Source organism: Sciurus carolinensis, chromosome 5 (genome assembly GCF_902686445.1).
Source record: "Sciurus carolinensis chromosome 5, mSciCar1.2, whole genome shotgun sequence".
Classification (NCBI taxonomy): Eukaryota; Metazoa; Chordata; class Mammalia; order Rodentia; family Sciuridae; genus Sciurus; species Sciurus carolinensis.
The window spans coordinates 94,635,065-94,696,012 of record NC_062217.1 but is presented as its reverse complement, the minus strand read 5'-3'; the positions used below and the strand labels follow the sequence as shown (position 1 = coordinate 94,696,012).

Below are 60,948 nucleotides of genomic sequence, written 5' to 3'. Positions count from 1 at the left end.
TATCAGAACAATTTCATTTAGCTACTGGATATTCTGAATTTAAGATAAAAAGGACATGAGGAGGGATATATCACCACATATTTTCAAACAACGTGCCATTAGATTAAAATTAAATGATCATGAAATTCATATTAAAACAAAATAATGATTAGATACTAAAATGTATGCTATAAAAATATGAAATCTACATTTCCAGATAAAAACTATACAAACACAAGTTTTATAAACCCAAAACCCCCATAACATTTAAAATAACTGAAAAAGACCAAGGATTAAGTGGAGAAAAATCAAGAGGGACCCCTTTATTACATATTTATAAAACACTAGTATATATACTACAGTTATTAAAAATGGAAAAAATTTTTAAATTTTTGGTATCTTATATTTTGCATTCCTTTTTCCATCATGCTTACAATCTTTCATAACTTGCTTTTTGTTATCAAAATGTTCTGCAACCTCTATCCCACCACAGTACAAATGAAAGAAAAAAACTATCCAAAAGGTTCTTGTGAGAGACATTATCAGAGAAATTAAATTAATCCAATAACTCATTAACAATGATTGAGTTTTCAAAGAAATATAATAAAAACAAAAGCATCTGAAACTTAATTTAATCTTTCTGATGATTCAAAAGGCACCTTAAGATTGTGTCATGCCATTTTACTCATGCTGTATATTCAGGTGCCTATAACAAAATTCCTGGTTAGTGGAATTTGAAACTAAAATAAAGTTTTTTGTGTAGTTACAGAGCATCAAATAACTACAGATATAATATAGGAATTCTGATGTGTACTTTTGTACTTAATGAGGCCATAATTTATAATACATTGAAAAAAATGTTTTAAATTAAAGCTACAAAATGAGTATTCTTAGCATTTAGTAACAGCTACTTATTTTAAACTATCATTTCATTTTTGGTGACCAAATTATATTTGACCATAATTAAAGAACATATAACTTTTAAATAACATTTAAGAAACATGGTTACAACAGAACCATCTGTTACATTAAAAGAAGAAAGGAAAGTCATGTACATGAAGGGCACTGAGGTTTTTCAAACCTATTCTTCTGAAAGGCTTTCAATCCACCTTAATAAAAATCAATTGAGAACTTAAAAAGTCTACTCAGTGTGCTTGCAGAAAGAGGCAAAATCAGTGTTGACCACGTCTGCCTAAAAACCATCCAATGCTGATCACTGAACAAGTATTTTTATTTGATTATCCTGACAACCATTATGACAAAGCCACAAGGACATATTCAGATGTAGCTGATTCAACTAATCAACTGCAGATAAAGAAATGCTCAGTTTTAAAAAGATAAAACAAATGACAATCAGAAATGGCTGAATCACTGTACCTATTGAACATAACCTTAAATCTTAGTTTTGCTTATACTATTTGGTACTTTTGGATTCAGTAGCTGGGGTAAAAAAAAGTTTCTGTATTCAAACATATCTACAGAATGTCAATAAAAAAATGTGTGGATATATACAATTAATATACACACGTACATACTCTCTCTCACACACACTCATACATACATGTCTAGGAACCAGCACCTACCACATTCCCATTTCTCACTAACGACCCAATGAATCATTTATTACTTTAAGACCAGCTTAGATTCTATAAGGCTATAACAACATATGGCTAAAGAGGTCAAACACAAGCACCCACACTTGGGCTGGATTACATTGTTCCTCCTCATGATTTCTGACAAGTAGTCATGCCATTTACATAACAACTATACCTCAATAACTTAGAATTCAGAGTAAAAAATCATAAATGTGGAACTCCCTCAATGTTTTAAGAGCACTCCTTTCACTCTATTTCCATAATAAGAGGGCACACCGAACTAGATCACCAAACTGTACAAATGATCTTTACTCTTAATCTAAACAAACATGTGTTAAAACATTTTGAAATGCTGCATCCTTTGATTTCTTCATCTTTTCAATTGCCCGATGGAGGTCCTGCTGTTGCACAGGCCGAATTTCATCTTCATCATGACTAAAATAAAAAAAATCCAAATAATTTTACAATACACTTCCCTAAAACACCCTACCAAGATTTAAAAAAAAAAAAAAAAGCACAGAAAAATAAAAAATAAGAGTAGAAAAATAAAAGAGTGTTAATAATAAAGTCACTTTTTCCCAAACAACCACAATTAACACAGTGAATTCTCTCAGGAATTACCTATGCATACACAAGTCATAAGAGATTTTTTAAAGGCACTGACTGCTAAAACGTAGGAAATTAAAATAGCTAGCTAAAATCAAATACTTCGTACCAAGAATATGTAAGTACAGAATATTGCCATAAGGTGAAGATGTTACCTAGTTTTATCAGTTTATCCAAACAGGTACGTAATTTCCATCAAGAAATCAAAGGTTACTTCTATGAAAATGGAATAGACATGGAGCATTCCTAGGTATATACTCATGTACATGTTTAGCATTTTCAAACTTGTTATTTTTAATTAAAAAAAAAACCAATTCAAGTCCTCCCCACTTTCATCATGAGAAAAAAGAAAGTATATTACACCTCCTCTGTAATTCAAAGGCACTTACGGAAAAAATATTCAGGGAAAGTTTTGATAACCCATGTCTATTAGCCGAATTTTTCCGTACTGAAATGTAAAAAATTCAGAGAAGAGAAAAACATGTCCTCTTATTAATATAATTAGCTTAAACAAAATTTACATATGGGTTAATTATTTTTCATTTTTCCCCTTTTATTTTTTTGTATTGGGGGTTTAACCCAAGGGAGCTTTTACCACTGAGCTATATTCCCCAGTCCTTTTTTGTTTTTTATCTTGAGACAGAATCTTGCTCAGTTGCTAGGGCTGGCATCAAACTTGCAATTCTCTGGTCCCAGCCTCCCAAGTTGCTGGAATTATAGACATATGCCACTGCACCCACCTTATTTCTCCAACTTTTTTGACAACAATAAAGACCTTTGGAAGGTAGATTCTTGGCTGCAGAAGTCAAAAGTATTCCTACTTTCTAAAGTAGCTGGATTAATCTAGGAACAAATATAGGTGTGAACCTCTTCACAATAGAGCTTGAGGAAGTACTATCAATGGGACCAGAATCCATGCATACATAGATACTGGTTGATGGGGTAGCTTTCACACAAACCTTTCCATACACACACAAAAAAAGTTTTTGCAGAAGCATGCTATGGTAACATACTACGCTGAAGTACACAAATACCAGAGGCAAAAAGATCACTTGGATTAAGAACCCCAGGGAGTTCAAGAAGGGAAACTGAGAAACAAAGGGGCAAGAGTTTGACATGTCATTCAACATAACCCCCCAAAACATATTGGTTTTAAGAGTCTCAGGAATTCTTGGTTAGAGGGTTGCTATTCTGAAAAGAAATGCAGAGTAGTATTTGTTCAGGGCTAGGGGCCTTTTGGGAAACTTCCTTAAAGGACAAGGTCAATAAGACTGAATTATTCTAGTCCACTAGTATTCTTGCTGTAATAATTAAGGATAGTACAAAACTGAATTCTCAAGTTTATCATACTTTGAAATTAGTTTCAAGTAAAATTTGTTTTACTGACAAATGGTTTGTTTAGTAAATACCATTATTTTAACAAGTTTAGGATTTAGCACCCCTTTAATTTACACATGAAATTCCTGGAAGACAAGACACTCATTTCTCTATATAATGGAAATAAGATGCAAAAGCAATCTAGGTATGCTAAAGAACCCTGTTTTCCTAACAGAGATAGGCATGCCTCGGTTTCTGTCAGTTTTCCATGACCTATTCCACAGATTACCAGTAGAAATTCAGCTTTTTCCCCCTTTCATTCTAGAGCCTCTCCACCGCCCTTCCTCCCTTCCTTTTTAGGACTCCCCTTTAGAAATTGGCAATAAATAAAGCAGGGGGTTGTCTATTCAAATTTACCTTTTATTCCATAAGTAGGGTTACTATTGCAAAGCAAAATTTTTAAAAACTAAAACTAAAATCTCGAAAAGGTTTAATACCAGAAAAAAGTGTAAATATACACATACCTTTCTTCTGATGTAGAATTAACATATTCCCTGACACAGAGGAGGGCAGCATCTCGACACATCTCTTTTAGGTCACTTCCTGAAAAGCCATCGGTTTCCTGGGCAACTTCTAGCAGGTCTACATGCCTATCCACCTTAAACAAACATGAAATGGGTTTAAGAAACAAATATAAAATATACTGCAAAGGATACTTGCAAACATCCGTCTCAGAGTCAAAGAAAGTTAAGTATATTGTCAAAGGAGGAGAAACATTAAAAAGTGCTTTCAATTTTAGAATTTCTTTAATAACCACAAAAGTTTAGAAATTTGAAATCCAATTTTCATTATCATTTATCATGGTGGAAGTAAGTTACTGGATACACTGTGGAGTGATGAGGAAGAAAAGACATTCAAGCAGTGTTAGATTCACTTCCGTACCTCTAAAGAAGGTATCAAATAGACACTTCTATAATATATTCAACATACTTGGCATATAGCTTGCATTTTTAAGTCCAGAGTCCATTACAAAAAACAAGAACACTCTATTTAACATTCCTTTTAAATGTAATGTGTTTTATTTTAGCACTTAAGAGTTTTGGTCCCCAACCTAAGCTTATAGTCAAGTCAATTAAGTCAAAGACAAATAACAGCCTTGGGAGAATAAAATCACCATCATAAACTTATAGATGAAGAAAATGAAAAAAGAGGATGTATTTATTACTATCATCTACATCTGGTCATGCTATGTTGCCAAGACTATATCCTCCTACCTTAGCCTCCCAAGTAGCTGGGATTATAGGCATGTGCCACCTTGCCCAGCCGTTAAGGCATTCTAAGGTTTTATAATTATAGCACTGGAAAGAGGGAAGAGATATTAATTAGACTTTATGTATATATCTAAAAATCTGGGAGGTTACCACTAAGGGGTACAAAGAGAATGTATAACTTTGAATTCAGGAGAGGAAGAGGAAAAAAGAGAATAAGAACTACAAGAGCAATACTAATGAACAAAGGACTGGGGGTAGGGGTAGAAAGCAAAAGCATACTACATGCAAGATTAAAATAAAAATAAACCCAAATTTACCAGTAATCATCACAAATAGAATAAATCAGTAAAAGACAAGATCCTGAGTGTTTATATGTATGTAATAAAAATGTAAAAATGTAGCTGAGGTTTAAAAGTCACAACTATGCTAAAGAAAACAGGCTTTGTGTTACATTAAAAAAAAAAAGTTGAAAGTAAAAAGTTGAAATTTTCATACAAAGCAAACACTGAGAGAAAGTTAATATAGTCCAAGTTACATCAGAGCAAACATTTTTATGCAAAATGCTTAATTGGGACAAAAAGTCACTACATGAAAAATAACATACCTGAAGAAAAAAAAAATTCTCTGTACCTGTACACACCTAACATCATGGCCCCAAATTAATTTTCTAATTATGTAGAAAAATGAGCAAATTCACAATAATATTGGGAGCTTTTTTAACATACACCTCATATATTAAAACATCAAAGAATAAGTTCTTAGGACTAGTTACAATTTGCACCTGTGATCTAATGTACATACATGTGTTAGTACTCATATACCTGACCAGAACAACTTAGGAGGAGGAAAATTTTACTTTGGGCTCACAGTTTCAGAGGCTCAGTCCATGATCAGCCAACTCCATTGTTCTGGGCCCAAGGTGAGGGAGAATTCATGGCAGAAGGCCATGGCAGAGGAAAGCTGCTCAGTTCATGGCAGTTAGGAAGTAGAGAGTGTTCGAGGTGGCAGGAACAAAAGGTAGCAGACCTAAAGGCATGCCCCCCAGTGACCCACTTCCTTCAGTTATTCCCTACCTGTCTACAGTCATCATACAGTACAGTAGTGCTTTCAAATTATTAAATCATCAAGTGAATGAATCCACTCATTACATTACGGCTCTCACAGTCTAAGCATTTCACCTTTGAACATTCTTGTATTGTCTAACATGAGCTTTCTGGGGGAACATTTCATATCCAAATCATAACAATACCAATCCATAAACCTTAAAAAACATATTTCAGGAATCCAGTGTATTATTTAGACATCAGTTCTTTTTTGGCTATAGTGTTGTAAATGTACTAATATTCTGGTACAAGGTTATTCAATGCCATATTTTTATAATAATGAAAGACTAGACTCAACCTGAATGTCCTTCAATATGGCACTGATTAAAAACATACAGTGTAGCTATACAATATAATTTCATGCAGTATAAAGAGAGAATAGGGAACTATATGCTAACATGGAAAGACCTCAAAGATAAGAAAGCAATGCCCAGAACAGTGTGCATGGCTTATTAACATGGCTTATATAAAAAAAGGAGGAAAAACAGTATATTTTAATTTGCTTATAAAGGTAAATAGCAATATCAAAGTACAGAATAAAGGGAAGGGAGGCTTTTCCCTGTTTACCATTCAATATATGCATTTTAATGTTTCAACCATTTGACTATATGGTCTAATTTTTTAAAAACCTTAAATACAAAAGATATTGAAGATTCTTCTTAAATCTAAATTTCAAGTTCAAAAAATATTTTAAGTAGAAACAATCAAAACAAAATTTTCTTTTTCTTTATAAAAAATAAATGTACTTACAGAATGGTCTGAAAAATATCAAAAAGTATTAATACAAAAACATGATGCTCACTTAACTAGTTCAAAGGTACTGAGTTACAGGAGCAGCCTACAGTTTTACCGTAATTTTGGTCAAGTTGAAAGCCACATTACTCTCAAATACCTCCTTCATTTCTCTTTAAAATGACTTTATGAACATAAACACCAAATTATAAAGAAAAATAATTTTCTACTTACATTTTCATTTTTCAAGATGAGCTTCAAGATTGCTTCTCTTTGTTTTAGAGCCTAAATCCAGAATAATTTGTTAACATTTTTTTAAAAAGGACCAATTAGTTTTCCTAACACTTCTTCCCTTGTTAACTATGTGATGATACCTACACAAAATGACAGAAATTTGCTGTACCACAGAGCCTGTCATTACAGGCAACCTGGAAACCTTAGACAGGAGGATGGCAAGTTTGAGGATAGTCTCAGCAACTTGGTGAGAACCTATCTCAAAATAAATTATTAAAAAAAAAAAAAAAAGGCTGGGAATTGGCTCCGTGGTAGAGCACCCCTGGGTTCAAACCAAGTACCACTAAAGATATAAATAAATGACAGAAACTCTGATAGAGATCAAAGCAAGATCTTATTTTGATATTCTATAGTAATCATCTATGGTTATGCCACTGAATTCTATTTCTTATTCTGTATCCCCAGTGCCTATCATAATGTATGGGAAAGAATATGCCTTTATTTAAATGAGTGAAGGAATATCTAAGACTACAATGTTTTTCCCATATGGTTCTGCAATCTTCCTTTATGAAACTTATGGAAATTCACCGCCACCCTAAGATTGAGAGGAATTGGGGGACAGTTTACCTCTGAGCTAAATCTCCAGCTCTTTTCATTTTACTTTTAAGACAGGCTAAGTTCACCAGGCTGACCTCAAACTGGCTTCAGCCTTCTGAGTAGCTGGGAGTATATGAGTATACTACTGCACCTGGCTGCCATAAGATTTTTTTTTTTTTTTGCAGTAACTGGAGGATAGGGCAACAATACCCTGTTAGTGCCTCCATTTAACATAAAATATCCATGTTCACTAACACTTATCAGTGAATCTCTATTTAGTTCCAACAATTTCCTCCCAGTGGTGTCTCACATTATATTAGAAACAATACTTATAGAATACTTATGTAGATTTTTTAAATTATCATGGCAGAATTCATCCTTAATCCCCTCCTCCAACCACTGACAAGATAATGCTGATTGCAATGAGCATCAAATCAAATTATCTGAAAAACAAAATAAAATGCTACAGTTTCTGTAATTCATATGTATTAAGCATGAAGGTTAATTTAGTATGTTATGTGATCACCAATAACTACTTTTTCTAAGTAAGCATTTTATTTGAAGAGGAATTTTAAGGTAAGGTTACACTTTGACACTGCAGTTACACAGGAAAGAAATTCCTCTAATGTATATGTGTATTCATTAAAAACAGAATGAAAAGGAAATAACGAAATTCTAGTTTCTATGTTATCCATACACAAATTTATAACAAATTTGATGAAGCCTGTTACAAATCAGTCTGATAACATACATTATATTTATAACTTCAATAAAGACTACTTTCCATTTTGCACCCTAAGTTCTATACCCCTATACATCAAAACCTTTCTTTTTCTATTGGATTACAAGGTATTTTTTATTATTTGATAAATACTATTCATTGAATCCTTTGTTGTCCATGGGACTCCAACTGAATTACTGATAAAGATCACTAATCTTGGGGTTCAGAATTACGGGAAAACTAATTTACTTTAAAATGTCCTAAAGTCTTGTTTACAAAATATAGTACATTGTTGTACAAAGAATACAAAGTTCATCTAAACTTGGTTGCAGTCAACCTTTCCAGTTTCATCAACATATTAGAGTCAAAATATTTTTAAGTCAAAGATTACAAATGAAATTATAAATATTTTTACCACCAAACCTGAAAGGAATAACAAACAAACATTTCCTCTAAGTGGCTATAAGTGTAACTAATATGTTGACTGTACAGAGCTACCCCTAAAACTCACTCACACTGATTCTACATCTTCCTGCCTTCGTTCATTCTGACAGGAAACTCTCCTCATCTCACCCACCCTTGTTTTATTTTGCCTGTCAAATTCCTACCATCCTTCAAGATCCAACTGGATCCCACATATCCCAAGGACTCCACAGACAGAATTATTAGTTTATATCAGATTCTCATGGTTCTTTGAACATACCTTTATAAAACATGTTTACATTATTTATTTATGTTGTCTGCTTTCCCTGTAACCCAAAGTTCTTTGAGAAAAAGGGCAATGTTTCATTCACCAGAACCAGCAAGTATCTAACAAAAGTTAATACTTGGTAAGTATTCAAATATAATACATTATATTTTATATGACCTATAAAATACATTTTATAATATAATTTATACTCTCTTACATTAAGTTTTTAAAAATCTCTTCATTCATTTATCAAGTAATTTTCAAATATAGTGACTAAATATGTCACTGTATCCTCAGAGGAACCAGAGGTACCAGAGATTCTAACTGTAGCAAATAGTTTATGTGAGTAATTTTATACAGGCCACAACAATCAAACTTTAGAATACCATTTTTACTTCAACAAACTGATCTGATAAGTTTCAGATTAATTATGGAATAACTTTAAGTCAAAGATTACAAATGAAATTATAAATATTTTTACCACCAAACCTGAAAGGAATAACAAACTAACATTTCCTCTAAGTGGCTATAAGTGTAACTAATATGTTGACTGTACAGAAAATATCTTCTACCATGGAAAACTTTTTTTTTTCTTTTTCTTCAATCTGAAGGCATACAAATTCAATATTTTAAGATTCTCTGCAAAATTTAGAGGCATCAAAAAACTATAGTCATCCTTTGAGGGTACATCTTAACTAACCAAAAGAAATCCTAAAAAGAAGGCAGTAATGGTTCAACACCAGCCACAAATTTGCATTAAGCTAGAGTGTAATACTTTAGCTTTGAGAATTAGTATCCAGTCAGAGGGAAGCACTGATTACATCTACCAATAATTAATCAAAACCAAGTAGTTCTTCATGCTAGGCCTTCAGAATAAAACAGTCTTTAACATTTATTTCCCCAATTTTTATTCTATGCTAATCCAAAAATATAATTTAGATTTTTTTTAACATCTCCTTCCTAAAGTAAATCATTAAAATACCTAGGCAAAATTGATGTAATCATATTCTTGGAAGGGGAGCAAAAACGACTGACCTCAGGGTAAAAAGAAAAATGCAAAGAAAAGAGTGGAAAGCTCAAGAAGCAATTGTGAAATTTCCTGCTCCATTCCTTCCCTGCCTATCATAAGTGAGTCCTATGAAACAAAACATTCCCTTCTTTAAAAATCACAGATAGACCTGTTAAAAAGGTGAATATTTAACTGTTTTATAATACAATCAAGAGCACTTACAGGCTGGTTGATATGAAATCTTGTAGGCATTCTTCTCATTATAGCTGAGTCTAGGTCCTGAGGACGATTAGTAGCTCCCATCACTATAACCTGAATGCAGAAAGAAACATAAGGTATTAAGTCTATCAATAATAATCTTTGAGGTTATTATTACTAGGACTTAGAAGATAAAGAAAATTAAGTGGTTTTTAAACTGAATCCTGTAAGAATTCTGGTTTTAATTCAGTATTACTCTAGTATTTATTAAAAAAAACTAAAGTTAATCCTAAATAAATAAAATTGTAGCCAATCTGGAAAGATTAATGCATTTCATTGGATGTCTAGTAACTACAATATGTACTGTTCAGTTGCAAGTAAGATTTTTTAAGAGGGCTATTGTATTTTACAAAATAGCTACCTTAAATATAGTTTGGGAATATAGATAGTGGAGATCATGTCCTTTAATAATAATATGGAGAGAATCAATTCTCCGAAAGTCTAAGGATTCTGGAAATAGTAATATATATCATGTACTTTTTTTCCTCTAGATTTCACATCATCATCTTAATACATTATCAGCACTTGAGGCAATATCTTCTCAAAGCTAACCATAACCTAAATCAACCCAATTCTAAGCAAAGAAGAGAAAAAGGAAACAACAAAATGCTACCTCGGGGGCTAGGTAGAACAGTTACCTAGCATATATGAGGCCCTGGGTTCCATCACCAGGAAGGGGAAAATAAAATGATTTTTAACAGCAAAGAAAAAAATTGCTGGTGGTCCTACAAAGTTCGGGTCTATATCACTTATTTATAAAGGATGAAGAAAGCAGAAAAAAATGAAACCTTAAAACACAAATGAAATAGCTACTCAGAAGTACATCTCTGAAGGGGATCAATATTTGGGTATAAGCTAGTAACAGCATACCTCTACTATCCAAAATGAAGTTCACAGAAACATATTTCTCTATTTCTGCCCAAGAGGTTTTAGATTTTTGAAATATAACTCCCAAGCAATGTAAAACATACACCAAATCTTATATTCTATTCGTTTGTTTTTATGGTACTGGGGATTAAATCCAGCCTTCTAGTTCTACTCTTCACATTTAATGATATTCAAGAGTCTTGGACCCAAATTACTTTTAATTAACTGAGAGTCTGCCACCTAGAGGACAAATATACATACAAATATAAATTTCAAGAAATGTTAGTTCACAATGCAATACAATTCTGTACTTGGATTCAGTGACCCTAGAATCAAATATTGATGCTCATACCCACTTTTCTTTAGTGACCTAGTAAAATTAGTAAAAAAGAAAAAATTCTACCAAACAAGTGATTGAATGGACTAACTGCATAAGAAAAAGAATGCATATATGGGATTTTTTTTTTGCCAAGAAACTACATTTTTATTGTTGTAAAGTACACATAATACTTATCATTGTAAGCATTCACCATGTTCAATTTAGTAAGGGTAAATACATTTATAATGTTGTGTAGCCATGACCACAATCTATACCCAAACTTTTCTTTATCTGCACCCATTAACAACAAATATCTCCTTCCCTCTACATCCATTAACAAAACAACAGAAACCCCATCCATTATATATACATTGCATCCATTATACAATAAATAGTTCCTTCCTCCTCTCTGCCTCTAACTCATAGCAACCTCTCTTCCACTTTCTGTCAATTTGCCTATTCAAGAAACTGCATTTTGCAAACCATTATCTTCTCTATATGGGATATTTTGACATACTACGTATCAAAAGAGAAATTCAAGTGATATAGAATAGCTTATAGTCATTCTTATTGAAGAATGACTATACTCAGTTGCAGAGAATCATAAAAGACATTGTAATTGAGACAATAACTGAAAAAAAAAAAAAAAAAACCCTAAAAAGTGGGTAATATTTTAAGAAACATTTTAGGTAACAAGTAGCCTAAAACCAAATGAAAAACCCGGTATGTAAGGTGAAGTGCTAGAAAACAGAATCAAGGAATTCAAAGCAATCTAGTTATATAGAGGATAATAAAGAATATTCAAGATGAAAAAGCTCGAGTGATTGTAGATACTTACAGCTTCAATCAAAGAAGCAAATACTAAGGAGCCATTTTTAAGGATAAAGACAGAATCTTTACATATACCCTAATTCTATTCAGTACAAATGAGCTAAAATTCAATGGGAAACAATATCAATGTATCTTCTAGATATTACTTGTTAAACTTTTAAAAAAGTCTTAAAACAAACTGTGAAGATAAATTTATCCTTTCACATTTAAAATAATCATATCTAAATTTACATCACAAAGCAAAAATCCTCCTGTAGCAGCACAATGGCACATGCCTGCAATGCCAGTGACTTGGGAGGCTGAGGCAGGAGGAGCACAAACTGGAGGACTGCCTCAGCAATTTAGTGAGGCCCTTAATAACAGTGAGACCCTGTCTTACAATAGAAAATAAAAAAGGCTGGGGATGTGGCTCAGAGGTTAAGTATTCCTGGATTCAATAAGTGGTATCCAAAAAAAAAAAAAAAAAAAAACACAGGTGAAGAATGTATCCTTAGTTGCTAAGATTTCCATTAAAGGTGATGATTTTCTTTGGGTAATTTACGGTATCTGTTTCCTTTGTAACCACATACTAGAAAGCTACTTAGGGCACTAGGCTGCATCCATTATCAGAGAAAACATAATTTTAGAGAAATTAGTATGAAAGTAAAATATATATAAGGGAAGGGAAAGGGCAAATACTGAGAAATGATACTGGTCAAATTATATTATTAATTGTGTGCATATATGAACATATATAAATTCCACCATTATGTACAACCACAATGAACTAACAAAAAATATGGGGAAAAAACAAAGTAAAATATGTCTACAATTTTTATTTAAAATTATTAATATCAATTTTAATCTCTTCACACACAATAAAAGTTAAAAAAAAAAAAAAAAGCTGCTGGAGTTGAATAATAGCATTATCTTCTATTGGCTCCTCAAATCAAAACTCATCATATTGAAAAAAGCAATTGCTATCAGTGGAATAAAGAATCACTGTTCTGTAAACTCAGTTTTAAGTTGTGCTGTATCAGAACTATCTAGACCTCCTCAGCTCAAGAGGCTTTACTTAATTTTTTTTAATTTTTATTTTTTACAGACTGCATTTTGATTCTTTGTACACAAATGGGGTACTTATTTCATTTCTATGGTTGTGCACGATACAGATTCATACCATTTGTGTAATCATACGTGTACATAGGGTAATGATATGTTTCATGTCACCATTTTTCATACCCCACTCCCTCTCATTTCTCTCTACATAATCTAAAGTTCCTCCATTCTTCTCTCCCCACCCCCACCCCCGCACCCCCATTATGTATATCATCATCCACTTATCAGGGAAAACATTCAGCCTTTGTTTTTTTGGGACTGACTTACTTCACTTAGCATGATATTCTCCAATTCCATTGATTCATATGCAAATGCCATAATATTATTCTTCTTTATGGCTGAACAATATTCCATTGTGTATATACACCACAGTTTCTTTATCCAGTCATCTGTTGAAGGGCACCTAGGTTGGTTCCACAATCTAGCTATTGTGAATCAAGCTGCTATAAACATTGATGTGGTTGCGTTACTGTAGTATGCTAATTTTAAGTCCTTTGTGTATAAACAAGGAGTGGGATTCCTGCGTCAAAAGGTGGGTCCATTCCAAGTTTTCTGAGTAATCTCCATACTACTTTCCATAATGGCTGCACCAATTTGCAATCCCACCAGCAATGTAAAAGTGTGCCTTTTCCCCCACATCCATGCCAACATCTATTATTGTTTGTGTTCTTGATAATAGCCATTCTAATTGGAGTAAGATGAAATTCTAGAGTTAACTTACATTTCTCTAATTACTAGAGATGTTGAACACTTTTTCATATACTTATTAATTGCCTGTATGTCTTCTTCTGTAAAGTGTTCAGTTCCTTGGCCCATTTATTGATTGAGTTCTTTGTACTTTTGGTGTAAGTTTTGTAAGTTCTTTATAAATTTTAGAGATAAGTACTCTATCCAAAGTGTGTGGGGAAAAGATATTCTCCCACTCTGTAGGCTCTCTTTTCACATTACTGATTGTTTCCTTTGCTGAGAAAAAGCTTTTTAGTTTGAATCTATCCCATTTATTGATTCTTGCTTTGATTTCTTGTGCTTTAGGAGTCTTGTTGAGGAAGTCTGATCCTAAGCCAACATGATGAAGATTTGGACCTACTTTTCTTCTATTTGGTGCAGAGTCTCTGGTCTAATTCCTAAGTCCTTGATCCATTTTGAGTTGAGTTTTGTGCAGGGTGAGAAATAGAGGTTTAATTTCATTTTACTGCATATGGATTTCCAGTTTTGCCAGCACCATCTGTTGAAGAGGCTATGCTTTTTCCAATGTATGTTTTTGGCTCCTTTGTCTAGTATGAGGTAACTGTATTTATGTGGGTTTGTCTCTGTGTCTTCTATTCTGTACCACTGGTCTGCCTGTCTATTTTGGTGCCAATAGCATGCCATGTTTGTTACTATTGCTCTGTAGTACAGTTTAAGATCTGGTATTGTGATACCTCCTGCTTCACCTTTCCTGCTCGGATTTTTTTGGCTATTCAAGGTCTCTTATTCTTATTCTTCCAGATGAAGCTCATGATTGCTTTCTCTATTTCTATGAGGTACGTCATTGGGATTTTAATTGGAATTGCATTGAATTTGTAGAGCACTTTTGGTAGTATGGCCAATATTAATTCTCCCTATCAAGAACATGGGCAATCTTTCCATTGTCTAAACTTTTCTTTAATTTCTTTCTTTAGTGTTCTGTAGTTTTCATTGTAGAGGTCTTTCACCTCTTTTGTTAGACTGATTCCCAAGGTTTTTTTTTTGTTTGTTTGTTTTGTTTTTGAGACTATTGTGAATGGAGTGGTTTTCCTCATTTCTCTTTCAGAGGATTCATCACTTATTAATAGAAATGCATTAGGTTTATGCATATTGATTTTATATACTGCTACTTTGCTGAATTCATTTATTAGTTCTATAAATTTTCTAGGAGTTTTTTTGGATAAGAGGTTTTACTTTTTGAAATACAATCTCAGAAAAGTTAAAAATCTTATATTCTACTTCTATTCTTTGTTTTTGCAATAATGGGGATTAAACCCAGGGCCTTGTATGTGCTAAGCAAGCAGTGCTAGAGTATGCATCATCCAAATGACTAAATATTCTCTGCCCTAAAGAGATGAACACTATACTCTGAAATTAAAATGTTTTCTCTTAAATGGGCTAACTATCCAATTGTCTAAGTGAATTAAATACCACTGCTTAGGAAGATAATTAGCCTTTACAAGCCTGTAACTAACTTCTATTGGTAAGTTCTACAGATTTATAAGAATCTGTTACTAATAGGTTAATAACATCATTGAAATTTTGTTGTGCTTTCTTCTCTAACCATTCAACAAAGCTAAAGATTATTTCAAAACCTCATAAAAACTCTACTTTCATAAAAGCAATGTAGGAGAGAACATGTGGCCTAATTTTCTTCTTTGGATTGATGTGGTAACGAATTTTAATTTATGGTAATGTGGTGAATTTTAAGAGACCCTTAAACCCTTTGGCAATAAGACATATAAGAATAATAAAATATAAAAAAACATCTCAAACAAATTAATCTAGAGTCAGGCACAAGGGCATGTGCCTATAATACCAGCTTCTTAGAAAACCTGAGGCAAGAGGACAGCCAAGTTCAAGGTCAGCCTCAGTAACTTAGCAAAGCCCTGTCTCAAAATATAAAATAAAAAGGGCTGGGGAATGCAGTTCCCCTGGGTTAAAGCCCCAGTACCACCAAAATACTGATGATGATCTTTAAGTCTTCCAATAAAAAAAAAAAAAAAAGGAAAAGAAAGAAAAAAAGAAAACAGGAATTAAGTTGAAGCCATCAGTAAAGTCTATGCATAAAGAAGGTAAGCAAAAGTGGAAATTGACCAAATATCACACAGACATGTATAAAACCTAGAAAGTATTGTATGTCTTAACTACCTTTCAGGTCAGAGCACCTTATTAGGGAACACTCTACATGAAGCCATACTCATAAAGTACTACACACTCAAAAAGTGGTGAAATGTTAGAAAATTCACTCAGTAAAAGCAGGTCTTCATGGGGAAGGGGTGGCATATATGCGTACAAAGTTCTTGAGATTTCACAATTTGTAGCTAGGTAACATGGATAGATCTTGGACCCAAATTTACGTTTTTTTTTTTTTTGTTTTTTTTTTTGCTTTGTTCTATTTTTATTTCATTTTGGTTTTGGTACTGGGCCACACCCTCAGTCCCTTTTTAGATTTTATTTAGAAACACGGTCTCTCTGAGTTGCCTTGTTATGTTGCTGAGGCTGGTTTTGAACTCGAATCCTCCTGTCACAGTGTCTCAAGTCACTGGGATTACAGGTGTGTGCCACCAGCCCGGTTTGCATTTACATAATTGTGTTAGAAAAAAAAAATGGCAGAAGGCAAATACGAAATTTCCTTTGAGCAACAAACTTCAACTTAGGTTTGAAAGCATTTACAAAGTTCTATCAAATAAAGTGTCCACTAAATAACAAAAATATATGCTATAAACTCAAACTACAAACGACAGAAAATGACAAAAATGTAGATGTACAGAGTTATATTAGAATTAATGAATACAGACTGTAAAATGAGTATGTTAATACATCTTCATGGAGTTATAAATCTATGCCAGACACCTTTATAGGCACTTTACTCAGGCTTGTTCCTTACAACAATTCTGAGGTAGATTTCATATAAATTACTGCCTCTATACAGTACAGAATAATTATTAAAGTTGGCTAGTTGATGCCACTGCTTTGGTTTTCTAGTTGAACTGGGAACAGTAACCAGCAAAAGCCTATCAAAATTGACCCAACAGACGTGAAAAACAACCTAAAAAATTTCTAGCACTGAAAAATTGAAATAATAAGCTCAATGTTTCCATCTACAGTAGAAGAGCTCCAAATGAACACAGAATTATCAAACTGAACAACGAAAACAAAAATAAGGTAAAGAAATTACTCAGAATGTAGTATAAAGAGACAACATGAAAGTCAAAAGCTATACAAAACTGGAATGCCAGAAGGAGATGGAGAAAGGAGAAGGAATAATAACTAAAGAAATACAGCTGAATTATTAAGAAGTGATAAAAGGGCAAGGGGATAGCTCAGTGGTAGAATGCTTGTCTAAAATGCACAAGGCCCTGGGTTCTATTTCCATCTCTGCCAAATAACAGTTATGAAAGATGTGATTTTAAATATATTTGTGTTTTTTGAAAAGACAAAACAAGAGAGGCACTGTAGTGCACTCCTGTAATTCCAAAGGCTCAGGAGGCTGAAGCAGGAGGATTATGAGTTGAAAGCCAGCCTCGGCAACTTAGCAAGACTCTGCCTCAAAATAAAAAATAAATAAATAAAAAGGGCTTGCAGACATGGCTCAGTGGTTAAGTGCTCCTGGGTTCAACTCCCAGTACCAAAACACATACACACACACACACACACACACACACACACACACACGCACAAAACAGATTACAAAATAAATACCTTGTAAAGTTAAAATGACATTAATTTTTCCATGTGACATAAGTAATTCATGAAGAAAACATGGGAAAATGATTTTGGGATTTCTATTTCCAGCAATATGCAGAAAAAAATTAAAATGCCAAATGAATTTTAATTTTACTTTAAAAATATATCATTGAGGGGAGAGGATGCAGCTCAGTGGCCATCTTGCCTAATGGGTTAGGCTCTGTGTTTGATTCCCTAGCACTGCCAAAACACACCCACACACGCACCATTAACATGGCAAAAAAGTATAAATATTCAGAGGTCAAGTAAATGAAAGTGAGAACTCAAAGAAGAAAACTGAAAACTAAAGCTGTTTTCTCTTTAGGGGCATACACAAGAGAAATTACACATGTTTTTCATATCCTTGCAGCAGCAAGAGATAAAGCCTAGAAGACTTTCTAAAGGTAGAATCCTAAAGGAAGGCACATGTGACAGAAATTGATAAAGTATACAAATTTCAGCCACTATTGAACAAGGTAAAAAGAGGAGACAAAGGACATAAGAACCAAGAGTAGGGCTCAGTGGCAGAGTACTTGCCTAGCATGTGCAAGGCCTGAAGTTTCAACTCTAACACTACACACACACACAGAACTGAAAAACTATAAGGAATTATGTTAAGAGTCAAAAGGAGGGGTCAAGAGGAAAAGAAAGAATAATAAAAAAGAATTATATATAGAACACCCATAGATACTAGTCACTTCCTTAGTATAAGGGTTTTGAAAATTCCAGGGAGAGGCTTTACCCTGGTTTTCTCTCTTCCACCACCATCTATTTCAGGTACTTAGATGATCTATTAATGTTTTGTTAAACATGAAGCCCTCAAAATGGACGAGTCATACAAACTATTTCTTTTGGATTCTCATCATTTAATAGTAAGTATAAAAAACTTTTGTATGAAGTATAATAAGTGGCTTGCCACATTTCTAATTAATAATAAAATAACCAGTTTAGTGAAGACAAATTTTACTCAAATACCTGACAGCTATGATCAGTATCCAAACCATCCCAGAGACTCATAAACTGAGCTTTCATCATGGCTGTGGCTTCATGATCAGAGCTTGAACGATTCCGTAGAAAGGAGTCTAAAAAGAAAAAGGTTCTTAACTTAGAAATTAATTTTTAATTATTTACCCTTCATATAATTTATGTATTGGAAGAATTACAACATTCAAAAAATATATACGGAGGAATTTTTCAGAATTAACAGAAGTCATGAATCCTCAGATTAAAACCCAGAGTAAAACTCAGCAAATAGAAAACATAACAGCAACTAGGAAAAAAAGATTCAATATTTAGATATATTAGGCAATAAGCAGATTTCTCAAAAGCAGCAAGAAAGACTGGAAAACAATGGAAATTGAAACTTCAAAATGCTGAGGGAAAATAATTCTGTATCATTTAAGAGATAAGGCAGAATTAACACTCTCATCTAAAAACAACCTTTGCTGAAAGAAATTTAAAAAACTTTAGTAAGAAAATTAAATCCAGAAAAGGCAGGGTTCAAGAAGCAATGGTGAAAGAAAAAACTGGCAAACGTGGGTATCTGAAAAAGCAATGTCAGTGTAAAACAACAGTAAAAGGTAAGGTATAAAATAAAAAATGTTGGACAACATGTAAAAGTTGGGGGGAATTATTAGCGTGTAAAAGTTCTAAGGTCCTTGTATAATTTGGGAGGAGGGCAGAGATTATGATTAGCTTTAGACTTTTAAGACATGGGTATAGGCCGGTACAACGAAACACATCAATAATCCCAGCAACAGGAATCTAAGGTAGGAAGATCCAGTTCAAAGCCAGTCTCAGCAACTTAGCAAGGCCCTAAGTAATTCAGAGAGACCCTGTTTCAAAATCAAAAATGAAAAGGGCTGGGGATGTGGCTCAGTAGTTAAGCACCCCTGGGTTCAATCCCCATACCAAAAAAAAAAAAAGACAAGTAGGTATGCTAAATGTTTCACTATAAGAAAAATATATAACTTCTAAATCTGTAACAGAGAAAAGGCAATTTAAAAAAAGAAAGAAAGAAACGTTTTGGTTATTTGCCTTGGGAATTTTTTTAATCGGTTTATTCTTTCAATATTTGGGTTCTGGTATGCATCTTAACAAAAGAGTACATAACTGAATTTTAAAACAATTTCAAACTTTCTTTAACTGAGAAGTGTAGTTAATTTGCTGTTATTATGCTAGCTAATGTATTCAGATTTATTTCTACTATATAATTTTGTGCTTTTTATTTAGCAATCTGGTGGATGGTCTATTTTATAAAAGAGTATTTGTGGGAATAGTGAAAGTATTGTGAACCAGATATAAAAAGCATAAATCATAGAGGAGGGCTAGGATCATGACTCAGTGGTAGACTGGGTTAGATCCTTAGCACCATATAAAATGAATAAAATAAAGGTATTGTGTTCACCTACAACTAAAAAAAAATAATAATAATAACTCAGGAAAAATATTGATAAACGTGACTATATTCAAATTAACAATATAAAAACTGCAAAGAAAAACTGGAAATTTACAAGCAAAAAAAAACCCAATAGCTGAACAATATGATAAGATATCCAAATTTACTAGTAATTAGGAAAAATAGAAATTAAAACAATAGTGTGATAATTTTTGACTTTCGAACTGGCAAAAATTAATGTTAATGTCTGAAAATAAAAATCTTAGAAAGTATGTAGAGAAACAAACTATACACTGGTGTGAATGTCTAGTATAATCATTTTGAAGAACTTGAAATCCTAGGGAAGTTGAAGAAGGTTCAACCTCTAGGATGTAGATAAACACATGCATGAGAAAACATGTGCATGTATCTCCACCGAATTCTGTTAAGAGAGAAAAGTCAATCAAATCAGAGCATGAAAAGGCTACAATTCATTCTAAAACACAGATATAAGATACAGAATATTTGGTTGCTGGTTATGTCTTTTGTTTTATTAGCAAAGCCTAACATTAAAAAGCAAATCTGATTTTCCAAATATTACCTTTAAAATTACTTTTTAAAATGCTAACATAGACAACAACATACCTATTTCATCTATAAAGATGATGGAAGGCTGTAGCTTTATGGCAAGGGAGAAAACAGCAGCAGCCAATTTCTGAGATTCTCCATACCACTTATCAGTCAATGTTGAAGGCTGAAGGTTAATAAACCGACAACCTGCTTCTTTAGCTGTAGCCTTGGCAATTAGTGTTTTACCACAGCCTGGAGGTCCATAGAGAAGAACACCTGAAAATTAACATTATTTTATTATTATCTTCAAGGAAATGAAATATTTGCTTTATTTGATAATATCAAGATATTAATTAGGCCCACTCTAATATATTTTCCTAATATCCAAATCTGCTTTTATTATTCTTTTTAATCACAGAAAAAAACAATAAAAAGCAAGTCACTATGTTCTAAATTCCATGTCAGTAAGGACATGTGTGCAGGGATTATAGTAACCTTGTGCTTTTTCCCTTTATGAAAAGGTCCTGTTTGGGATACCTAAGACCATCATCTTGACATTCAAATTCATACCATTCTGTCAATGGTCGAGAAATAAAATCATTTAATATCTTCACCTTCACAAGCAAACACAGCATTATAGCATCCTGATAACAGCCTAGAAATAACAGACAATGTAAAAACAGACTATGGTAAACACTGTTTTGCAGTTGTTCAGAACATAGTTTTATTCAAAAGGATGTGCTCCTTTTTCTAACCATGATGATCTTTTCTTAAAAAGTACTGAAAATAGTCTGTTTTGTTTTCATTTTCAAAGAATAAAACTCTATTACTAACCTGCAGTCACCACTGACCACAATTTGCTGCTAAATATAACTTGAGGTAATTCTTTTAACACAAAGGGAACTAAACAGGTTGGGGTCTTGAATATTGTGGAAATATCACTGTTCCTCAGCTAAAATGAGTCACATTCTCTAAATTAATAAAATAATAAAATTATGCCCGTCTAAAAATAAGTAATTTCCACACAGTTGTGATAAAAATTGTAATCTGCAGACTTGTTAAAATATTTGCTTAATTCAAATCTCAACTTTTCTCATATAATAGTTCTTGAAGAATGACAACATTCTCATAACAGTACTTAAAGAATGACAACATTTAAAGATGGCATGTTGGGGTAAACTATAACGGATTTAGAGGTATATAAAATTTTCTTAATGCTGGACAATAAAAATGAAATTCATGAGAGAAAAATACTTTGCATAAAATATTATATAAACACATGTCAAAAAGAGAAGTTATTTTTTGTTTTTGTTTTTGTTTTTCCATGCTGGGGATTAAAGTCAGGGCCTTGAGCAAGCTAGGCAAGAGATCTACCCCAGCCCACTTTTCAATTTTTTTTTAAATGAAGAACTTCAGCTTGTTTCCATAAACTTAATAATTTTTTTTTTTAATATCAGGCACCTCAAAATAATGGTGAAACTTTTCCTAAAGAGTAGACAGATTTTTCGCTGAGCATGGTGGCACACACCTATAATCCCAGCAACTTGGGAGGAAGGAGGATTACAAGTTCAAACCCAGCCTCAGCAACTTAGTGAGACACTCAGCAACTCGGCAAGACCCTGTCTCTAAATAAAATACAAAAAGGGCTGGGGATGTGGTCCACTGGTTAAGCACCCCTGGATTCAAAAGAGAGATTTTTGAAAAAATACATAGATTTTGAAAAGTACATAGATTTTCCTATTGATCCCAATTCTTTAAGATTCACGTCACAACATCAACTAACTCAAGTTTTAAACATTATAAACTAAACCTTTCTAAAGCTGATTTTAAAATTTAACTCCGTAAGCTTTACCAAGATATGTTAAAATTTTAAAGAAGAATTTGTGATTTTTTTAATTAAGTGCATTTAGCTGCTTAAAATTTACTTAAGTCAATTATAATCTGATCCTTTAACTGACATTTTTCTTTTGGAAGACCACGTGAAACAATAAAGAACAGTCATCTAATGTCGTTTCATTTAAAACTGAAAACACATGGACAATTGCAGGTGTTTGGAATTATTACATTTCATCTTTTAATGATGTGAACTGTACACTTACTAGCAAATGCATATGTAAATATTAATTGTACCTCAGAATTTTTAGAACATAGCTTCCACATGAGAGCCTCTGTATTTTGTACACTTTACAGTTACACCATCATATACATAGGCAGTACTTTTAGAACGTCATATTTATTTCAAAGTATTCCTTGATCATTTAATGTTTTATTCCTAGTACTTTTTTTTTTTTTTTTGCAGTGCTAGGGATTGAACCCAGGGCCTTTGACGCAAGCACTCTACTAACGGAGCAATCTCCTCAGCCCTCTCCTAGTACTTTAGACAGATGATTCATATTTTCCAATTATTCCTCTCCCCAGATCACAATTAGTGTTACTAAGTAAGTAGTTGCTAGTGTCTAAAAATTAAACATGAATGAAGGCTTTTAAATCTCATAATATGGCAGAGTTATGAAAAATAAGATGCACCTAAGGATATATCAATGTTGCACTTCTTGACATGGGTGATAGCTACATGTTATCTTTATAATTATTCACTTAAATATTCCATCTCCATTCCTGTATTATGTTATATTTCATTAAGATTCAAGTTGTATCCTCTGACACATTATCAGTGAGTTTAGCAGTAATATTTAATGTGGCATCTTTTCTATAGTAGTCTCCACAGTGTTAATATGTATGAAGAGTGGTAAATGAGTAGCAGTCCACAGTTAACATGAGGCATTATGTTTTAATTATTAGTTTCACAATCTTTTAACTAGTTTCTTGAATTTAACTTGGTACTTTTATAACGAATTTCAACAAATCAAGTATGTTTATTTTGTGCTTTGTAGAAGCTTAAAAATTCATACTTCCTTTTAAGATGGATATTTTTTGTAAGGGTTTTACTTGTTAAGTACTGCAGGTAAATATAAAATATTTAGGATAAGAAAGAAAAGACTAAGCTGGCACACACCTATAATCCCAGTTGCTCAGGAAGCTGAGGCAGAAGGATCCTGAGTTCAAAGCCTCAGCAATTTAGTGAGACCCTAAGCAAATCAGCAAGACCCTATCTCTAAATACAATATAAGAAAGGGCTGGGGATGTGGCTCAGTGGTTGAGCACCCCTGTATTCAATCCCCAGTACCCCACCCTCCCCCCAAAAAAGAAAGAAAAGACTGATACACACACATTCCAATTTAAAATAATCCTCATTAGTGACAAATATGCTACCTTATTAGTGACCAACTTTTCTTACTAAAAGTGATTCTGCATGCTTTATCTGAATTGCCTTTAATAAGACTTTAGCATGACTGTATGCATAAACAAGACTAAATGGATTATATTTAGAGATGCAGTTATAAGCATTCTTAACTCTTAAGGTTTTCAAAGTGGTGAATAACTACAAATAAGCAAAGAATTTATATACATTTTAGAACTGAAGAATGATCAAGGCAGGGCATGGTGGCACACAACTACAATCCCAGTGGCTCAGCAGGCAAAGGCAGGAGCACCATGAATTCAAAGTCAGCCTAAGCAACTCAGCAAGGTCCTAAGCAACTTAGAAAGACCCTGTCTCCAAATAAAATATTTTAAAAAGGCCTGGGGATGTGGTTTAGTGATTAAGTGCCCCTGGGTTCAATCTTGGGTAAAAAAAGAAGAAGAATGACTAATTATTTTAAAACTATTACACAACAGTTCACTGGATCTCAGCATTCTTTGGAGAATCTGATTTCACACACACACAAAAAACGGTTCTCTTAGGCCTGAAAGTCTGAATGTCTTCTAGACTTTTAATGCTTTAGGCAAATATATATTCTTTACCATACCTTTTGGAGGCTGCAGAAGCCTAGAATTTTCAAACAAATGCTTCTTTTTGATAGGTAAGATGACTGTGTCTTTCAGATCCGTAATGACATCATCTAAACCTGCTATATCACTCCAAGTAACCTGGCAAAAAGTAAAAGTCAGTATGAATTTTACAACTAACGTATACTGGCAAAGCAAAAAAATTTCACCCCCAATTGTAAACCTTTATATAATCTGGTAATTACACATATAAAATAAAAAGTTAAAATTGTATATTAACATAAGTAAACAATTCACAACGGTAATGATATCAATAAACTTAGTGACACCAGAAAATGAAATTTAGAAGTCAGTTTCTTACTATTTAAAAAAGAAGCAGTAAGGCTCTGGGTGTAGCTCAGTGGTAGAGCCCTTCCCTCTCATGGGATAGGCCTTGGGTTTAATCACCAGTGTCTCGTGTGGGGTGGGGGCACTCAAAAATCTGTTAAGAATTTAACAAATGGAATTCATTCCTTTATTAGTAGGAAATACGCTTCCACAAGAATACTCAAATAATTTAGCAAGCTCAAGATAATTTAGCACCACCTGATGGGGAGGAGTTTGGCAGGAATGTACCTATTTTACGTAAGATATGGTTAACACAATAGGAATTTTAGAGATAAGGCGTATAACCTATCAAACTGGACTTCTGATTTTTATTCATCAAAAGTAAAACCATCAGGGTTGGGGTTGTAGGTCAGTGGTAGAGTGCTTGCATAGCACATGTGAGGCACTGAGTTTGATCCTCAGCACCACATACAAATAAATAAAAAACAAAGGCATTGTGTCCACCTACAACTAAAAATATTAAAAAAAAAAAAGTAAAACCATCAAAACTTATGAAACACTGGGAGCAACAGCACATGCCTGTAATCCATCCCAGTAACTCAAGAGGTTGAGACAGAAGTAGTGCAAATTTACCACCAGTCACAGAAACTTAGCACTTAAGCAACTTAGTAAGACCCTATCTCAAAATAAAAAATAAAAAGGGCTAGGGATACAGCTCAGGGGTAAACCTCCCCTGGGCTAAATTCCCAGTAAGAAAAAGAAAAAGAAAAGCAAATGCTATGATTTGGACATGAGATATGAGTTTATAAACTAAATCAATCTAATCCTCAAAAAAAATATTTATGAAATATATAGACAGGTATTATACTACTATCCCTACACTATAGACATCAGAACTGAGACTTAAGGAGAAAACCATTTGCCCAGATTACAAATAGAAAAACTGGGATTTAGAATCCTGTGTTGTTCACCATAATATATCATGAAAATTTAGATTTTAGCTGAGCACAATGGCACACCACTGCATTCCCAGCAGCAGGAGGCTGAGGCAGGAGTTCAAAACCAGCCTTAGCAATTTATTGAGGCCCTAAACAACTCAGCTGGGCCCTATCTAAATAAAATATAAAAAGAAAAGGGTTGGGGATTGGCTCAGTGGTTAAGCACCCCTGGGTTCAATCCTGGTACCAAAAAAAAAAAAAAGAAAATCTAGATTTAAACTCCACAAATCAAACACCCATATGACTTAAAGAAGTTCTATAAAACACAATGACAAATACATAAAATTACAAGTTTTCCTAGACCAAATGTGTTCAGAAAAAAGTAACATAGCAGGCCTAAGACTGTTATCCTTAGAAAGACCGACTTACAAGTTGGTCCTTCCCGCAATGCCTTGACAACAGTTCACTGTTTCTAAACAGTGTGTGCCAATGATGTGGTTTATGGTGAATACCACTTTTCCTTCTGGGAGTCTAGAATTTTGAAATGCCTAAGGAAGATGAAGTCTACATGAATAGCCCCCAATTAAAAACCTTGGACTGAGTCTCTAGTAAGCTTCCTGGAAGACAACATTGTTCATGTGTTGTCACAACTTGTTGATGAGAGAATTAAGCAGGTCTTATGACTTCACATGGAGGGAATGCTTGGAAAATTTTGCCTTTCTCCATAGTTTACTTCACTCCCTTTTCCCTTTGCTGATGTTGCCATGTATCCACTCAGCAGAATAAATCATATCTGTGAACACAATTACATGCTAAGTCCTGTGATTCCTCCTAGAGAATCACTGAACCTAGTCATAATCTTCCACACTTCAATATAAAAAGCTAGATGAAATAAAAATAAATAAATCATAAGATTAAGGATACATACATGCATGTTAAGTGGGTCTACTAGATGAGCAGCAATACTCATTTCATATTCTGAAAGCTTCACATTTTTCACACCAATTTGCTTCATTAGTTTTTCTGCCTAGAAAGAAAAAAACAAGTGATCATTTTTGGTTTGATATTTAGTTACTGGCACTTCAAGATAGATAAGATATTTTAAAAAGTAATAAACAAACAAGAATTTTCAAGGAATAGTCTCAGCTTCTTGGTCTTATCCTTCCCTATTGTGAGACACTAAGAATTTTACAAAAAAAAAAATTCCACTCCACAGAAACCAGGGCAATTTAACCAGCTCTTGGGAAATGAGAAAATAGAATACAAGAATAAAGTATGCACCTCCTAATATGGCCTCCTATGGTTTTAAGGAGTCTTTAGGGTACAATTTGGTTTCTCTCTCCTAGTAGGAGTTACATACAAGAAAAGGTAAAACCTCAAGATAAAAGTCCAAGTAGTTAAGGATACCAAGAAATGTACAATTGGAGTTTCTTTCCTTAAATTAGCAGAGAATCTGAAACGGATATCCAACTGCCTTCAAATTACCTAGGTATCTACCATAGGTGTCTGTAAATATCTAATTTTAATATTTTGAGATGCTGTCCCCTTTTAGTTAAAAGTAAATTCTTGGGAGCTGGGGTTGTAGTTCAGCAATAGAGTACTTGCCTGGTATGTGTGAGGCACTTAGCACCACATAAAAGTAAATAAAATAAAGGTACTGTGTCCATCTATAACTAAAATAATAATAATAATAATAATAATAATAATAATAATAAGTAGTAGTAGTAGTAGTAGTAGTCGTCAATTCCTGGGTCTAGTTAACTAGAGATTAAAAAAAAGTTACTCTAAATAACGTGTGTGTATGTGTATTCTGGAAGTAGGGCAAAATTAGTTTTAAATGTATGAGTTCTACTAATGCAACAAATGTTTGAAGGCAAACATTTTCTGAGTGTGCCCAAGATAATGACAACAGAGTAAACAGATGAAGTCAGTGACTCTTCAGAGTGATCCTAAAAAGTGGAATGATTTTTCCCCTCTCATGGAAAAAGAAACTAAAGCTTAGCATGAGTAAGTAATCTGTCTTAGATAACAGGCTAGCAAATGGAAGAGGCAAGATCTGAATCCACGCAGTACAACTATGGAGCCCAAACTCTAGCCATTACACATATTTGCCTTGGTTTCTCCATATAAAATGCAGGGGGAGGGTGACCACTAAAAAGTCTTCAAAAATCTATATGTACATTAAAATTTCAAATAAATGAGCATTTTAGAAATAAAGGTACTCTAGTAAATCATGTTTTAAAATGTTACAATTTTTGTTACATTTTCCTGAGATGCTCTTGCTGATGTGAGTTCTTGTTTGTCAAGGATATGGCTACTCTAAAAAGGAAATTCATTATCAGTTTGGCTAGGTTATTAGGAAAAATATATGTTAATCATATCCTAGTAATAGTTTTTCTAAAAAAGTGCTATAAGTCACATCGGATAATCACACAGAATAAATCTTCAATTTATCCGTGTCCTATGAAAACACCAATGGATACAGTAACCTTTCCAGGTTCCTTTATCTCTTGAAAATGCCTTCTCTTTCACAGCCTGTAAAGCTTTTATGTGTCAGTTATGGAAGGTATCCTATTTTAGCACTGGTAAAGACATTATTCTTCTTTTTCATTATGCTGCTATAAATGTGAAGCCATCCTACATGTGTTCTTTTTAGGCAGTGCTCTAAAACAGTAGATTTCAACTGGGGAAAAATTGTCCCCTGGGGATATTTGGCAATGTCTAGAAATACTTCTAGCTATCACACTTGGAGACAGGGGAAGAAGGGGCTATCAGCATTTAGATGGTTGAAGCAGGGATGCTACTACTAGTCATTTTATAAGGCATAAGAAAGCCCCCCTCCTCCCACCAATATATACAACTGAAATGCACACAATAGCTGGGCACAGTGGCACATGCCTATAATCCCTGCGACTTGGGAGGCTAAGGCAGGAGAACTGTGCGTTCAAAGTCAGCCTCAGCAACTAGGCAATGCCCTAAATAGCTTAGTGAGACCCTGTCTCAAAATAAAAAAACTTGAAAAGGACTGGGGATGTGGCTCAGTGGTTAAGTACCCCTAGGTTCAATCTCTGGTACCAAAAATAAATAAAATAAATAAAAAAGAAAGCCTCCCTTCATATATTCTACAGAATTACCAGGCATAAAATGTCAATAATGCCCAAGTTGATAAACCCTACTTTCAAAACTAGCTTTCTTGAAAGTGTTATTCGGTATCATGATTGTCTCTTGTTTTCAATAATCACCTTATTTATATCTGAAATTTCCTAAATAAATTAACTATATTGTTTAGTTTATAGAAACAGAAAATATTGAATTTTGTCTAGTTTATCTAGAATCTTTTTTTCTGCAACAGCAGTTTAATTTTAACAATGACTTCAGGTTGTAGTCATACTATAATATTGACAGAAAAAAGAATTTAACATTTATTAAGTTCCTATCACATGGCTGGCACTGTGCTGGGTACTTTAAAATCAAGCTTAAATTGCTCCTGAGAAGTAGCTATTATTAGCCATATTTTTCAGAAGAGGAATTCAAAGAAATTTAAAAAACGGCTAAGTGTATGGGCTGGGGACGTGGCTCAGTGACAGAGTGCTTGCTGGCATGGGTGAGGTTTGGGTTCAAGCACTAGCACTGCGAAAAAGACAAAAAAAAAATTGAATTAAAAAAATAATAAAAACAATTGCCAACATTATATAACTAGGAAGAATCATTACTCAAAGTCAAACCCTGATTTGTTTAATTTGAAAGCTGTGGTCCTCCTGAAGCACTAATATTCCCTATTTGGGAGAGTAAAACATAATTAACAAATAAAATGAAAAGAAAGCACCAAAAAACACATTAGAACTACCCTCAAACTAACTGTGTCCCAGGAACAAGTTATCAACTGTCTGGTTTTGATACCAAGTTATCCAACTATTAAGTGAACCTCTAATTCTAAAATATCTCTTAACTAGAAACACGAAATTTGATTGGTTTACTCTAAAAATGATATGTTTGTATAATTTACAGATTGATGAAAATAAAATTTTGCAGTCATCAACATTTGCTTGTTTCTTAAAGTGGGTTATCTCCACGGAAAGAAAATGTGGGGGAGGAAGTCAAAGATAGGCTGGAGGCGGGGCCTGATGGCCGGCACCTATAATCCCAGTGACAGCAGACTAAGGGCAGGTGGAGCACCACAAGTTCCAAGCCAACCTCAGCAACTTAGTGAGACCTTGTTTCAACATAAAATATAATTAGGGCTGGGGATATGGATCCGTGGTTAAACACCCCTGGGTTCAATCCCTGGCACCGAAAAAAGGCAGGAAAATGACTTTTTACTGGATACCCAACTCTTTAAAAAAAACTATTTGATACTGGGGTTGTGGCTCAGTGGTAGAGCGCTTGCCTAGCATGTGGCACTGGGTTCGGTCCCCAGCACCACATAAAAAACTAAATATGGACTGGGGTTGTAGCTCAGTGGCAGAGTGCTTGCCTAGCATGTGTGAGGCACTGGGTTTAATTCTCAGCACCACATAAAAAATGAATAAATAAAAAATAGTTTTTTAAAAAACTAAACAAAATAAAGGTATTGTGTCCATCTAGAACTAAAAATATATTTTTTTTATTTTACACTATTTTTTTTACTCTTTCACATTACTTTATTACCCTTTTGTCCTATTTTATTTTTTTCTTCATGTGAAGTACAATTATTAAAAACCGTTAAGAAGTGGGACGGGCGGGGGGTGGGAGGAGTGGGATAGGAAACAGTGAACTAATATTTTTGCCTGGAGTAGGTAAGAGGAATTGAGGAAAAGAAGTAACAGAAAAGGAACTATTGTACAGTAACACTCATTTCATTCAAGTTCTAAAAGATTCATAGGATTAACTGTCCTTTTGAGGAATAATTTTAGAAAGCTACACAGTACATTAACAAAGTGAAAAACACAGAGGAACTAATTAAACTTAGATCAGAAACAAGGACAACCTCTGATTCTTTCACTGAGGTCACAGCTGAACTGCTCCATTTTAAGTGTAGGTAGAGGAAATCACTGATAAACAATCCTAAGAAATGCATTTAAAGAGGAACTAGCAGAGAATTTGAGAATCTTCACATGTTAAGTATAAGTCCTTATCACAAACTTATGATAAAATCTAGAAACATCTTTTTCTAGACAACGTGGAGACAGCAAACTTCTCCTTTAGCACAGGTGTATTTACTGTCGTAATATTAGGGTAATATCTGATATTACCATATGGTTCTTAAGGTTCCTGGGTAAGATGTCTTTGTACTGTGATGCTCTTCTACTATGCTTATGATAAAACTCAATACTAAACTGAGCTTTTTCTTTTCCTCTAGTTTCCTTTTTTACTGCTTTTCTTTCCTTAATTCTATATCTACTCCTTTGCTCAGACAATATTGTTTGTTCCTTGTGGATTTCCTATCTTAATTTTCCTACTTACCTCACCTTTAACTCTTCTAAGAGTCAGTTCCAGTAAACCATATGCTTTAAAAGTGCTTATGCAGTTTTACAATTATTTTCTGGGTTAACAAATAGTTCTTCCAATTGTCAATAAGTGATGGCTGTTTTTAAAATTACCTAGTATTTGCAAATTTCAGTTTAAGTTTCCAGTATACTGTTCTTTATAAAGTATTTGAGCTATTCTTTTAAGATGATGATGTAATGACAGTATGACAAATAAGATAACTAAGGCCACAGTTATGTACATAACCTTCCTGTATACGAAGAATTTGGAGTACTGAATTTTTTCTGGCCCATTATTACTAAATTACAATCTCAGGAAAATAAGATAGCCTAACTAACATGACAAACAAAATATTATATTTATAAATGACCACAAAAGTTCCAGGATGAATCACCCATCCTGTACTTTAAAGCTCTTCTTTTCTCTTCACTGGTGATACTGAGGCTTGAACCCATGGTCTTGAACATGTTAGGTAAGGCTGAGCTACTATATCATATCTCTAGTCCTTTTTAATATTATTTTAAGAAACGGTCTCCCTAAAATGCTTAACTTGCAATCCTACTGGCCTTATCCTCCCAAGTAGCTGGGATTACAGACAAGTGACACAATACCTAGTTTAAAGCTTTTAAATAAAATAATGTATCAGCCAGGCACAGTGGTGCATGCCTGTAATCCCAGTGACTGGGGAGACTGAGGCAGGAGTTTCTCAAGTTCAAACCCAGCCTCAGTGACTTAGTGAGACCCTGTCTCTAATAAAATACATAAAAGGGCTAGGGATGTGGCTCGGTGGTTAAGTGCCCCTGGGTTCAATCCTTGATGATGATGATGATGATGATGATGATGACAATAATAATATCCCAATTACTCTTACCCATTGTTTATTACAGGCACATCTACTAAAACTCTTCAACTATATATTAAATATGATCTGAGCAGCAGCATATATCCAGAAGATTCCTGTCCCTCTATAACATTCTACAGAAACCATTAAATATCTTACATCTCTCACAAACTGCAGATTTTCCTGACCTCAGACTAGAAGTTATTTACAAATATTCCATTTAATCCAACATAAAACTACCTCCAGGTTACTACTCCTGATTTCAGTGCTACTATGCCATCTTTTACCTTACACCTTCAAACTGCAATGCCTTTATAATCACATGAGGGTCAGGCATGGTGGCACACACCTATAATCTCAGTGACTTGGGAGGCTGAAGCAGGAGGACTGCAAATTCAAGGCCAGCCTCACAACTTAGTGAGTCCTAAATAATTTAGTGAGACCCTGCCTCAAAATAAAAATTAAAAAGGGGAGTGGTAATGTGACCCTGGGTTCAATACTCAACACCAAAAAAACAAAAAACAAAACAAAAAAAAAAAACACAAAGTCTACTAATAATCTGGCAACCTCAAAGAAGTGTTCTATATCTAAGTTTTTAGATTCAGTATTCTTTCTGATCTGTCATATCTTTCTTCTCTCACATTCACATCTGATCTCATCACTCTCAAAGTACACTCTAATTCCTTAATTCCTGGCAATTTTCCAACTGAATTATTCCCCCACCTGCCAATATTTAACATCCTCAATAGCCTGGACTATAGGGTCATTAGTTAGATGATGCCATTCTTAGAACCCCTTATACTTCTTTTTTTAAAATTTTTTAATTTGATCTAATTAGTTGTACATGACAGTAGAATGCATCTATACAGTTTGATAAATCATATATAAATGGAGTAAAATTTCTCATTTTTCTAATTGTACATATTGTAGGATCACATCGATCATGCAATCATATATGTACGTGAGGTAATAATGTCTGTTTAGAACCCATTATACTTCTAATTAGCTTTATCCCCAATACTGGTTCAGCAATACCATCCACTCTGACACCAAGCTGCTAAGTAATGTTGAGAATAACAAGGGCTAGGATGTAGCTCAAAGGGCTTGCCTACCATGTATGAGGCCCTGGGTTCAATTCCTAGTAGCACAAAACAAAACAAAAATAAAATTGAGATCCCAAGAAATTTATGCTTTCTTCAACTATGCCCTAATGTTCTACAGTCAATAATAATTAAATCCCATTAAACAGTGCTTAAACATTTACCTCAGCAGGTTCCCAACTTCCTCCACTTCCTTTCACTTTCAGTCACACATTCTCCCTTTCATATTACTGAAAAAAAACTTAGCTCAATCTTAAAATGTTCCTCTAACTACTGATCCCAGTTCCTCCTGGTTCCTCCTGGAACCTACCTTCATCTACTACACAGCCTCTTTAGCAATCTAATCTACTTCCTCCTCCATTAGCCTTTTCTTTCTTTTTCCCTAACTATGAAATTACCATGTTCTCCCCGCCACCACCCCCACCAAGTACAGGGGATTGACTCAGCATCCCTCTGCCTCTAAGCCATATCCCCAGCCCTCCTTTTTAAAAATTTTAATTCGGAGACAGAGTCTGAATTATCAATGCTGGCCTCGAACTTGGCAATTCTCCTGCCTGAGCCTCCTGAGTAGTTGGGATTACAGGTGTACATCACTCCACCTGAATGGAATGGCCATATTCTTTACCTCAAACTGTACTTGCCTCCACCCAAATGAAAATGCTCTTTCCAAGCTTAATGATTTCACCAAACTTACTACACTTTCTTAGGTCATATTTTTCTTGAAATATGACCCACAACATTTACACCAATCCTCTTTTGCAACCTCTTCCTTTAAGTAATAGTAACTTTATACAAAAGTCATTCTTCAGATAGTGTGAGACAATGTGAGGAGGGGCATAACAAAAAATATCTCTGGAGGTTTCAAAAATTATATTCACCACTCCACCAATTTCCTCAAATTCTGATATTTCTTCCCAGAACATAGGCAAGTCAGTTGAGAATCAATGCTACACCGAACCATTATTACAGCCTTCAATGTTTTGTATGCTACAGGTGTGTTTAGGTGAAAATGACTATGATCAGTACCTTAAATTATCTTGGTTTTATTCTAGTCACTTTTCTCTGCTGAATGCCATATTTGAGCTAAGTGCAATTCAAAGGGAACAAATACATATAAGAAAAGTCCTCTGCCCTCCCTGTATTTTCCTGAAAGCAAGACATAAATTTACGAAAGTGTCATTCCTCCCCTTCTACCAGGGACAGAAGTTAAGCACAAATACCAGGTTAGACACATCCTGAAAATGTTCACCAGAGAAATCTACATAACAAACTCTACTATTTTTTTTGTTTGTTTGTTTGGTTGGTTGTTTTGAGGGTGTTTTTGGTGCCAAGGATTGAACCCAGGGGTGCTTTACCAGTAAGTAACATCCCTAGACTGTTTGTTTTTGAAACTAGGTCTTGCTAAGTTGCTTAGGGCCTCACTAAATTGCTGAGGCTGCCTTTAAACTTTTGATCTTCCTGCCTCAGTCTTCAGAGTCACTCAGATTATAGGCACTAGTTTTTCTCTACCTCTGGTTTCTCATATACTTACTCCCACAATTTGGTTCCCTGAGACTCAGGTCCTTTGGTTTGGTCACTTCTCTAAATCCATCATTCCTTTGCTAAATACTAATACAAACTCATTTTTAACCAAATCTTTTGAGTTATTCATCTCTGGATACTCTTAGGTGTTACTTGCTTAATACTCCTGAAAAGAAACTGTTTTTCTCTTGTAAATCATCTTTTGTCATAGTTGCCCAAAAGAGAATTATTTTTCCTCCCCTATGCATACATAATACCAACATTTATTCACTTATTTAAGTTGATTCCTATTTTTTCCATTACAAGCAGGACAGCATGAGCATTTTTGTAGGCATCTCTTGATTCATGGTGACAAGTTCATGTGGGTCATTTAATATCAACATTATCAACTTTCCTAGATAACATCAAACTATCTTCTAAAATAATTTTACTACTTTATATTCTTACCAACAACATTCATTTTCCTATTTTCCAACAAGTATTGCCTGAAATACTTCTTACCTGAATTCTTTACTTACCCCCCCACCACCCCAGTACTGGGAATTAAATCCAGTGTGTTTTACTACTGAGCTACATTCTCAGATCTTTTTTTGGTTTAAGATTGGATCTCAATGAACTGCTGAGCCTGGCCTCAAATTTGCCATCTTCCTGTCTCAGCCTCCCAAGTCACTGGTATAGGAAGAATTCCTTACTTTCGTGATAGCTCATGAATACCGTCACTGGTATAGGCAGAATTCCTTACTTTCGTGATAGCTCATGAATACCTTAAAAGGATTTTTTAAAAATATTATCTAGTTTATTTAATTTTCTATACCAGAAATTCAGTTAAGGTACATAGTAACCCAGACTGACTTAAGTCTTTCTCCACTGGCTTCACATCATCTTCCCATTCCCTAAATGATGGGAATGTGCTAAGGATTACTCTTTAGTCTACAATTTATGTTCCTTTATCGCTCCTCCTTTGAAGATCTCAGCACTCTCAGTACAGTCATCAATCAGCATTGATTATTGTGACAATTACAACAGAAGCTGTCAACAAGTATTTGTATGTATAACTCTGGATGGTGGTGGGGGAAGATCACAGTGCTCTGGAAAAAGCTCTAAAAATCTTTAGATTTACACCATTTCAACAGAGACTCATTACTTTAATGACTCCCATTACTTATGGGCAAAAGGAAAGTACCTCTAAGACTGACATTTTTTGCTGAGATTCAGCTCTACAACTTCAATTGCTATCTCAACACTTCTCCCTGAATTCCTACCATCGATGCACATATCAAATGTCATCATCTCATAAAATGTGCCCTAACAATTTCTAAACCTCTATAAAATATGAGTTGAGGAGTCCAGACAAACTTTGATTCCTTTATACCAAGACCTTTTTCTTTCCTCACATCATCACAGAGTCCTTTCTGTTATCACTTTTGAATTTATTTCACTCCCCTTTTTGCTCCATTTTTAGGTCTTTGTCAGAATTTTTATAGTCCATAACTAACATATCTTGCTTTTACTTCCTCTTGATATCAATTCCTCCTATATACCACCATAAAGTGAATTATCCTAAAAGCAGAGCTTTGCATATTACCCACCTATTCAAATATATTTAATGGTTTATTATTGCCTACATAGAAGTCTTCAACTGGTCAACAGTATATTTCAATAGTTGGTCAGAAATACAGCAAAGAACAGAATGCACATAAGCTACAGCCCTTAGACAAGCAAATCCCATGATAATCTTTTCTTGATGTTTTAAACATTAGTAAGTTAGTGTGAAACAAGATAACATTAGAAGCAAAAAGCATGTCTCCTCAGTTGATGATGGACTTCTGAAATGCCGTACTATTTTTAATCAGCCTCAGTCTACCCACAAGAAAATTAAAGATTGAAGAAAGAAAAGGTAGAGCTCTATTCTCTGATTTATAATTAGGACCCTTTAGCATGAGTCCTTACATCTCCCTGCAGGTTCTACCACATAATTAATAAAAGGTCTTGCTATTCCTAACCCCACTATAATAATGTTTATGTTCTTTCTACTAATATTGTCCTTGCTTGCTAACCTAGAGGTTTCTTTCATGTAACCATACTCAATTGCCTCAGTTATGGTAATAATCCTTTCTCCAAAACTAGTTTATATTCTGTATTACTCATTAGGCAACCAGAACATGCTATTTACTACTGTAATTCATATTGTCACAGACAACTCTTTTCTCCCTACCATGAGCACAACGAGGACAGATTATCTGACACCTCACATACCTGATATTTAGAACAATACTATACATATAGTTTTCAACAAAGGCTTAATGATGTGATCTATTCATGTATCACTTAATATCCATATTACTTTCTACACGATTTATATACACACACACACACAAATAAGTGTACATATATGTGTGTGTGTGTATATATATATATATATATACATACATACACATAAATAAAATATATATACCCCCCCCCACCAGAGCTCCTAGAAGCCCAGGAAAAACAATGACAAAAATCGTTGTTTAAAAGTCATACTCCTGCCTTTTAAAATGCTGAAAATGATATATCTTATCAATATCTTAACCTGAGACTAAAACTGACTTTCTTGATTCAGATGTGGAAAAAAAAAAAAAAGCTACTGTGAGGTATATAATATATATCTGGTTTTTGTTTTTTTTCCTTCTTTTGGTGGTATTGAGGATTGAAATCCTGGGGCACTCTACCACTGAGTTTCATACCAGCCCTTTTTTAAAATTTTGAGACAGGGTCTTGCTAAGTTGCCACAGTTGGCTTCAACCCTGCAATCCTCCTACCTCAGCCTCCCAAGTTGCTGGGATTACAGGTGTGCAGCAGAGTACCTGTTCATGATCATTTTTTGTTTTTCAGCCTACACTACTCAGACTTCCCAGAGTGTTATGAATAGGCTAAATATATAAGACAGACCTTGAGCCAACTGTTTTATAATCATATTTAAGAAATAAGCTCAGGGCTGGGGATATAGCTCAGTTGGTAAAGTGCTTGCCTCGCATGCACAAGGCCCTGGGTTCAATTCACAGCACCACAAAAAAAAAAAAAAAAAAAAAAAAAAAAGAATAAGAAATAAATAAATTCATAAATGTCCAAACTATTTTTCAGATATATATTTACTAACAGTATTTATGAAACTGTGGTTTTCACTTTTTACCAATTTAAGAGCTATGCCTGTAATGTAGCCCTTTTCTCAACACTTGTCTGTAGTATTTTGAAAGAACAAGAGTTATTCATCTTTTTTCCTTAACACCAAGAATAAATGCTTATTGAATGAATGGAGAGTCACAACTCAATTCAGCACAGAGGCACATGCCTGTAATCCCAGTGACTCAAGAGGCTGAGGCAGGAGGATTACAAGTTTGAGGCCAGCCTCAGCAACTTAGCGAGGTCCTATGCAACTTAGAGAGAGACTGTCTCAAAATAAAAAATAAAAAGACTGAGGATGCAACTCAGTGGCAAGGGAATTTCTTATATTTTAGTAGTTTGTTAAGTCTAACACTGACAATTTGTTGCATTATCCAATTTCAAACGTCATACAAAGCAAAATGTATACCATTACTGAAGTTGTTAATTTTGTTTAATCTATTGAAAATTTTTACTTAGATTCCTTCATTTATAAGCTGAGAAGAATATACTAGAGGATGTTCACAACAAAATACTATTTTTTTTCATCATTTTTCTTGTTCTGATAAATTGCTCATATAGTTTATCAATAATTTTACTAACAGCTTTTAGGAATAAAGATACTAAATAAGTGTATCATTGCATTTCTTATGAGTTTTTCAGAACTCGTTAATTTAAAAATCTGCTCTATTTTTAGTTTTGAAAGAGAATGTTTGTTAGTCATAAGAAAAATTATCTTCAAACATTTCAATCATACCTGTTTCTGAGCTTCTACTTTCTGCTTTCTAGTTGGATCAATTGCATCTACCATCCATTTGATAGTAAAGTATGTCACTGCACCAAATATCGTCAAACGGAAAATTAAACCAACAACTTCATTTCGACTCAAAGGACGAGAAAAGGCTTCAGCATGTACCATCTTGATTGTTAACCTTAAAAAACAAAGAGAAATATCACTAGGTAATAATTATATTCATTAACACTGACAGCCTGTTAAAATAGTTTGAACTAAGCAAGAAGTTAACTTCTAATCAAATTCAAACATTACCTACCTTTAAAAGTGTTTCATTTTTAAGGAGAAATGGATTTTCAAACATTAAGTAAACACATTTAAAGCTTTTCTTGCAAATGTAGATTAAAAACAAGTTTATTTAGTAGTAAAATAATTTTATTTGAAAAACACATTCTTAAGTTACTTTCAGTTTTTAAATAAATATTTCCAGAGAATCTGGAAAAATGATGACTTTAACACTAATTCAACTGAACAAAGGCCGCCTGACAATGAAATATTTTACAAATATGAAGCTTACAATTTCTTCAATTAAGTATCATATATACCAGATAATTTTTGAAAGTGAAATTCAAACTATGAACCAACTTATTTTTTCTCATACTTTTTCAAGTTTTCAAAGTCTGATTAATTTTAAATGACATTTTCATAATTAATAAGTGACATTAAATTTTTTGAGCCAATCTATTGTTCCCAATGACCCAGCTAACTGTAAAACAATAGAACTTTCAAAAAATCTGAACCAAGAAAACCGCAAGAATAAAGTACTAACCCAAAGACAGGGAAAAAGGAAATGATATGCTCCCTTTTACATACAGTATATCCCTTAACAGCTACAATTGCAGCTGGGTTTACAGTGGGCATGCACTACAGTATCAAAGGCAATAACTATATAAAACAATAAACTTATTAGGGATGGTGGGACTATTGCATTTTGAGAAACAGGATCTCATTTTCAAACAATGCCACTCAACTCTGCATAAAGTTGTGCTGAATGCTACCGGATTCTCTCTCTGTCACACACACACACACACACACACACACACACGGGAATATATATTTTGCACTGATATGAAAAGGAGCAAATCAGAATTTGTACAAATAGCTTAGTTAACACCTAAAAATTAGGTACCATATAGATTAAGATCCATGGTCCCTCCAGCTGTAAAATTATTGTTTCTTTTCTAAGTTAAAGATCCTTTTCATCTCCTTCCTCTAGAACAGCTCCAACAATACTTTTATATTTTTAAACTTCTACTATATGCCTCCTTATCCATTCAAGAATATATACTCTATTTCTTCTTTATCAAGACCTCAAAGCTTTCCCTTCGCAGGATTACCAAGCATTCAAAACTATCCTCATCTAGCTCCAGAGTCACTTTAAAGCCTTTTACCTCTCACCATTTCTCAAATTTCTCAATGGGAACGCTCAACAGACAAGAGTCACTGGCAGATGAAAATGCCAAATTTTCCCTTCAGTCTTGTATTTGCCTGCACCCTGGAGGGGCCATTTTCCCTCATTCATCTAAGATGACTCAAATGCTACCCAACTTCAAACACTAACCTTATCTGCTCCATGAAGCCTTTCATATCACATTAATCCTCCATATTATTCATTTAGCTCTACTATACCATTTTAAGAAATCTTATTTTTAATCATTATTGGATTTATATGTATTCTCAATTAGGAGTTTAAATCCTTATAAACAGTATTAACATTTTATTCATCTTCACAACTGTCACACAAAGAATATTCAAAAATTTTTTGTTCTACTGAAGAAAAATCTTCCAATCAACAAAGTCAAACTGGGGCTGGGGAGATAGCTCAGTCGGTAGAGTGCTTGCCTTGTAAGCACAAGGCCCTGGGTTCAATTCCCAGCACCAAAAAAAAAAAAAACAAAGTCAAACTTCCGAAGGATTTCCAAAAGTCAAGGTTTCATGTTATTAGTAAGAGCTATTCACTTCACAGAAATTCTTTAATTTAAACGTATCTGAAGGGCACAGTGGTAGTACCAGCAGCTCAGGAGGCTGAAGCAGGAGGACTCCAAGTTCAAAGTCAGCCTCAGCAACTTAGCAAGGCACTAAGCAACTCAGGAACCCTGTCTCTAAATAAAATACGGGGAAAAAAAAAAAAAAAAAGGCTGGGTATTGGCTCAGTGCTTAAGTGCACCTGGGTTCAATCCCCAGTATCAAAATAAAATAATAATAATAATAATAATAATTTAAACATAACAACTAAGTAAGTGAAGTCCTTCATTTCAGATGAAGAAATTTTGGCCCAGAGATATTAAACAATTTAATTCATTCAATAAGCATTTATTAAACATCTATACACAAAGTCTACTATATAGTGGATATACAATAATGCCTAATATATAATTACTTAAGGAACTAATTATATTAATTACAATGAATTATTTTTTAAAATGGAGCTGGAAGAAACCATCTAACTGAAATTTTTCCTCAGGTAACAAATCAAAGTATGCTTTTTTCCATCAGGATGGATTTTTAAAAAATGGGTTACACAATACCTCATGGATTTGAAAAACTGGGTTATACAACAATTCTCACAGGAAGTGAAAATTTGACTTCTTCAGGCTTAATTCCATCATAATAAAATTGAAAATGCAGTAGGAATGTGTGGTATCACCATGTGAGGTGCAATTCATGCATGAAAATAACCCAGCGGGCAAGGTAAGGGTTTTATTAACTTAATCTGTGAAAAATAGTAACATTCCACCAAAACATTTCATTTGTCTATAAAGTTTGAGTTGGTAGTGATAAACCGCCATCTACTGGATATTAACTGAACTACATGAACAAATTAGGATTGTTCCCAAAGTACATTCCAAAGTCATTAAGATATTAACCATTTTTAATTCTATTTTAAAATGCCAAGGCACAAAAAACCCGTTTTCATAGTTTCCTATTCTAAAATTATTAACGTAATAAAATAGATTTAGGATTACTAAGGGCACTTCTAAAACAGTACACTACCTTTTTAAATGACTTCAAAATCCTGAAATGAAACTGAAAGAAACCTCTTGCTTTGTAGATTGTAACTGTAAACACTTTTCATTTGATCTATAGATGGGATGTACACTTTTCTGTCATTCTTAGAACACTGATATACCTCCAATGTAAGGCTATTACAGTAACAATACCATTCCAGAAGAATAAAAGTTGCCAAACTACACAACAGGAGAGAATGTATTTCTATTTTGCACAAACATTAGGTTCAACAAAACGAATACACAAATATATACATATACACAGTGCTATGTATCGCAAAACTCTGGCAATTCAGTTACCTGTTAGGCAAACATGAATATCAGTTGGTTTATTCTGAGTTCTCGATTTCAGGATGGAAAACTACCTCACCTATGAACAATTTACTGACAGAGTAAGAGACCAGAGTAAAGCATTCATGCCATATTATTTCTCTAGGTCACTGCAGCGTTTTACAAAGGGTTTCTTAAACTCAGAAAGAGAAAGTCCCACTTTCACAGACGTCGAGGCCCTGTAGACAGAGCCTATGTGTGAGGCCTGCCAGCCTTCACACAGAGAACAGGTTATTATTAACAACATCATTCTCTGTGAAAGCGTGCCTAGTCCTTAAAAATCACCTCTGCTTTTGCACAAAGTGATAGCAGCACCAGTGCAACAACCAGACCCTGCTCATTCCGGCCACCTTCGCCTAAGAACCTATTTCCGAGGTCGCCTGGGACGACCCCAAGCCTCCACAGTAATCAGGCTGCCCATAGAGATTCCCTTCGAAATGGACATAAGTCTGGCTGGCAGCGCCCACAAAGACCCAGGGCCCAAGCCGGGCCGGAAGCCAAGGCAAGGCCCGGGACGCCCTTGGAGGTTAATCCGCTCGATAGTAAGGGCTACGGAGCGCTGGGGGGCGGCAATGAGGTGGGACGTGGAGAAGAGCTAGGTGACCTTTCCGGTGGGGTTTCCCATATTGGAGCCGCTCCCTAAGGGAGCTCGAAGAGATCCTGTATGCGTCTCACCAGGCCCCGAGGGAATCCGCTACTCACCCGGAGGAAGAAACAGCAGCAGCAGGAACCCTCAGCCGGTCTTGCACAGGAAGGAAATGCCGCCTGAGAGAGAGCGCTTCCGGCGGCGCCGCGGCCCGCCCCCTATACTGAGCATGCGCGAGCCGCGGTGCTGGGAGCCGGCGCGTTCCTGGTCCTAGAAATGGTTTAGGGCTTCTCGCGAGTGGGTTCACGTATCTGATGCTCTCTCTGCTGCTCGCTGGGCTCGGTCTTTCCGTGAAGCCAGTGTGTCTGCAGGCAGCACTTGCCAGAGCTGAGTTTAGCTGGTGTGTCTCAGATTGAATTGGAGAAGGAGCTTATCACATAACGTCCCTGCCCTGTTGACCAACTGGGAGCAACCCTAACAAGGGAGCAATCTTGAGCGCGCAAAAAAGTTTTTTTTTTCTGACGCCAGCTGATTTTGACTCTTTCCCATCACCCCTTGCAAGCTCTTATGCTGCTGCTCTGTCTAGCCCAAAGCGCAACGCGCATGGCCACCTCACCATCTGTCTTTCAGTTTTTAGAGTGAGCTCACACTCCTCTCCCATTTTTCTACTGACAGACACCTGGGGGTGGCGCCTGAAATTCCTCTGACGAAACGGCTTAGCAGCCCACGCAGGCATGCCTAGCAGTTGGGCCAGAATAGGGCAATTTGGTAGTATGTTATATATTTTGACTTCTCTCTCTTACGTATTTTGATTTACACCCCCCTCGGTACCCCCCCCCCCAAATCCTCTCCCCTCCCCAAAATGTGCGACATCACACAAGAGGTCCTAAGGGAGCAAACAGAAAGCCATCGCCTTCTGAATACACAGACTGCCAGGGGACGAGATAACATTAGACACTATCCCCATAAAAGAGACATCACTTCCTTCAGATAGAGTCGGTGAGACTATAAAGTAATGAGACGGTTCCCTTCCATATTTTCTTCAGGAAGGCAGTTTGTGTCTGTCTGCTGTAGGGATCGTCTTTGATGGCTAAAAAATTCTGCAGACTGATTGTTGAATTAGCAAATTATTGTTACAATCTTGTAATATTGTAGTGTGGGTAATATTTACAATAGTATATTGGGGTCAGGCAATATACAGCTATGTGATTCACATTCATCAAAAAAATTTTTAATCCTCTAAAAAAGACATTACTTTTATGTTTTTGTAAATAAGCAAGTTTCAAGTTTAAAATTTAGAGTTCTAAACCTTACTAAGCTCATCCACCTAATAAGTGGCAAAATTTCATTAGAACCTAGCTCTAATTCAAACCCTGCACTTAACATGTTCTCTTTGACATTGTAGTTTAGTATCAGTTAAATTTTAAAATCTAGTTCAAAGATGTAGTAATGACAAATGACAAAATCACAAGGCTTTGAAAGATAAGGATGAGATGAAAAATGTGAATGTTCAAAAATTATGATTAGGTTCATTGACAAGAACAGAATGGAATTTAATACTATAAGTGGGTAATATTTTATATCCAGTCCTTTTTTGTCTTTAAGCCTTCTTATATGTGTGTCTATATTCTTAATTTTTAAAAAAATTAATGTGAAACTAGGTTTGAGAATACTAGATGAATTATTTAGAGAATAAGATAGGTCTTTAAGAACAGATTATGAAGCCAGAAAAATGTTCACAAAAAAAAAGGACATCAGTGTTTAGCAGTCTTGGAAGAGACTCTTTACTGGTTCTCTGGGATGATCCCAAACTTAGTCATTGCTTGGGAGGATCATACGGATATGATTTGACAGAGCCCAAAAGCAGGTGTTATAAAAGAACTTTACGTTTTGTGGCCTGCTACTGTAATCATAGCCCCCAGTAAGGAAAATGAACTGAGAAATTCAAAAAGGCAAAGGATTCCCATTTGTGTAAAATGAATCAAAATGCAGTCTGTAAAAATAAAAAATAAAAAATATTTAATAAAAAAAAAAAGGCAAAGGACTACCATGATTTACTTTGAAACTTCTTCTACTAAGTACCTCACCTGCCTTACCCTAAGGACCAGGATGGCCAAACTTATCCAATTTGATTGAAAGTAAAGGAGTTTTGGGAATGGGGGTTTTCTTCAATTTTTTTTTATCTTTTGGAGGAGCACCCATGAACTGCACCCCCTCTTCCTTCACCTTCCACCCCAACTGTTGCCTGGGTGAGCAGCAGCTCCCCAACTCCTGCTGTCTGGAGTGTGTGACCTTGTCTGCCATGTGTGCGTGCCCACCGCTTGGGGGTTTTCAATGCTCAAACACAGAAAGGTGCACCCTATTAAGGACATACTAAACAAGTCCTACAATGAGGTGGAGCTCCCAATATATTTAATCTACCCTTAGTTCATCTACTTAATATCTAAGGAAAGTTTTCATAGGAGTGAAATATAGGCCAAGGGCAATTGTGATAGCCAAAGCTGGGTTAAATAGTTGGGTTAAAAAAAAAAAATCAAGGCAGACCAAGAATTTAATCCAAAATAAATGCTGCTGCTCATTTAGTGCTCTGCCTTGACCTTTTGGACTTAATGTTTTCTTGTAGCAAATCCTTAGGAAACTTATTATGTCTGGACCCTAAGGCAGCACATTAGTGCCTTTCTACATACCGTGCACATTTATTTCCACAATCACTAAATCAACTATGTTCTTCCAAAATAGAGAGGATGAACATATGCTTTTCATCCCAGGATAGCTTTATATAATCCCTGACAACACGGAATATCACATTTGGCCCACAGTAGGGGCTCAATAAATAATTCATTATGTGTAATATTAGTCAGAAAATTACAACTTTTTGTAGACTTTCTCGCCTTCCCTCCTCCTTAGAATCAGGATTACAAATAATTATCATTACCGAAGGGGGAAAAAAAAAACTTGTACTAATTCTTCTTGAAACAGTTATAACAATTCTCCCCTCTGGAAACAAATTTTCTATGTTTGTTAGAGGGTAGGAGTGGCTTATGACAATGCACTGAGCACCTGGTGGGAAGGGAGACCTTACATTGGCAGTTCTCAAATTTCATTGTGTATAGATTCACACAGTCAACTTGGCAAAATGCAGATTCCTGGCTCCTGAACTTAGAGGCTCCCATTCAACTGTTCTAGGTTTTGGCCCAGATCTGCATTTTTATGAACCATCTGAGATTTCTGTCATGTGAGGATATAATAAGATGTCTTTCTGCAGTTCAGAGAGTACCCTTACCCAGAATAGCCATAGCAATCCTGGGCTGGAAGAGTGATGCAGGAGGTACCACAATACCAGACCTTAAACTCTACTGTAAAGCAATAGTAACAAAAACGGCATGGTTTTGGCACCAAAATAGACAGGTAGACCAATGGTACAGGATAGAAGACACAGAGACATACCCACATAAGTACTAGACAAAGGTGCCAAAAACATACAATGGAGAAAAGATAGCCTCTTCAACAAATGGTGCTGGCAAAACTGGAAATCCATATGCAGTAAAATGAAATTAAACCCCTGTCTCTTACCTTGTACAAAATTCAACTCAAAATGAATCAAGAATCTAGGAATTAGTCCTGAGACCCTTCACCAAACAGAAGAAAAAGTAGGCCCAAATCTCCATCATGTTGGCTTAGGACCATACTTCCTTAACAAGAATCCCATAGTGTAAGAAATAAAAGCAAGAATCAATAAACGGGATAGATTCAAACTAAAAAGCTTTTTCTCAGTAAAGGAAACAATCAATAATGTGAAAAGAGCCAACAGAGTGGGAAAAAGTCTTTTCCACACACACTTCAGACAGAGCACTCATCTCCAAAATTTATAAAGAAACTTAAAATACTTTATAACAAAAATACAAAGAACCCAATCAATAAATGGGCTAAGGAAATGGGCAGATACTTCACAGAAGAAGATATAAAGGTGATCAACAAATATATGAAAAAGTGCTCATCATCTCTAGTAATTAGAGAAATGCAAATTAAAACCATCCTAAGATTTCATCTAACTCCAATTAGAATGGCTATTATCAAGAACACAAGCAATAATAAGTGTTGATGTGGATGTGAGGAAAAAGGCACACTCATACGTTGCTGGTGGGATTGCAAATTGGTGCAGCCACTCTGGAAAGCAGTATGGAGGTTTCTCAAAAAACTTGGTATAGACCCACCATTTGACCCAGCTATCCCACTCCTCGGTTTATACCCAAAGGACTTAAAATCAGCATACTACAGTGATGCAGCCACATCAATGTTCATAGCTGCTCAATTCATAATAGCTCGATCGTGGAACCAACCGATATGCCCTTCAACAGATGAATGGATAAAGAAACTGTGGTATATATACACAATGGAATATTACTCAGCCATAAAGAAGTATAAAATTATGGTATTTGCTGGTAAATGGATGAAGATGGAGAATATCATGTTAAGTGAGGCCAAGCCCAAAAAACCAATGTCCAAATGTTTTCTCTGAAAAGTAGATGCCAATATGTAACGAGGGGAGGGTGGGGGGCGGGGGGCGGGGGGAATAATGAAAGAACTTTGGATAGTGTAGAGGAAAATGGGAGAAGGAAAGATAGTAGAATGAGACAGACAGTATTACCCTATGGATATGTATGATTACATGAATGGTGTGAATCTATATTGTGTATAACCATTGAAATGAAAAGTTGTACCCCATTTGTGTATAATAAATCAAAATGCAGTCTGTAAAAATAAAAAATTTAAATTAAAAATAAATAAATAAAAATAAAAATATATTGGGGAAAAAAAAAAGAAAGAATACCCTCACCAGCATCTGCCAACACCCTGGCCCTCTACTTCACAAACCCCAGAACTGTGAGAAATAAATTTGTGTTGGTTAAGACAATAAACAAACTGACAAATATCTGAGATAATTCAGGTATAAGTAGCTCTGCCCTAGTCAGTGAAGATTTTAGATGTATAATTTCAAAAATCTGTCACTCTAGCCCAAAAGTTTCATTTGGTCATCTGAACCAGTAAGCCAACTGAGATAACATTAAGAAATTAAACCAAGAAGGCTTTATAATGACATTTGGAGTAAAATCCCTTTGGCATAAAAATATATATAAAATATTTCACTAAGTAAACACAATAAACCTGACTCTATTTGTTGCCATTAGAAATAATTCACTTGTCAGTGATTTAGAAAGAGCAAAACTTCCAATGAATAGAAGACATTATATATCAGTAATCAGAATAATACTTAGTAACTTTGTTCTTTTTCAAGTATTTCATCAAAACGTAATAAACTTTATTATTATTTTGACATTGTAAGTGAATGGGTGGAGAAAGAAAAGTAAAACAAGAATGTGGAGTTGTATTTGTAGCCATGAAAGAACAGAAAAGACCCAGATTATGTACTTGAGCTCCAATACAAAGAATAAGATGGAATCAAGGCAAAAATAGCGAAAAATTAAAATTTCAACAGATCGGAACAAGTGGAAAGATAAATTAGTAGCTCCATTGTATAAAAAGCATGGAGATCTAAAAGAAAACAGAAGAATTCAAAGAACATACTGTTGTACATCTACTTTCCATGCTTTCATGTTTTTTACACTTACACACAGTATAATAAATGTACAGGAAAATGAGTGTTTTCTCATCAGGGTAGTACTAATCCACAAATAATCTGACATTTTAAACAACCTTTTTTCTCAAGCAGTACTGCCAATTGTGTGTGTGTGTGTGTGTGTGTGTGTGTGTGTGTGTGTGTTTTAATTTTTTAACTCAGATTGAATCCAGAGGTATTTACCACTGAGTTACATCCCCAATCCTTTTTATTTTTTATTTTGAGACAGGGTCTGGCTAAGTTGCTTAAGACCTTGCTAAACTGATGAGTCTAGCCTGCAATTTGTGATCCTCTTACCTTACCCTGCTGAGTTGCTGAGATTACAGGTATGTGCCATGGCTCCTGGCCCAGTTGTATGTTTTTAACAGCTTCTGCTACAAAAAATGTTTTCTAGAATTTAGATATTTATTTAAAATCTGCAATATTTTGTTGTTCAACTTTCATGCAGTACTGAAAATATACTGTTCAAATGATTCTTTCCAAAGCTGGGTGTGATGGTGCTTGCCTGGAATCCCAAAGACTTGGAGGCTGAAGCAAGAGGATTGCAAGTTGGAGGCCAGCTTCAGCAATTTAGCAAAGCCCTAAGCAACTTAGTGAAATCCTTTCTCAAAATAGAAAAATACAAAGCAAAGGACTGGGGATGTAGCTCAGTGGTAAAGTGTCCCTGAGTTCAATCCTTGGTACCAAAAAAACAAACAAACAAAAAACAAACAAAAATTTTCTATGGAAAGTCAGGATTGATGAAAAACTGAATTGCTTCAAGAAAATGTCCAATCTTTCTATAGCCTTATTAGGAAAACTTCCTAGAATTCATCTAGAGCTTCATACAATCTCTTCCATATTTTCTTTAATGGAGCAGGAGGAAGAGGGTAAGAATATCAAAGATAGGAATTCATTAGCCAAAACAGAAGAAACAGTAGTTTAAATGTTAATTCTCAATTCCTGTAACAACGGATTGATAGATGAGGCATAAAACAAGACCAGATGCTGTGGTTTCCAGGATGCACTTGACTTCCCATCCTTTATAACCTGGAGCAATTTTAGCTGTAAGTAGGTCACTTGCTTGCTCTCATTTACCTGATTCTAGGAAAATGCCCTTGGAAGAATTTGGAAAATATTATGTATTGGTACTTAACATATTAAAAATTAAGATTGAGTGAATTCTTTCCCTGACCTCCTTTCTCTTTTAGCCAGAATAACTTGTAAGCTTGAAGCGTAAATGAACAAGAAGAATTTGAGATCTTTTGTTTTCTAAGCACAAGTTCACTTAAAGTCTATGTACATTGTTAGCTCCTGTAATTTATTGCTTTTAGCCTTAGCAAGGTACTTACCTCACAAAATCATAGTTGGAGTCTGAATTCTATCAGATGTGAACTTCTCAAGAAGAGAGGGTGTCTAGGTAGTAGGAGGGGGGCTTAATTAATGATTTTTGTTTGTTTTTTTATACTGGAGTTTTTTTTTTTTTTTTTTTTTTTAAACCAGGGACACTTTACCTCTGAACTACATCCCTGACCCTTTCTATGTTTTTTATTTTATTTATTTTTTGGTACTTGGGATTTAACCAAGGAATGGTTAATCACTGAGCCCAGTTTAATTTCTTATTTTAAGGTAGGGTCTCGCTAAATTGCTGAGGCTGGCCTGGAATTTGTAATCCTCCTACCTTAGCCTCCTGAGTTGCTGGAGATTACAGGCATGCGCTACCATGCTGAGCAGTAAATGTCTTTTTTTTTTTTCTTTCAAATTTGATATATCTACTAGGTCATATTTCAGGCCCTATTGCTACAGATTTAACCTCACGGGGGAAGTGGGGCAGCGGAGTGGAGAAATGATAAATGGTCTAAAAGTAGGACAGCTAGAGCAAATCATTTTATTGGCTATAATTATTATTGCCCTGTCATGACAGGCCTGCTCTTGTTGGGTCCATCAGAAACCAGAATCAGGGTGAGACTTGTTAACTACCAGGCTTAAAAACAGACTTTACAAATCTGGGTTTGTTTACTACCTCTTTGACTTTGGATTAGTTACTTATGCTATCAAGTTTCAGTTTCCTCATGTTTAATATGAGAACAAGATAGAAATGTTTATCTTCTATGACTTGTAAAGAGGCCAGTCCCTTTGACCTCTTGGTTCTCTCATTCCCAAATTTAATACACCCCTGTGGTTGAGTCCTACTGATCAGTAGTCTATATACCATTTATGATAGTTACATAAAACCTATAAGGTTTGATCCTTATGACTCCAAGATAATTAAGTTTAAAATATTGATCACTCCATGAAAATAACTGTGAATATTTCTCATTTCACTGAACATCATCATTAATGTTGGCAGTTATTCCCATCTGTCTAATAACAGCCATTTATTGAACTTAGAGTCATTGCTGTGATGGAGTCCTAAAGACTAAAACATCTTATAGAAATACAAGTCTTCACCGAGCTATTGCCTTTTTTAAGCTAGAGGTTTGTCCCATGTTTGATCCCCATTCATAATTCATGTGGGGCAAACTTCCTTACTTAGGTTAATGAGTGGATTTTGTACAAGAAAAAGAAATTAGTTCAGTAGATAAAAGTGAGATGCTTAACCAGACTTCAGATTTTAGAAGTCATTATCTTACATATCTTATCTTTTCTCTGCAAACCACAACATTCTTTTATCCTCAGAGATAATCATAGTATCAGAATGTTAATCTCCATATAAAATTTAATTCATTTGAGCATAGCACATTTACAAAAATGCTAAATATTTACTATGTACAACTGATAAACACATTCCCCAAATTTAAGATTTCCTAAGCAAAAAGAAATTATGTTTCCTGTTCAGAAACTGAATGAACTTCTTCCAAAGGCAAATGCAAAGGCAAGCACAAAGGGCAAAGCCAGCTGATACTTGATATTTAAGAGGGAGGTATCTGGTAGGTCTTTTCCTTTCACCTACAAGGAACCAGTACTAGTGTACTGGCAAACTCATGTTAAAAATCTCCCCTTCTGGCCTGGGGATATAGCTCAGTTGGTAGAGTGCTTGCTTCACAAGCACAAGGCCCTGATTTCAAATTCCCAGCACCACAAAAAAAAAAAAAAAAAAAAAAAAAAAAATCTCCCCTTCCTTGGAAAATATCATGCTAAGTGAAATAGGCCAAGCCCAAAAAACCAAAGGAAAATGTTTCCTCTGAAAAGTGCATGATAATACGTAACGAGGGCCGGTGGTCGGGGGGAAGAGAAGAATGAAGGAACTTTGGATAGAGTAGAGGAAAATGGGGTAGGGAAGGGTTGGGGGACAGAAAGATGGTAGAATGAAACAGACATTATTACCCTATGTATATGTATGATTACATGAATGGTGTGAATCTACATTGTATACAACAATATAAATGAAAAGTTGTACCCCATTTGTGTACAATGAATCAAAATGCAGTCTTTAAAAGTAAAAAAAAGATTTTAATTAAAAAATAAATTAATTAATTTTTTTAAAAAATCTCCCCTTCCCACCAGGCATGGTGGTGCACACCTGTAGTCCCAGCAACTCACAAGACTGAGGCAGGAAGATCGCAAGTTCAAAGCCAGCCTCAGCAACTTAGTGAGGCCCTAAGCAATTTAGTGAGAACTTGTCTCAAAATAAAACATAAAAAGGACTGGGAAGTTGCTCAGTGGTTAAGCATCCCTAGGTTTAATCCCTGGTACGGAAAAAAAAAAAAAAAAAATCTCCCCTTTCCCTCCACACCACTTCCTTTCATTGTCATTGATTCCGGAACCAGGAAAACAAAACAAAGGAATAAGGAAAAGGAAAAAAAAAAAAAAAAAGCAAATCTGTAATTCGAGTTACAGAACTGCAGGAAACAAACTTGAGTGCACTAAATTGGTAGGGCTGAAATTGCCAATCCCCTTCAGAAGAATAAACCTGATAGAGTTTCAGAAACCTTTCTACATTCTAGCCTGCTGTTTAAGTTTAAATACCAGTACCTTTCTGAGAATTTTTGAATACCCTAGTAAGGCCCAATGCTAAAGGCATGCCCATACCCATCTCTATGTCTTCTGAGATCTTATGTTAATGGGGGATCAGAAAAGGGGGATGGTAAGGCAAAGGGACAGAAGGCTTGACTCCTCAACAGTGTTTTCTTCCCCTGTGGTGTTTTGTGACAGAGAGAGATGCTAATGACTCCTAACTAGCTAAAAATAACTTTAGAATTCTGTCTAGATATCCTTTAACCTCTGGCTGGATTGTGTCCTACCTTCCACATTCCATTTCCTTTATCACTTAATCCAATGTACACTGAACAACCTGGTTTTCCATAGTCTGTCTTCATGCTGTCCTTACTGACCAGTTGTCAAGAAGCCACTTACCCGCTTCCCTGGTCCTTCTTTGGGACTTTTGGAAATAAATAGGTAAAAAGGATTAATTGAATCATATCTAAAGCCATGAAATACAATGACTGATTTGTTTTGAGTGAATCATTAGTGAATATAAAAAGAGGCTGGGGATGTGACTTGGTGGTTGAGCTTCCCTGTGTTCAATCCCCTTTTCCCTTAAGACCACTATTCTATTGTTGGAGAAATAGGAAAGATATAGATATGTATCTAGGAGGACAAAAGTTCAACAAATCACAGATTCTCAGGATTGAAAGGAATACTAAATATTGAATTTTCAGCCAAAGGTAATGTGGAATCGTAGTAAGAATGTATTCTGGCTGGCATGATAGTGCATGCCTGTAATCTCAGTGACTCAGGAGGCTGAGACAGGAGAATCACAAGTTCAAGGGCAGTCTCAGCAATTTAGACTTTATCTAGAAATAAAAGAAAGGACTGGCTTAGTCATAAAGCACCTCCAGTATAGAAAGAAAGAAAGAAAGCGGGGTGGGGGGAGCAGGTAGGAAGGGTGGAAGAAAGAAAAGGGTGCTATGGAATTAGAGTACCTGATTAAATCACACTTTGGTCCCTTTATAACTATACGTTTTGGGCAATTTATTTAACATCTCTGAGCCTTAATTCCCTCATCTATAAAATGGGGATAGTGTCTACATTATTAGGGTTGGTGGTGGGGTTGAAGATAATGTATGCAATAGCACTGGGTCAGATATTAAACATTTAGGAAATTATTGTGACTGATCATAAATGTCCCACCAAGTGTTTATTGAATTTATCTGAATGTTCCTAATGGCTTGAAATTCACTAACTGCTCTACAACCCATCTCGTGTTCAGAGAACTCTTCAGTGCTTTTTCACTGAGCCTAAATCTTTTCCCCTGAGCCTTTATTCGCTTTTTTCATTCTCACCAGTGAGACTGCACAGATTGTCTGTATGACTAGATTGTGAATCTAGAATGGAATGTATGCTTTAAGAGTGGAGTGACCTCTTGAAGTGGTATGATCCTTCTGCTGAGGTAGGAGGTTGATAAGTTTCAGGCCAGCCTCAGCAATTTAGTGAGACCCTCAGCAACTGAAATGCTTATCAAAATGAAGAAATAAAAAGGTCTGAGGATATTGCTCAGTGCCAAAGCACCCCTAGGTTCAATCCCCAGTACCAAAAATATGTAAAAATAAATAAAAATATATGGACCTTTATGGCTTCTTAAAAGCAAGAAAAACAATGAATTAGTGCTATTGAATCTACAACCTCTGTAGAAGCACTATTAAAGAATATCTTTTGGTACTATGGATGTAATTTAAGGGAATACAAAATGTTGACTAGAAATAATATCTAGCTCCAATCTAAGTAAGCCTAAGCTTCTAATACTGTTGCGTTTTATAGTTCAATAATATAATTGAGAAGGAATTAATGAATTCCACCCACTTGTGATCTATTGATACATACTTATTCTGATAAAAATTGTTTTCAAATTTTGAGACAGCAACACATTGCATTTTAATTTTATTTTCAGATTAGCATCTAGTAAAATGGGTTGTATTTTTAACTGTGTACAGTTCTGTGAACTTTATTTGTTATTTAATTTTTGGTTCCAGGGATTGAAACCAGGGGCATTTAACCACTGAGCTACATCCCAGCCCTTTTTATTTTAAAACAGAGTCTTGCTAAATTGCTGAGGCTGGCTTCGAATTTGTGATCCTCCTGCCTCAGTCTCCTGAGCATCTGAGATTATAAGCATGTGCCACCATGCCTGGCCAGTTCTGCAAATTTTTATTTTTATTTTTGTGTGGTGTTGGGAATTGAACCCAGAGCTTTATGCATGCCAGGCAAGCACTCTGCAACTGAGATACATCCCCAGCCCCAGTTCTATGAATTTTAATACAAAAATAGATTCATATAAACACAACCACAATTGGAATACAGATGGTTCCATTACTCTAAAAAACTCCATGTGTTATCCTTTGGTATTTACTCTTTCTCCTCCACCCCAACACCTGGCAACCTCTGATTTATTCTTGGATCTCTATCTGTGCCCTAGTACCAATTCTGAGGATCTGAGTTTCAAACTGTCTGATATCTAAACCAGGGGATTCTAGTGAGGGAAAAAACAAAAATAGAAAACTCACTGCTAGTTCAGTAGTACTTTGAATTCTGATCTTCTTCCCCAGTTAACCTGCTACTTTTTATCCTTCATAGTCCTCAGGTAGCTGTTCCATGAGTTCCGTCTAGATTTTATAGCTGCATTCAACGAAAAAGACAGGGTGGGCTATGTTACTCCTAAACCATACCCAGACCTTTTTTTTTTTTTTTTTTTTTGATACCAGGGATTGAATCTAGGGATGCTTAACCACTGAGCCACATCCCCAGTCCTTTTTAAAAATATTTTATTTTGAGACAGGGTCTTGCTAGGTTGCTTAGGATCTCTCTAAATTGCTGAGGTTGGTTTTGTGCTTGTGATCCTCCTGCCTCAGCCTCCCAAGCTGCTGGAATTAGAGGCATGTGCCATTACATCTGGCTATGTCATGTTTAAATTGTTGTGTATGGACTGAATGTTTGAGTCCCCTCAAAATTCTTAAGTGGAAGCTCTAGTCCCCCAACTTAATGGTCTGTGGAGATGGACCTTTGGGAGGTAATTTGGGTTAGATAAGGTCATGAGAGTGGGTCTCTCATGATGGGATTGATGCCCTTTTAGGAAAAAACACCAGATAGCTTGTTTGTTCTCTGCCTATCTCTGTTTATGAGGACACAGTGATAACCCTTTGCAAGCCAGAAAGAGAGCCCTCAACAGGAACCAAGTCAGGTGGCATCTTGATCCTGGATTACCCAAGCTCTAAAACTGAGGTGATAAGTTTCTGTTGTCTAAGTCAGTCTATGGTATTTTGTGATAACATTCTGAGCAAAGACAATTGCCAAAATATTCATGAAAAAAATCCAGGCACTACTTATTGGGTCAATGTTCCCCAATTCAATCACTACTTTTCCTCATAATTTTTATTTTTTTGTTTTATTTTTGGTACTGGGGATTAGGGTGCTTTACCACTAAGCTATCTCCCCAGCCCTTTTTATTTTTTATTTTGAGACAAGTTCTTGCTAAATTGCTGAGACTGGCTTGTAACTAGCAATTCTCTTGCCTCAGCCTCCCAAGTAGCTGGGATTACAGTGCTATGCTCCACTGTGCTGGAGCCCTCATAATTCTACTTGATCATGTTTTGTGTAAGATTTATTAACATTATCCTTAACTGATTTCCAAACACAAAAAGAAATTATCTCTCCAAACAAGACTGGTAGCTTTTTTTTGTTTACTTATAACTCCTCTAATATATATTTTGATATGTCTGTTTCAATTTACTACTAGTTTGTGTTGGTTTCCCTAGTTAATTTGGTTAATGTTTTACTGTAAGTATAGGCTAAATAACTTAGGTCATGTTTGAGTCAATTCTTTTTATTTTTTATGTCTTTGAGAAACTTGCTTCAAAGAGAACATGTAATTAGGAGCCCACAGTCCATTTCTTTCACACATAGGTCATTAATATATGAGAAATGACGGTAGCGTGGAATAAATAAAATTGTGGAGAAGAGAGCCAGGTGCAGTGACACAGTCCTATAATACCACTCACTGGGGAGGCTAAGGCAGGAGAATTGCAAGATCAAAGCCAGCCTCAGCAACTTAGTGAAGCCCTAAGTAATTTAGTGAGATCGTGTCTCAGATTAAAAGATAAAAGAAGTCAGGCACAGTGGCGCATGCCTGTAATCCCAATGACTCAGGAGGCTGAGGCAGGAGGATCACAAGTTCAAAGTCAATCTGAGCAATATAGTGAGGCCCTAAGAATTTAGTGATACCCTGTCTCAAAATAAAAAATTAAAAGGGCTGGGGATGCAGCTCAGTGGTTAAGTGTTCCTGGGTTCAATTCCCAGTATTAAAAAAAAAAAACTAGTTCACATAATTGGAGCGGACCTAGACTAAATCTAGGCCTTTCAAATGGGGGGAATACTCTAGATTATATCAGTCAGTAAGCTTTGATGCCCTATTGCTCTCTAGCTGATGGATGTTGTCCTCCCACCCCAGTCTTTTCTGTCACATCCCAGCCCTTTTTTTTTTTTTTTTTCCCTTTCCATGTGTACATCTGTGAAGTTGGGGTTGGGTTAATCAGTAGTGTGAGAGATAAAGAAACTACTAATTCTTTTTTTTTTTTTTTTAATTTTATTTTTAGTACTGGGAATTGAACTCAGAGGTACTCAGTCACTGAGTCACATCCCCAGCCCTTTTTTATATTTTATTTAGAGACAGGGTCCCACTGAGTTGCTTAGGGTCACTAAGTTGCTGAGTCTGGCTTTGAACTCGCAATTCTCCTGCTTTAGCCTTCTGAGCTGCTGGGTTTACAGGCGTGCACCAGCCACTGGAATTACAGGTATGTACCAACACACAGGGCCAGAAACTACTAATTCTTAAGGGCACTGCCTTTCTTTCATTCACTTAATTTCCCATCTTTCCTTGTATTGTCATTCCTGTTCTGCCTCTCCATATTGCCCTTCTCCTTGGGATCATGCTATTGTTCTGTCACTATTAGTCAGAAGACATGAATTAAACTTTTTGACTCACTTGGGAATAAAAGGGTTATCATCCCAGATCTAGAATAAGAATGCTGTAGTTCTTTTCTCTCACACTAGAGTTTTAATAAAGCTCTATGTTGTTCTAGAGGTTATCAGAACAATCTTTGAAATTAAACTTCAATTATGATTTGGCCATGTCCATTTAGAGAAAACAAAAAGAAAATATTAGAAAATAACTTTTATCAGAACTTATTTGAAAGGAAAATTAGCCATATGAATAGAATTAGGTGTCCACATTCTGAATTTTTTTTCTTTGTTATTGTGTATGCTGCAATTAAGGAAAAAACTGCATTAATTGCTTGGTGTATAATTAACAAGGGCTCCCTTTTTCCCCTTTCAGGCAGAAAATATTAACTATGCCTGGCACTTCTGTGACATTCTTTTGGAAAACAAAAGATGGGGATAAGATCTTTCAAGATATCATGCCAGCAATTCAGGAGGCTGAGGCAGGAGGATCACAAGTTTGAGGTCAGCCTCGGCAATTTAAGCAAGGCCTTAAGCAACTTAAGTGAGACCCTGACTCAAAATGAAAAAATAAAAAAGTATTGGGGTTGTGACTCAGTGGTTAAGTGCCTCTGGGTTCAGTCTCTGGTACTACTACTACTACTACTACTACTACAACTACTACTAACACTAAACATCTCGTATGAAAGTGTAGAAAGAAAATGTTATACAACATGACATGATAAAGTAACAAATGGATATTATTTTAATAATATCTTATAGCTGATGTGTTATATTTGTGTTTGAGTTTGTATTTGAAAAAAATATGTATTCTTATACCCATTGATTCTATAAATACTTAAGTATTTATCCATTGAGTTGATGTGTAAAAAACTGCTAGTGTAAAAGTACTAGCATGCAAAGTACAAAAGTACAAAGTTTGCACATAATTTTTTTAACCTCCAAGACACTTCAGTTGAGGTGGGAGCAGCTTCACTGAAATAAAAACTAAGATGTACTTAGGAATTGTCAGGGCTTAAACTGGAGTCTAGATGAAATTTTGATTCTAAATGTTACTGTACCTTTTGACACCTGTGAATAAGACTTGTTCTTGGAGAGATCACACTGGTTTGTTTTTGCACAGGTCAGCTGGAACAAGCATCCTTTCAGTTTTTAGGAGATGTGTGCCTGGAGCTATCTGATCCACAGGGAAGGTGACATCTTCTGAACCTAGCTCCCACAGAGAACTTTGAATAGGTGGAAAAAGAGGTTGGGTGCTTTCTTGCTCATGTCACAATGTTGTACTTGTGACTTAAGCATGTGACAGGTCAATGTGATTGGGCTGTTCTCACAATACCAAGCCTTGATTCTAGAGTGACACAGAGGAAAATGCAGTTTATTTAAATAAACTTAGGTGAAACATTGGTGTGATGAAATATCTTGTTAATAAAAGACAAACTATCCCAAAATTAGTATTTTATTGGGAGATATTAAAGGACTATGGAAATTCTTATATTCTTATCTTCCGTGTAGTACTTGTTAATAGTTATTCATCATTCGTTCAGCATTTACTGAAAGCTTATCATATGTCAAACAGTATGGAAGGTGTTAATGATGGCAGCAAAGACAGTATAACTGGGTAAGATACAGTAGCTGCATTCAGTAACAGCTAACACTTATAAACTGCTTACTATGTGCCAGGCTTGTTCTAACTTTCTCTCTCCCTCCTACCTGTTTCCTTCCTTCCCTCCTAACAACTGTATGAGGTAGATACTATTATCCCCATTTTACAGATGTGGACACTGGGTCACAGAGAGATTAAGTAACTTGCCAAGATGTCACAACTGGTTAAGTGGCAGTGCAAAATTCAAAAACAAACTCTAGTTCCAGAAACTACTTTTAAACTTATATGTTAAGTAGTCTCCCAAGGAGTTTATGATCTGAATATACATAAGTATTTTCCCTATCAGGGTAAGACAGTGGGGAATGGTGGGTAAGGAAGCAAAACATGACTCAGACTGTTTCCTGTAAACCAACACTCAAGAGTTTCTGACCCAGTCTGCTCCAAAGAGAAAACTGGAGCAATGGAGAAGTATTAAATGTAGCGTGAAGTTGAAGCTGGTCCTGGTGGCAAATACCTGCAATCCCAGTGAAGGAGGCTAAGGCAGGAGACTGCAAGTTGAGGTCAGCCTCAGCAACTTAGTGAGGCCCTATCTCAAAATAAAACATAAAAAGGGGCTGGGGATATAGCTCAGTTGTAAAGTTGGTTCAATTCCCAGTTACCCCCCCCCCCAAAAAAAAAAAAAGTTGGAAATATTCACCAACAGATGGCAATCCAGTTTAATTTCATATCCAGGCTATAACACCTATTCTACTGAGTCATCTTTCATACACACTGAGGGTTAATGATAATATTTCCTTTACCCTTTGTCCTCTGGTAGAAGTACTTAAATGAAGTCTTCGTTCACCATTGAGATTTGAAACTGTCCAGGCACATCTGGTGAACTGATAGGTGGGTTCAATGGGAGAATATTTTTAAATCCTGGGAACCTTAGATGGAACATGCAGAAATGACAATAAAGCCTCAGCTGTTATAAGAGAGGGCTGGTTTTAATACATGTGGTAGAAAAGTGGTATGGGGTTAAATTGTAGGGACTACATGAAAGCTATTTAAGTAAATCATGCCTGTAGATTATTGAGTAGTGGTATGCAATCAGTAAGTATTTATTACTTGTATGACCGTGCTCAGTCCACACTGTCCTTATAGAAACATGTTTACAGAAACATAGGTGAAAAAATGTAAGCCAGATGCAGTGGCATATACCTGTAACCAAGGACTTGGGAGGTTGAGGCGGGGGAATCACAAGTACAAAAGCTAGCCTAGGCAACTTAGCAAGGCCCTAAGTGAAAAATATAATATAAAAAAGGCTGGGGATGTGGTTCAGAGGTTAAGTGCCCCTGGGTTCAATTCCTGGTACCAAAAAAGAAAGAAAGAAAAAAAAATGTGAACATGCTAGGGGTTTTCATAGATAACACATACTTTTTAATGACTCCATACATTTCTTTTTAAAACTCTTTTTTCAGTTATAGATGGATACAATACCTTTATTTTATTTGTTTATTTTTATGCGGTGCTGAGGATTGAACCCAGTGCCTCACGAGTGCTAGGCATGTGCTCCATCACTGAGCTTCAACCCCAACCTGACCCCATACATTTCTAAGTGTTAATAAACATTGGTAGTTATTATTGCTCTTATTACATTCTTAGTTTACGTTATATTGATTTTAATGGAATCAATAAGAAACAGGGCTTAATTTTTTAAAGTAATCAAAAGTTTGAGTAGATTAAACAGAGGAAAAAATTCATAAGAATAGTTAAAGAACTTAGTTGTTATTCTTAGGCACTATGGATTTTGCTTTCTTACAAAAATGAAATCCAGACAGACTTATTATTGTAGAATTAATTTAGTGCTAGGAATAAGTTTTGCTTATCTCACCACTGGATATTTACTGGATTACTAATATTTATCTATCCATCCTTCCTGTATAAGTAAGTACTTTCTCTTTCCAGGTAAGAAGAGATTCCTTATAGATGAGGAGGAAATTCTTCTCCTGACTGATTCTTGACCCTTGTAATCTCCTCTATGCACACACCAGGGGTAGTCATTAAATTGCCTCAGATAACTAGGAAGGCTTCAAGATCATAACTGTGATGTAATCATTTTCCACACCCATTCAAGTTCTCTGCTTTAGGGCCAAGGTTTAGGTGATACTGCCTAGAGATTTTCTGCTTCCTGGACTGCTTCTCAATTATGAGAAGGAAAGGAAATGAGAGAAAGATGACCCTGCTTTAATTCTGAGGACCAGATTTAA

The 60,948-nt window shown here is 35.2% G+C and overlaps 1 protein-coding gene across 2 annotated transcripts; it reads right to left on the bottom strand.

Annotated features, from left to right (window-relative positions):
• Nucleotides 1-282: 282 nt before the first annotated feature.
• Nucleotides 283-42,754, bottom strand: Atad1 (ATPase family AAA domain containing 1). 2 transcript variants are annotated; one of them, XM_047553711.1, is made up of 10 exons: nt 42,644-42,754; nt 38,568-38,742; nt 26,670-26,768; nt 24,497-24,617; nt 20,706-20,906; nt 18,659-18,765; nt 10,078-10,167; nt 6,838-6,888; nt 4,022-4,155; nt 283-2,009 (listed from the first exon to the last, which is right to left on the bottom strand). In XM_047553711.1, exons 2-10 carry the CDS (start codon nt 38,727-38,729, stop codon nt 1,889-1,891), a joined length of 1,086 nt encoding a protein of 361 aa, XP_047409667.1. In that variant the 5' UTR covers nt 38,730-38,742; nt 42,644-42,754; the 3' UTR covers nt 283-1,888. The 2 variants fall into 2 exon arrangements, with proteins under 2 accessions (XP_047409667.1, XP_047409665.1); XM_047553709.1 differs by lacking the exon at nt 42,644-42,754 and adding an exon at nt 41,912-42,631.
• Between the last annotated feature and the right edge of the window lie 18,194 nt (nt 42,755-60,948).

Coding starts and splice junctions, on each gene's coding strand:
- Atad1 (XM_047553711.1), bottom strand. CDS start 38,729: ATGGTACATGCTGAAGCCTTTTCTCGTCCTTTGAGTCGAAATGAAGTT. Junction 20,907..24,496: donor GCTTCTGCAGCCTCCAAAAG/GTATGGTAAAGA, acceptor GTTAATTTTCAG/GTGTTCTTCTCTATGGACCT. Junction 4,156..6,837: donor TCATCTTGAAAAATGAAAAT/GTAAGTAGAAAA, acceptor TGTTTGTTTAAG/GTGGATAGGCATGTAGACCT.